At 32.2% G+C, this 57,203-nt stretch overlaps 5 protein-coding genes and 1 pseudogene across 6 annotated transcripts; 4 read left to right on the top strand and 2 right to left on the bottom strand.

Moving 5' to 3' along the window:
• Window positions 1-3,026: 3,026 nt before the first annotated feature.
• LOC125871437 (LRR receptor-like serine/threonine-protein kinase GHR1) lies at window positions 3,027-8,926 on the top strand. Its single transcript, XM_049552022.1, has 4 exons — window positions 3,027-4,872; window positions 5,848-6,762; window positions 6,836-7,354; window positions 8,133-8,926. Exons 1-4 carry the CDS (start codon window positions 3,966-3,968, stop codon window positions 8,723-8,725), a joined length of 2,934 nt encoding a protein of 977 aa, XP_049407979.1. The 5' UTR covers window positions 3,027-3,965; the 3' UTR covers window positions 8,726-8,926.
• Window positions 8,927-13,950: 5,024 nt separating this feature from the next.
• LOC125871442 (transcription factor MYB36-like) lies at window positions 13,951-15,829 on the top strand (annotated as a pseudogene). The gene is made up of 3 exons (XR_007447012.1): window positions 13,951-14,160; window positions 14,510-14,639; window positions 15,069-15,829. The product of XR_007447012.1 is annotated as a transcription factor MYB36-like (transcript).
• Window positions 15,830-17,967: 2,138 nt separating this feature from the next.
• LOC125871444 (NDR1/HIN1-like protein 13) lies at window positions 17,968-18,922 on the top strand. Its single transcript, XM_049552027.1, has one exon. It carries the CDS (start codon window positions 18,019-18,021, stop codon window positions 18,808-18,810), a length of 792 nt encoding a protein of 263 aa, XP_049407984.1. The 5' UTR covers window positions 17,968-18,018; the 3' UTR covers window positions 18,811-18,922.
• A 650-nt stretch (window positions 18,923-19,572) lies between these two features.
• On the bottom strand, window positions 19,573-27,638 carry LOC125871438 (protein ALTERED PHOSPHATE STARVATION RESPONSE 1). The gene is made up of 6 exons (XM_049552023.1): window positions 27,407-27,638; window positions 24,235-25,405; window positions 23,601-23,672; window positions 21,876-22,087; window positions 20,839-21,062; window positions 19,573-20,692 (listed from the first exon to the last, which is right to left on the bottom strand). The coding sequence occupies exons 2-6, from the start codon at window positions 25,349-25,351 to the stop codon at window positions 20,023-20,025; spliced, it is 2,295 nt and encodes a 764-aa protein (XP_049407980.1). The 5' UTR covers window positions 25,352-25,405; window positions 27,407-27,638; the 3' UTR covers window positions 19,573-20,022.
• Window positions 27,639-36,080: 8,442 nt separating this feature from the next.
• On the top strand, window positions 36,081-39,381 carry LOC125871447 (protein MODIFIER OF SNC1 11-like). Its single transcript, XM_049552033.1, has 5 exons — window positions 36,081-36,494; window positions 37,405-37,482; window positions 37,566-37,691; window positions 37,796-37,856; window positions 38,038-39,381. The coding sequence occupies exons 1-5, from the start codon at window positions 36,199-36,201 to the stop codon at window positions 38,074-38,076; spliced, it is 600 nt and encodes a 199-aa protein (XP_049407990.1). The 5' UTR covers window positions 36,081-36,198; the 3' UTR covers window positions 38,077-39,381.
• A 345-nt stretch (window positions 39,382-39,726) lies between these two features.
• On the bottom strand, window positions 39,727-43,815 carry LOC125871439 (probable protein phosphatase 2C 38). Its single transcript, XM_049552024.1, has 4 exons — window positions 42,902-43,815; window positions 41,550-41,917; window positions 40,815-41,051; window positions 39,727-40,273 (listed from the first exon to the last, which is right to left on the bottom strand). Exons 1-4 carry the CDS (start codon window positions 43,203-43,205, stop codon window positions 40,046-40,048), a joined length of 1,137 nt encoding a protein of 378 aa, XP_049407981.1. The 5' UTR covers window positions 43,206-43,815; the 3' UTR covers window positions 39,727-40,045.
• Between the last annotated feature and the right edge of the window lie 13,388 nt (window positions 43,816-57,203).

Raw genomic sequence — 57,203 nt, 5'->3', positions numbered from 1 at the left:
TTTTTCTATATCTGGATTTATTGCACTCGAGCCTAGGGTCGTTCGGAAACAATCTATGTACCTTTACGAAATAGTGGTAAGGTCTGCATATATTCTATCCTCCCCAGACCTCACTTATGAAATTTCACTGGTTATGTTATTGTTGTATACTTCCCACACAAAAACATACTTGTTAAAAATATCCCTATTTCTAACAGACGAAAAACTAAAAAGCTTAAAAATTTATACTTTTTCTACTTATTTGACATCGAACTTGTGATCTATAGGTCAAATACGAAGACAACCTTATCGTTGCTCCAACAATTCCCCATAAGAAGGTTGTGTACATACTAATCTATATGTTTCCATACTCAAAAGGGTCAGTTATGCCCTACATTTTATTCCTACCAAACATCAATTCTATATGTTAGCAATCACAAAACGAATGAAAAAACAAAAAACATAATAATAAATTTATTAAAATAGCACTTTTGGTCTTTGTTTCTTCTTCAACTTTAGCTTCATAAATTTTAAATAAGAATAAAAAATAATATTTAAAATCTATGGACAAATGCATATTTAATTAAAATACTCTAATGATTAGATTGATGAAACAATGAAATTATATATATTGAAGAAGTGCTATTAAATTCATGAAATATAATATTAAAAACTACACTTTAGCACCAAAAATAGAATCAATCTCAATAAACTAGAGTTTTTAGTTAAAACTAGCCTTATTAGTCATTGAAATATGTTGAATATATGGAACAAGGGGCCCAGAGCTTTTATGACTATGTTGAATGCTAAAAAACAAAAACAAAAACACCAATAGTCTAATAAAATAATTTTTAGCCCTACATCTTATTTTATTTTATTTTTAGTTTATCCATCCGGTGTAGACTTTATACCGAGCCACTCAAACCCGAAACTTCTTGATTAAAGAACTAAAAATATCACAGAAGACAGAGTAGAAATCCAAATCGAAAAATACATACCGATCCGTTGCGTGGCTGGCTGGCTGCTTGAGAATTGAGAACGCGAGACCGAGAAGAGCCGAGAGAATTGGATGCGTGTATTGACTTAAAGTTGGTCAAACCTATTTTAAATCAGTTTTAGACTTCTAAACGGGTTTGATAAATATAAAAAAAAATAAGAGATAAGGGTCTGAAAAATACCCCAACTTTGGTCGGATTTGCTATTGCGATATCAAACTTTCATGAGGACCTATGACATCCCTAGACTATTTAATACCGTATTTTAAACATATATATTTGCCCACGTGGACATAAAAATTAATGCAAAATTATAAATAGTAATGTGTCCACGTGGACACAGATATACCTTTAAAATACATTATTAAATAGTTCAGGGGTAAAAAATACGGTATTAAATAGTCTAGGGAGGTAATAGGTCCTTATGAAAGTTTAGTATCACAACAGCAAATCCGACCAAAGTTGGGGTATTTTTCAAATTCTTATCCCAAAAATAACTTAAAATAGTCTCTCCTACTTTTTTATTTTTTGATTTAAAATCATTTCAGTTTAACTTTTTATTTTTTACTTAAAAACTACTCCATATTTTTGTAAAGTCAATTCAAACAGACTCTTTGTCATTAGATTTTAGTTATTTGCCTATTTAGGTTTAGGGCTCCAAAATTTAAAATGGGTTGGGTAAAATTAAAATATATATGTATTATTTATATTTATTTAAGGGAAAAGGGTCAAATATGCCCCTAAATTATTCGAAAAGGTCTAGATATACCCAGTTTAAAGTTCGGCTCACTTGTGCCCTCGCCATCCAACTTTTCGTCTAGATATGCCCTTATGGGCGTTAAACGCCAAATAGAATTGTCACGTCATTTTTACATTACCACGTGGCATTGGAAAAGGGTCAAATATACCCCTAAACTATTTGAAAAGGATATACCCCCCTTTTAAATAAACTACCCGACTCATTTTCAACAATTTTAAAAAAAAAATTATTATTTTTTGGGTAAATCCCGAAAATGAGTAATTGACTAATAAAAAAATAGGAAAAATATGAAAAAAAAATATAAAATTAACGCCAAAAATTCGCAAATAAATATAGTAACCTTAACTTCAACAATTTCAACAATTTTTTTAAATTTTTATTTTTTTCGATAAATCACGAAAATGAGTAATTGATTAATAAGAAATATGAAAAATATATGTTGAATTTTTAGGTTACATTTTTCATATTTTTTATTAATCAATTACTCATTTTCAGGATTTATAAAAAAAATAAAAATTTAAAAAAATTGTTGAAATTGTTGAATTTAAGGTTACTATATTTATTTGTGAATTTTTGGCGTTAATTTTATATATTTTTCCTATTTTTTATTAGTCAATTACTCATTTTCGAGATTTACCAAAAAAAATAAAAATTTTAAAAAAATTGTTGAAAATGGGTCGGGTAGTTTATTTAAACGGGGGTATATCTAGACCTTTTCGAATAGTTTAGGGGTATATTTGACCATTTTCCAATGTCACGTGGTAATGTAAAAATGATGTAGCAATTCCATTTGGCGTTTAACGCCCATAAGGGCATATCTAGACGAAAAGTTGGACGGCGAGGGCACGAGCGAGCCTTTAAACGGGGGTATATCTAGACCTTTGCAAATAATTTAGGGGCATATTTGACCTTTTTCCCTTTATTTAATAAAACTTCGGTTCTTCGGTTGCATCGTAGTTTCGTGACCCTATATCGAACACCGAATTGAAGAACCGAAGTTTCTGGGGGGAAAATCAACATCGAATCGAAACACCTAAGAATCGACACCAAAAAATTGAATTAGTTCGATTCAATTTGATTTTTTGATTTTTTGATATTTATGTCTAATAGGGACCATGAAAGTGAAACAAATAAGGTAAAAAAAAAAAATCCATTGTTGGGAATCAAGAGTAAGCAACCCCATTACCTCATAATTTGTCATATTCCACAATAGATATATAGACACCCTCCATGGCTCTGCATAGTTTCTTACTTGGGACCACAATTTGCCCCTTTTTAATGTCAAAAAAAGACTGGCCTTTTTGTTTTCAAGAAAAGAAACCTCTACCTTCTTGTCTTGATATTGTAAAAGAGAATGAAGTCAAAAACTTTTCCAGCTCACTTGTATTTACACTGTTACACTTACCTAAACTCTACTCTCTTCCCAACCCACAAATTGTTTATACATGTAATGAAGATGGGATTTGGAAGAAGAAAAAAAAGTTAATAAAAATGGTGCCTTTATTACTAGTATACTAGTGTCTTTCTCACTCACCTAACCCCATTTTGCTCTGATCTGTTTTTTGCTCTTCAAGAACTTAGCTTTAGATACATTAAAGTTTGGTTTTTTACTTAAAGTTCTGTCCCTTTCATCTTCCTGTTTACAGGACATTACATTACTGTATCAATCTGTAGTACTTATCATTCTTGGAAGTAGTTAGTCAAAATTGTGTCTAAATGAAAGGTTTTTGGTGGTCTACTGTTTCTTCATTTATATAAGGAAAGTTGGTTTGACTAAAATAACAACCCCTATTGACTTGCTTATGGTATAGGGAAATGTAGGGTCTCTTGCTTTTGATTTTGATGTATTGGTTATTGGTGAGTGAATTTAATGGTGGCAATTTGCATTTTGGGACATTATTGTTGCTGTTGGACTTCAATGAATTTAGTGGCTGGTGTTGTTGCTGCTTGTTCTTTTATCTAGGTTTATATACTCTTTATTTCACTTACATAATGATTAGTGATGATTGTAGTTTGTGTTTAAAAATTTTGCTAATTCATTTTCTGGGATTCTTGAAATGATTGTGCAATCTTTAGTCTTTCTACTTGGTGGGGTTTGTCTACTTTCTTGGCCCATTCTGAATTATTAGCTTGTCAAAATGCTGTCTTTTTTCCTTTTTAGTTCAGTATTATATGTAGCTCTCTGTTAGTGTCACACGGGATTTTCATTGGGAGGAAAATAAGAGGAGGAAATGCAATCTACCATTTGTTTAGTGCTGCTATTTTTAGTTGAGTTAGCTAAAGGAAGCTTAGATTTGGATGCACTTTTGGAGTTTAAGAAGGGAGTTTTGAAAGACCCTTCTGGGAAAGTCCTTTCTTCATGGGATTCTAAGTCATTGGGACCAAATGGTTGCCCTCAAAACTGGTTCGGTATCGGTTGCAGTGATGGCCATGTCACTTCAATTGAACTAAATGATGTAGGTCTGGTTGGAGTTTTGGATTTTGCAGCTATTAGTGGCCTAAAAATGCTGCAGAATTTGTCTGTTGCAAACAACCAGTTAAGTGGGAAAATTACTGAGGAAGTTGGGTTGATTATGTCATTAGAATTTTTGGATCTTTCCAAGAACATGTTTAGAGGTTCTATACCCTCTAAGCTGACTAGTTTAAAGAACTTAGTATCTCTTAATCTTTCTTTAAATAGTCTCGATGGAATGGTTCCCACTGGTTTTGCTAGTCTTGAGAAATTGAAGTATCTGGATTTGCACTCTAATGCCTTCTCAATTGATATTATGCTTCTTCTGGCCTCATTGGGGGATGTAGAGTATGTAGACCTCAGTAGCAACAAGTTTGTTGGATCACTTGACCTGCAAGTAGGAAATTCGAGCTTTGTCTCGTCAATTCAGTATCTGAACATTAGTCATAATAACCTGGATGGAGAGCTATTTCCTCACGATGGAATGCCATATTTTGACAGTTTAGAGGCGTTTGATGCAAGTGACAATCAGCTTACTGGTACTATTCCGTCCTTCAATTTTGTAGTCTCCCTTCGAATTCTTAGGCTCGGGAACAATCAGTTGTCTGGATCACTCCCCGAAGCTCTTCTAGAGGATAGCTCAATGATTTTATCAGAATTGGACCTAAGCCAGAATCAGCTTTCAGGTGTGTTGATCCTTTCTTCTTTAGTTAATTTGTTTGGTTGAAGTCAATCTAAGTAATTTATGGTTAATTACTACTCCCTTTGTCCCAATTTATGTGACACTTTTTGTTTTTCGAGAGTCAAACAATTTAAGTTTGACCGGAAATTTGCGTGTGGAATCTTCAACTTTTTTGAAATGAAATTTATATATTTGTAAACTACGTAAAAAGTACTATAAGTCACAATAATTGGCAATTCAAAATAATTAAAAGATATATAATAAATTTACGGTCAGAGATAGAATTGTTTGAATCTCGAAATCCGAAAAGTGCCACATAAATTGGGACGGAGGGAGTACTATCTATGATCTGAGGTTGTTGTCAGTTAGATAACAAATGAATAATATTTAGATTGCTATCTGCTGGAAAGCATGCTTGTTTTGGTTGCAATCAAATGTAATGTATAGAACACAATTCCTGAGCACTTCGGAATTGTGTTCTAGAGGAATGCTGTATAATTCTCTGCTTATGTGTAATTATCATACACATTGTTCCCAATTCTTCCCTAGGTTAGAGATATTTCATACTTAGATTCAACTCTAAGGCAATTATTGCTGTAAACTTGCATTTTAATTAGTGGAATGTTCCAGTGTCTTTTTGATTTTTTTTTTTTGCTGCATTATTAATTTCATCTCTCCTTGAGCCGAGGGTCTATTGGAAATAGCCTCCCTACCCTCACAAGGTAGGGGTAAGGTTTGCATACATGTTACCCTCCCCAGACTCCACCTATGGGATTATACTGGATTTGTTGTGGTTGTTGTTGTTTGCTGCGTTATAAACAAGCTGCATAAAGATATTCTTCATGTGGTTGGAGTTCTGATGTATTTTAAGTCTTTTGTTGTTCTTTTAATTATTATATTTAGTTGTTCTTACCACAGGCCTAAACCAAGCTACTTCCTTTCCAAACTATTTCATGAAGCCATTTGCTATTTTTGGCAGGTCCCATTGGAGGTATAAGTGCTGTTAATCTCAAGCTTCTAAATTTATCATATAACCAGCTCTCAGGCCCCTTGCCTTTCAAGGTTGGGCGCTGTGCCATCATAGACCTGAGCAACAATCGGCTAACTGGAAATGTGTCCCGGATCCAAGGTTGGGGAAATTATGTTGAAGTTATTGTGTTAAGCTCAAATGCATTGACAGGAACCTTCCCCAACCAAACTTCCCAGTTCTTGAGGCTTACTTCGTTAAAGATTTCAAACAACTCACTTGAAGGTTTGTTACCAACTATGTTAGGTACATACCTCGAACTTAAAACAATTGATCTTAGCATTAACCAACTTAGTGGTACTCTCCTTCCCAGCCTTTTCAACTCTACCAAATTGACTGATATTAACGTTTCTTTCAACAAATTTACCGGTAGTGTACCTATCATGGCATTTAACTCAGAGAATCTAAGCTTGATTTCTTTAGATGTTTCACATAATGCATTAGCTGGTCCGTTACCTCTGGGGCTGGACAAGTTCCCGGACATGGTAAATCTGGATCTCTCTGATAACAAATTTGAAGGTGGCCTTCCTAATGATCTCTCGGACAAATTGGAATTTTTTAATGTGGCTAATAACAATTTTTCTGGACCTGTGCCACAAAATTTATGGAGGTTTCCTGACTCCTCATTCCATCCGGGAAATCCCTTGCTTGTACTTCCAAAGCACGCCAAAGCTCCTTCAGAGGGAGATTCAACTTTAGGCTTGAGAAGTCATGGTTCTCGCATGAAATCTACCATCAGGGCTGCCCTCATTGCTGGGCTGATCTGTGGTGTATCTGTTATAGCTTTGTTGACATTAATAATCTACCGCAAGGCCCATCAGCGAGATGGTGGGAAGGACGATATGAAAGGAACCAAGGAAAAGAAAGGTATGGAACTATTCTTCTTCTAATAAGACAGGTGATCAGATCAACTGATACTAATGCCTTTTCAGTTCCACAGGTTTGTCTTTATCTGATATAGAATGTGGACATGACACTAGAGAACACAGCGTGCCAGTATCAACAGTTCAAAATGAGCCATTATCTTCACCTATATCTGTCATGTCATCCGCCAATCTCTCTCCTTCTAAGGTTCAAGATCAATCCAAAAGCCCAAACTCTCTCAGGGTTTCTTCTCCTGATAAACTGGCTGGAGATTTGCATCTACTAGATAACGCCTTGAAGGTCACTGCTGAAGAATTATCGTGTGCTCCAGCCGAAGCTGTGGGCAGAAGTTGTCACGGAACATTGTATAAAGCTACGCTTGGTTCAGACCAAGTACTTGCTGTCAAATGGCTTAAGGAAGGGATAGTGAAAGGCAAGAAGGAATTTGCTAGAGAAGCTAAGAAACTGGGGAGTATTAGGCATCCTAATTTAGTTTCTCTACTGGGTTACTACTGGGGTCCCAAGGAGCATGAGCGGCTTCTCATATCAAATTACACCGATGCACCATGTTTAGCTCTTTATCTTCTTCGTAAAGGTCAGTCTCCCCTTTTCTATCTATAGAGTATATCACCTGCATCTATTTCTGTAGCTTTTCTGATTTTTGTATGGTGCTGAAGTCGTGATCCAGTTTTACCAAAGAAATTAGTAGTACTCCTTCAATGAAATCAAACATAATGGACCGTGATGCACACAACCTTGAATGTGTATATTGTTATTGTAGTTGTCAAGATTGCTCATACCTGATATGCTGAAGTTTAATCACCATCTTGCCACTTGATTTCCATTCCGGTGCCTAAAGTGTACTTTTCTTCCAAAAGATATTCTAGCTTGCTGGTTGAATATGTATCTGAGACTATTAATACACATTTCACATAGCAACTTTCATGAAATTTATAAATGGAGCTATCTTCCAAAATCTGAACTTTTCAATTCATATATATTAGCAATGTTAGAATTACACATAGCAGAAAAGATACACACCTGTTTTTTGCTTTCATGGTAATACTAAAAGGTAAAACAGTTCCACCTTCGCTAATTTTGCCTTGATGGTGATAGTGGGAGAGTCAAAAGTCGAAAAGAGGATTCCTCTCTTGTTTCTCTCATTCAAAACTGTGCATGAGAATTTTATCTCACGTGGCTCATTTTGTATTGATTACTTTGGTTGGGCTCGATTGATGTCATTTGATAAGGGCATCCCGGTGCACTAATTAGAGACTGCTACTTTGAATTCCGCTATTGCATATAGCACTGTACTTTGTTTTCTAGTTTTGAGTGATGATATGGATGCCGGTTTCATTCTTTGATGTATGCAGATGCAGAACCCTGTAAGCTACATCCTTTATCTCTCGATGATCGACTCAAGATCTCTGTAGATGTTGCTCGTTGTCTAAACTACCTTCACCATGAAAGTGCCATACCTCATGGCAACCTGAAATCCACAAATGTACTTATAGACACGTCTACCGTGAATGCCCTACTAACTGACTATAGTCTTCATCGGTTGATGACATCTGCTGGAACAGCTGAACAGGTTCTAAATGCCAGTGTACTCGGTTATCGTCCACCTGAATTCGCAAGTACAAGTAAACCTTGCCCGTCATTGAAAAGTGACGTCTATGCTTTTGGTGTTATCTTGTTGGAACTTTTGACTGGAAGAAGTTCTGCAGAAATTGTTCCTGGGAACTCAGAAGTGCTGGATTTAACCGAATGGGCGAGATTATTGGCCTTTCAAGACCGTTCAATCGAGTGCTTTGATCCATTCTTATTAGGAAAGCAAAGCAACGACGAAGACATGCATACGATTCTTGATAGTATGCTTCAGGTTGCACTAAGGTGCATTTTGCCAGCTGATGAAAGGCCTGATATGAAATTGGTTTTCGAGCAACTTTGCTCGATAGCGCAATAACACAAGTTGGAGGGGAGAGGGGTAAATTTGATTACTATGTAGTTGTAGATTTGTATCTTAAAAGTTGATATTTCATTCATGTTCCATTTTTAATTCAATTGTTTTAGAAACAAATTCATTTGTGAATTAGCACATTAAGTGATGAATGAAGTTGTATTCTTCACATTTATTGACAAGAAATAAAGTTTTCTTGTATGTCATTCTTATCAAAAGTTATCTTCTTTATCTCATAATCATGAAATTGCACAAACTTTTGAAAAACTATTCAAACAAAATTCAATTCTTATACGATCTTACCAGATTAAATGTATGCATTTTGGGTCATTATCTAACTAGCGCCCGTTTATAAAATCTTTTTTCAAGTTTATCTACTTTGAAGATAATTCAAATGTAATCGACTCAAGTAGATAATTTCAAAAATCCAAAAATTAATCTCTGCTAGTGTTTAGGATCATAAAAATATTACTCCCTTTGTCTTAATTTATGTGACTTACTTTCCTTTTTAGTCAGTCCCAAAAAAAATGACACATTCCTATATTAAGTAACAATTTAACTACTCCATAAAATATATATTTCTCTTAATGAAATGATTTACAGCCACATAAATTTTTATCATTCATTTTGAACCACACGTTTTAAAAGTCTTCCTTTCTTTCTTAAATTTCGTGCTGAGTCAAACTACCTCACATAAAATGGGACGGAGGGAGTTTAAATTTGATCATATTACATAATCAATAAATATTAAAAATATTTTTTAAAAATTTACTTTTGAAATGCCCCAAGCCAAGTTCAAACCCCACATCAAGCAAAGCGAAACCCGGTATTTAAGTAGAGAAGGGTAGAGGGGCGAGCCCATTATCCACCGAGTTTAGAAGGTTGTGATTGATCCAAAAGGTGGGTCACTTGACAGATTTCTTGGTTATCAGGAAAATGTTTTACTTTCGAAATTCATGATCAAACACGGCTAAAAGAACGAGAGGAAATATTTAAAAAAGGGAAAAGGGTCAAATATGCCCCTAAACTATTCGAAAAGGTCTAGATATACCCCCCGTTTAAAGTTTGGCTCACTCGTGCCCTCGCCGTCCAACTTTTAGTCTAGATATGCCCTTATGGGCGTTAAATGCCAAATGAAATTGTCACGTCATTTTTACATTACCGTGTGGCATTTATATTAAAAGGAAAAGGGTCAAATATACCCCTAAACTATTCGAAAAGGTCTAGATATACCCCCTTTTAAATAAACTACCCGACCCGTTTTCAACAAAAAAAATTCGGTAAATCCCAAAAATGAGTAATTGACTAATAAAAAATAGGAAAAATATGAAAAAAATAATATAAAATTAACGCCAAAAATTCACAAATAATAATAGTAACCTTAAATTCAACAATTTTTTTAAATTTTTATTTTTTTCGATAAATCCCGAAAATGAGTAATTGATTGATAAAAAATATAACATAAAAATTCAGCATAAAGTCATTTCATATTTTTCATATTTTTTATTAATCAATTACTCATTTTCGTGATTTATCGAAAAAAAAATTATAAAAAATTGTTGAAATTGTTGAATTTAAGGTTACTATATTTATTTGCGAATTTTTGGCGTTAATTAAATTCGAATTTGTATGGTAGAATTCATTTTGAAGGTGGTGATTCTAACATTATTTTTTCTATTCCAAGGGAACTCGAACTTAAGATCGCTTGATCATTAAAAATGGATTAATCACAACTATCCCACTAAATAGTACTTCTTTCGTTTCAATTATTTGTTTTGTTTTTTTATTAGTTCATTTTAAAAAGAATGTCTTTTGTTTGGTAAAATTTTTAATTCTAATGCATACCACAAGGCTAAGACATATCTTTAGTTTAAGATTACAAGATTTAAAAATATTCTTTCTTGTTTTAAACTCTGTATCAAATTAAAATCAACCAAGTAAATTGAAACGGAGAAGTATATATAGTACTCCCTTTGTCCATTTTTACTTGTCAACTATACTATTTTAGGATGTTCAACAATATTTGTCCACTTTATAAAAACCAAGGAAATGAATAATTTATCACTTTGTGTCTCTTTTACCCTTGTTATTTAATACTATTCATTTTCAATGTTTAGATGACTTATATTTTAATAAAGGTGATTTGGCAAAATCTTATCCTTTATTATTTTTAATTTCTGTGTCAAGTTAATAGTGGACAATTATGGTAGGACGAGAGTATATTAAAATATTTTATGGTGGAAACTTGTGTCTCCTTGTATATAATAAATTAGTCTATCTAATCACTCAACTAGTGTAGGACAACTTTACAAAAATTGAAAAATTAATGTGTGTTCTTTGACTTGTGTAAGATATATCTCTCTCTCAATATATATATATATTACTATATAAGAAGAGGGAATAAATATTCACCACAAGTCAACATGTGTTCCAATAAGAAGAGGAAATAACCAATATATTTATAAAAAGAAATGACACATAAAATAAAATGGAGAGAGTACTGGTTTTTCAAAATGGAAAAGGACAAAACACATATAAAAAAAGTTGGTTTAACTCTCAAACATAAAAAGTAACATATATTATTAAAAACTNTGAATACTATGTAGTTGTAGATTTGTATCTTAAAAGTTGATATTTCATTCATGTTCCATTTTTAATTCAATTGTTTTAGAAACAAATTCATTTGTGAATTAGCACATTAAGTGATGAATGAAGTTGTATTCTTCACATTTATTGACAAGAAATAAAGTTTTCTTGTATGTCATTCTTATCAAAAGTTATCTTCTTTATCTCATAATCATGAAATTGCACAAACTTTTGAAAAACTATTCAAACAAAATTCAATTCTTATACGATCTTACCAGATTAAATGTATGCATTTTGGGTCATTATCTAACTAGCGCCCGTTTTTAAAATCTTTTTTCAAGTTTATCTACTTTGAAGATAATTCAAATGTAATCGACTCAAGTAGATAATTTCAAAAATCCAAAAATTAATCTCTGCTAGTGTTTAGGATCATAAAAATATTACTCCCTTTGTCTTAATTTATGTGACTTACTTTCCTTTTTAGTCAGTCCCAAAAAAAATGACACATTCCTATATTAAGTAACAATTTAACTACTCCATAAAATATATATTTCTCTTAATGAAATGATTTACAGCCACATAAATTTTTATCATTCATTTTGAACCACACGTTTTAAAAGTCTTCCTTTCTTTCTTAAATTTCGTGCTGAGTCAAACTACCTCACATAAAATGAGACGAAGGGAGTTTAAATTTGATCATATTATATAATCAAATACATATTAAAAATATTTTTTTAAAATTTACTTTTGAAATGCCCCAAGGCAAGTTCAAACCCCACATCATGCAAAGCGAAACCCGATATTTAAGTAGAGAAGGATAAAGGGACAGGCCCATTATCCACCGAGCTTAGAAGGTTGTGATTGATCCAAAAGGTGAGTCACTGACAAATTTCTTAATTATCAGAAAAAAGTTTTACTTTCGAAATCCATGATCAAACACGACTAAAAGAACGAGAAGAAATATTTAAAAAAACATGTGTAGAGAGAGGAGGTGTGCGCCGTGCGTGATGGCCAGTCAGTGACAGCTTAGTTAAAGGCCGCTCTTCTGCCGCGGTTAATCGATTAATTTAGATTCATGTAAAATAATATAAATCTAATAGTAGGTGAAAAGATTTTGATCAAAAACTTCATTAGGTTGATTGATGAATAGCAAAAAAGAATAAAACTTGATCAAAGTAGTCGAGAATTTGATCATATGTTTAGAAAGTTTAATACCACAAAATTATATTTTAAAATTTTCAAATTCTATATTTCAAGTTGAAGTTAAAATGATGGACCAATTTAATAAATAAAGGTTTTTTTTTATCAAATTGTTTATTGTTCTCTTCGTCCCATTTTTATGTCATCTTTTTATTTTGCACTTGCATTAAGAAATGATGTAACTTTATCCTTCTATTCTTATTTAATATTTTCTTAAGTCAACTTTATTAATAAATGACAAGATTAATTAACTATTTTATCAAGGATATAATAGGCAAAATATGATAATTTATGCATAAATTTTATAAAATGACAAGTATTGTGATCTAGCTATTTATAGAAAAAAATGTCATATAAAATGAGATGGAGAAAGTATATTTTAAATAAGTGTTGCCTTATCTGATCTATCATTTCAACCTCTTGTATTACAACTATTAAGTAAATCAAATACTGTATTATCTACGTTCAAAATTTGATAATTAGTCTATATAGCTATGTGCCTATGGCCAATCATATTCAATTGCTGAATTGTACGCCATTATTTAGGCAGACTTTGGATCCATTTGCTGTAACATAAAATAAAAAATAAAAAACAAAGACCAAGTAAATTAAGTTTATAATAGTATTATTTTTCGCTTAATATTTGATATCCATATAAGGGTTTGACTAAATTTGAATGTGTATGGTAGAATTCATTTTGAAGGTGGTGATTCTAACATTATTTTTTCTATTCGGAGGGAACTCGAACTTAAGATCGCTTGATCATTAAAAATAGACTAATCACAACTATCCCACTAAATAGTCCTTCTTTCGTTTCAATTATTTGTTTTGTTTTTTTATTAGTTCGTTTAAAAAAAATGTTTTTTGTTTGGTAATTTTTTTTTAAATTCTAATGCATACCACAAGGCTAAGACATATCTTTAGTTTAAGATCACAAGATTTAAAAATATTCTTTCTTGTTTTAAACTCTGTATCAAATTAAAATCAACCAAGTAAATTGAAACGGAGAAGTATAGTACTCCCTTTGTCCATCTTTACTTGTCAACTATATTATTTTATGATATTCAATAATATTTGTCCACTTTATAAAAATCAAGGAAATGAATAATTTAGCATTTTGTGTCTCTTTTACCCTTGTTATTTAATACTATTCATTTTCAATGTTTAGATGACTTATATTTTAATAAAGATGATTTGGTAAAATCCTATCCTTTATTATTTTTAATTTTTGTGTCAAGTTAATAGTGGACAATTATGGTAGGATGAGAGTATATTAAAATATTTTATGGTGGAAACTTGTGTCTCCTTGTATATAATAAATTTAGTCTATCTAATCACTCAACTAGTGTAGGACAACTTTACAAAAATTGAAAAATTAATGTGTGTTCTTTGACTTGTGTAAGATATATATCTCTCTCAATATATATATATATATATATATTGGTGTCCAAATTCACTTTTTATAAGCCAATCCTTTTAGTCCATTTTTTCAAAATCTCTTCTCTAGAAAAAAAAAATTATGGGGAGAGCTCCATGTTGTGATAAAGCAAATGTGAAGAAAGGGCCATGGTCACCAGAAGAAGACGCAAAATTAAAAGAATATATTGACAAATTTGGCACTGGTGGAAATTGGATTGCTCTTCCACAAAAAGCCGGTATGTTTTATTTAATTGAGTATCTGATAGATAAAGTCGGAATTTTGAGTTTATGTGTTTTAAATTTTATATAAATATAGTTGTTTGAATCTATTGAGTTTTGTCGAATTCGTAAGTAGAATTGTAGATTTGTTAGTCTTTTTTTAGTTATGTTTCATTTTTGTTCTCTCTCTTTTGTATTGGAGTTAAAGTCGAGATTTTGGATAAATTATTTATGTTTAGATCGAAAGTATTGAATTTTATTAAATCTGTAAGTAGAACTATAACTACTCACATACTTGATTTGTTTCTTTTAATTTAATCTTTTGTTAATTAATTCTGATTTTTTGAATTATTTGTTTGTGATTAGGGCTAAGAAGATGTGGAAAAAGCTGCAGATTAAAATGGCTAAATTATCTTAGGCCACATATTAAACACGGAGAGTTTTCAGACGAAGAAGACAGAATCATTTGCAGCCTTTATGCTAACATTGGAAGCAGGTATATACATATTTTTTCTACTAAAATTTCAATCATTATTAAATTTTGATCACATAATTTCAAAAGTACAATGAGTTCGCTGCTAAGAATTTTAAAATTCAAACACATTAACTTTGAATCATGGATCAACTTCTAAGTAGGGGGATGTTGAGAACAAGTTATAGATAGTTCGAGTGAACCACTTTAATTTCCTCCTTCTAGCTTCGTACCTAAATGGGATGTGATAAAATTTCAGATTAAACTCGAAATGATTCAAATCTTGAATTAGTCTCTGCTTCTAACAATTAGTATGATCCTAGAAATATATACTTTGCATGCATGAGTATTACTTTCAAGAATTAAAGTCTAGTTAATTAGTACTAGTAACTTTCATGTTTTTGGTCATGAAAATTAATTAAACTAATCTCGATATCTAAAAAACATATGCAGGTAGTCAATAATAGCAGCTCAATTACCAGGCAGGACAGATAATGATATCAAAAACTATTGGAACACAAAGCTCAATAAGAAATTAATGGGATTTGTCTCTTCATCGCACAAGATTATTAGGCCTCTTAATCATCATCATTATCAACACCAAATTCCCACTAATTGTTACAATAATTATTCCTCACAAATTTCACTTCTTCAAGCTTCATCTTTATTAATCTCATCAAATTATCCCAACAACACAACTTTCCCATGCTATGAAACCAATATTCCTAGTACAATCCCATCAAGTACAAGTTTCTTAAGCGTGGGTGCATCGACTAGTTGTACCTCAGGCATAACCGCTAGTACTTTCGCGGGTCCTACTACCTCTTCTGAAGAGAGTTATGTCATTTCGAATTTTAATTTTCATAGCTATATGTATAATAACAATGGTGTTATTAGTGAAGGAGAAAAATTGATTAGTGGAAATAATGGTAGTGGTTGTCATGTTGATGAGCAACAAAATCCATTAGATTATAGTAGCTTGGAGGAGATTTAGGATCTAATTAGCACTAATCATGTTACTTGAAATAGCAATAGCTTTTTGCTTGATCATGAGATCAAGACAGAAGACAAAGTCATGATGTACTATTGATGGACAAATATAAGAAGATTTTTCAATTTGGGAAAAGTAGTTTTTTTTTTAAAGTACAATTGGAAAAAGTAAAAAGTTTCCATTGTTGCATTTCTTTTTGGGAAATTAATGTGTTAGTACTATCCTTTTTTCTTTTTCATATTTTTAAAAAAATATAAAGATAATGTTCGAATCAGTTTATCGCAAATCGATTATTTCATCATCCATATGATTACTTTTCATCAAGATAGATATCAGATATGTTTATGCATCAAGACTTATATCTCTTTGTAGTATAATTGTTATCCGTTCTATTAAACTCATCATCGTGTGTTAGTGCTAATGTTTTAGCAGTAATTATTCACATTTGAGTTTATGTTTTATATCGATGATATAAAGAACATTTGTACAATTAGGTCACTCAAAGATTATTGCGAATAATTAATTCTACTTAGTAATATTAATTACTAACCTAAAATAAAATGTTAAATAGATTAAACTATATTTATTGAATACAAAAAATTCATAATATTATTATTGTCGATATATATAACTTATACTCCCTTCGTCCCATTTTATATGTCACCTTTTTACTTTGCACTTGCATTAAGAAATGATGTAGTTTTACCCTTCTACCCTTATTTAATGTTTTCTTAAGTCAACTTTATTAATAAATGACAAAATTAATTAACTATTCTATCAAGGGTATAATAGGAAAAATATGGTAATTAATGCATAAATTTTATAAAATGACAAGTATTGTGATTCAGCTATTTATAGAAAAGGATGACATATAAAATGAGACGGAGGGGAGTATATTTTAAATAACTGTTGCCTTATCTGATCTGTCATTTCAACCTCTTGAAATAAATAATATGAAAATTGAAGATTAAGGTTTTAAAAAAAAATCGATTTTAAATTTTTCCTTATAAAACTTCAAATATATTCCATGATCACATATCATTTTTAAATTCAACTTTACATATCTTGTAAAATATTAATGTATTCATGTCCAACATATTATTTATTTAATAGATTCTTCTTTTGTTTGCTACCTTATACTCTACGTGACAATTTTTTTAATCAGGAAATATTAGTTGTCAATATTTAAGAAAGCATTACTCTTTGAACGTTTCTCCTTATCCTTTAATCACTAATTTTTTTTCACGATATTTAATATTCGGAATTTATATTAAAGCTCAGTTAATTAAATTATCAAAAGTTTTATTTTGAGATAAATTATCTTTTTACTTAAAATGACTTCATTTTCAATATACACAATACTTACCGCTTCATGAGAGCCTTGAATGACTTTTAAGTTTAGTTTTTTTCCTTGATTAATTATTTCATGTGTTTCTTGTTTGAATAATTCATATTTTCTTCTCAATTTAAATGAGCTTTTACTACTTCAATTTATTTCCCTTTCACCAAAACTCCGTTTGTTCACCGCTGCACAACAATGATGTAATAAATTCAACACACAAAGTGAGAAATAGTCCACTAATTAATTAATATTGGAAAAATTGACTTAGTGATTTAATGTCACAAAAATAAATAATTGATTCTTAATATGAGATTAAAATTTGCTAATTAGTATTTTGATTGTATTATTATTTTTTATTATGTACGACAATAATATCTTCAGTGTGATTCTACAAATAAGATCTAAAGAGAATAGAGAAACATTATTTTTGATAAACTAGCGATCATGGTCATTTATGCTTCACAAAGGTTGTATATTTTTTAGGAGTTCTCATAAGTCTATCGCAATTAAGGGTGGATGTTTGGTATTTGATGCGTTATTTTCAAAGTTTGATTTGGATAAACGATAATTGAAACTGAATATTAGATACAAACTTTGATTCAGTACGGTAAATCATTTTGATTCGATTCAATAATTCAATTTTTAGTGATTTATATCAATAGATAATTGCAATCTCACACATTAATCCGTACATTTACTTGTAATTTATGAGACTATAGCTTATCAAGGCGATAATCAATAGCTGATCCTAAAAGATGATCCACTACACTAAAATCGAGACATAACCGGAACTTCTACGTAAGATTTTGTTTTGCAATGAGCAAAATTCTGACAGAGCAATTCCACGTAAAGGTAGATACTATCAAATTATATATCGTTACTCCAAGACTCTCCTCGTCACAGAAAATTAAGAGTGATTACAGTTGTATCCTTCAAAATATTGCGTGTAACACTACAAATCACGCGTTTTTTCTTTCAAATATTTACACGCACTATTATAAATATAAATTCAAACGCATCACACCTTCACTATACAAACGCCTCCTTCATTTCTGATTTTCTGTTACACTATGGCTGATCGCGTACATCCTCGAGATTCATCGCCGGCGAGTTCACCGCCATCGTCAAATAACTCCGGCGAAGTAGCCGCGGGAACTCATACAAAGCATGTGCCGTCGCCGGGAACGTATGTTGTTCAAGTACCAAAAGATCAAATCTACCGGTATCCTCCACCGGGGAGTTCTCGCCGTTACGAAGCTTTGAGAAAACGAAAGTCTCGTCGGAGCTGCTGTTGCCGGTGCGTATGCTACACTTTCTCTCTCCTTCTAATTCTCATTATCGCACTTGCAATCACTGCTGCCGTTCTCTACCTCGTCTTCCGTCCTGAAGCTCCAAAATACACTATCTCCGACGTCGCGATTAAGAATTTCAACTTAACTTCGTCGTCTCCGGTATCGCCGGAATTCGACGTTACTGTCCGAGCTGAAAATCCTAACAATAAGATCGGAATTTACCACCGGAAAGGAAACTCCGTCACCGTATTCTACTCCGATGTCCGTCTCTCTAACGGCAAATTGCGGGCATTCTATCAGCCAACGAATAACGTAACGGTTTTTCAGACGCCGTTAAAAGGATCAAACGTCTTGCTTGGTAACGCCGTTAAGACGGCGTTAAGGAATGAACAGATGAAAGGGAAAGTTCCGTTTAAGGTTAACATTAAAGCGCCCGTTAAAGTTAAAGCTGGCGCCGTTAAGACGTGGGAAATCACCGTTAAGGTCAAGTGTGACATAACGGTGAATACATTAACGGCTAAATCAAAAATAATTTCTAAAGATTGTAAATATAGTGTTAGGCTTTGGTAGTAAATATTGATATATATGATTTTTTTTTTTCCTTTTCCTTCTATTGGTAGTAAAAATGGTTTACATAATAAAGTGAAATTTTTATTATATATTAAAATACACGCAGTTCGATGGTGTTATTTTAGGTTGGAAAAGATAACAACGGATAGTTAATTTAATTACTTGGTGTTATTTTAGGTTGGAAAAGATAACAATGAATTGTTAGCTTAATCAACTTTGAGATGCGTTTAGTACATAGATAGTGATAATTCTGATTGAAAAAACAACAACTTATAATTAAAATGTAAACTTCGTGAGAAAACAAACTTATTTTCTCAATTTGCACCTATATTGACCCTTCTTATCCCATGTTACCTTAAGCATTTTGATATATATATATATATTATTTTTTATGACAAGTGAAATTCACCACCACTATTTTTGGGTATGCACAATGTAAAATCTTCGCTTCTATGTCATATCACAAATCATATAGAAAAGGTAACTTACACTAGGCAAGCCTGATGCAACTAGCTTCACCCAGAAGGCAAACCCCTTACTTTGGCAAGAAATTTTGAACTTGAAACCTCTTAACACAAAAGTCCCAAGCCCAAACCACTAGATCAGCTTCGGGTAAAAAACACTTGAGATATCTTCATAACAACTACACCTTAGTCACAAAAAGTTTGGATCGACTATATCAATCCCCATTTCGTCATTTCAACTGATATCATCATAATAATAATAAATAATAAATAAATAAAGCAAAAGTGAAAAACTACATTAAAATGCAAAATATTTAATGAAATTGTAACTGAGTTCATCAAAGTAAAATGTACATGTTTGATAGTACATTTTTTTCTTGCTATCATATAAACAGCTCTCTTTATGACTAAATCTACACCCCTTTCCTTTTCAAATATTGCCCATTTTTCACCTCCCAATATTTGCATATACAGCCACTATATAAAGCTTCTTTATTTTCAAAATTCAACAAAAATATATATGTAAAGCTCCAAGAAATTTATCCTTCTATTCTTCACCTCTCCTGTACAAATGACAGAATAAATAATCCTTCCTTTGCTATTATATCCACTGTTGTTTCTTCAGTATCTTCTTTTTGTCATAACTATGTTGCTTGGACTCTGCAAAATGTTGTCGCGCCTGTGTTGAATACTTCTAAAAACACACTACTTTTGAAGAGTTCGAGCAAGATAAGGTCGGAATACCTTCTTATGATTGAGAATTCATGCGGAGCGCATGACCATGTTTGGCTTCTTGGATGGCCTTTTGGAGTTGAGTAAACATCTTGACAGAAGACTCTGAGAAGTTGTTTAACTGGCTCAGGAAAAAGGCCAAGCTTGTACGAAAACGATCGAAGCCGGCTATCCAGTCTTCAGGAGAATCATCTCTCAGTGGGGTCTTAAGATCTGGATCACCATCGATTCCATGACGATGATTTCCACCCTTCCCTTGGTGCTTCTCTTGTCGGGGTAGGAGGTGAGAGATTTCGGCAGCCAACCCCTTTATAGCGTCTGAAACCTCTTTAGTAGGCAAGGAATCGAACATCTCCAACCAGACAGAACAGGTGGTATAAATAGGCGGGCCGTGGTTTCTAAGTGGCACAGGCTGCTGCTTTCTTTTTCTCCTGGATGATTTTTCGCGGAGGAAGACGGATTTGTGAAGCCACTTATTTATAGCTTCCACGTATGCCTTCTGAGAGACGATCCACTTTGTAAAACTTGATGATAGAGAACTCAATTCATGTTCAAGATGGATTGCAATCTGCCGACGAGAATCTGATTGAATAAGGATCTTCATATTTCCAGGCGAATGAGCTATCGATATGATATGGAGCTGAAGCTTGTGACAGTCAAACATAACTTCCCACATCTTCCTCAATCTGAGATAGGAACAGGATAGCCATACAGACAAATTAATAAGAAACTTCCAGCCGTTAACCTTCTAAAACATCATCTTTTAAACATGTGTACATTTAATGCTAGCAATATTCCGATGCTGAAATAATGAGCAACATTAATAACATACCCCTCAATCAACTCCTCCAATTGAGGCTGAAGTTCCTTGTCTCTTATTTCTTCAATTTTCCTGGAGATGGAATTAATTCTATGAATTGCAACTCCGATTCTCGAATGAAGATCCTTCACAACAGCACGCGTCTTGTCAATCCTCTGAGGAGTTTCTACCTTAGATTCTAGTTGTCGGAGAAGCTTACGCTTAGCATCATAATCACTTCGGATCATCTCACTAGCCTGAATTCCAAAAGGTGTTTACATTTAGTTGTACATCGAAACTCAAAAATATGAGAGGATGTACTAATTTAATAATAAGTAGCTTAAACACCATTGATATGAGAAAAGCACTAGCAAATGCACTGTATTAAACTTGCACTTAATACATCCTGTTCTTAAAAAGTTTAATATAAATTAAACCACAATCACTTTGGAAACGTTAATCTATACAACTGAAAGGTTCCATTTTGAGATGCATTGAATTTCAAGTCTGGGATCTCAGTATGTCTTAATTGATCAATATCAAATTTTTTTTTTGAACTTGGTAAGGTTAATTGATCAATATCAAATTTACAACACTATATATCTCCGATAATAATACCAGAAAGGAAATTGGTGCTTCCAAGAGGACTATAATGAAAGTAAGTATGAAACTTCAACAGAAGACCATGCCTTGGGTTTTGAAAAAAGACATATGACCGTCACTGCAAAGTCTATGTCAATATCTTGACAGACGAAAGGAATGTAAATGTAGAAAAAACTTGTTTCATTTGACCAGTTACATCAAGAGATCAGTCAAGAATTTTGAAAAGAAGTTCTAGTATCTTCTTACTCTACGAACCCTAGGCCTAAACCCTAAATACCTTTTGCAAACAAAATATAGAAACTAACATCAAAGAGGTAAATTCTTCATCCATAGGAATGTCATAGAACAGCAAGCAATTAAGGGTTGTGTACATCTAACTAACTAGTTCACAAATATGTATCCCATTCATATAGCTAGACAAATAAACATATCAATACATTATTATACATACATAAGAAACATCTTACCTTGACTTCGTCATATAGCTTTTTCTCCCATGCAAACAGCCGATCTAACGTAGAGGCATGACTTCCTGAGACCATACAAAAGTTATCAAAGAGATTGTTGGAAACATCCTCAATACCATCTGTGGAGTTTACACCATGCCGATTTGGGGATGAAGCATGAGATGATGTGGTACGATGCCATGTCAGGTACTTCACAGAATTTTGAGGAGGCTCTGAACAGAAAAATTAAGATGGCTGGATGAGCTTCATGTAGAAGAAAATAATGAAAAGACAGACAATAAAAAACAATAAGAAAACATGCTGCATGGTAAACAAGCACAACCGTGCATAATAGTATCCAAAGCGAGTGAACCAAAATCAGATTAAACGTTTAAAAAGCTCCATTTGACATACAATGGTCAGCAAGCAAGAACGATGATTAGTGCAGATCTGTGAATTTGGATATATGCATGGTCTCAAATTTATTAATAGATACTAAGTGCACATTTAATATTGAATTTGTATCTTAAACTGTACTGGAACATGGCATACTACCAAATAACTAAATTTAGTGGTTGAAGCAGCTTCCCTTTTTTGGTTTATCTCTTGCCAAGTATAATTTATTTTTTATTATTTCGCAGAATAGCCCAATTGTGTCGTTTTCAAAGATTCTTCTAGCGGTTGACGTCAGTTGATTCTCTCCATGACCAAAGAAATCTAACATGTTCTCTTCTCCAAGCCTGAACCATGTATTAAGGAAGTCGAGCCCTTAGTCTCGATGTATATGACCATATTTGACCGCATGGAGAGTAACATAAGAAGGTCGAAGATGATGAAAAATGGCAAATGGTTTCAACAGATGGCTGACAGGATGTGAGGGAAATCTAGGCTCTATGTACCAGCATAGATGAAGGTGTAACATGGAGAAATAAAATAAGATGATTGAAAGGTATGTTTTATAGAACGGTTTTAAGGCGAGTAATGCCATATCGTCGTGAATGTTAGGCCTCTAACATCCGACACATTCACAAGATGAGTGTTACAGAAAAGCAAATGCTGAAATTGATTGATGTGTGGTCATACAAAGTTAAGCAAGATTAGAAGATAAGGTTGCTTAAAATTGGTTTAGGAGACTATAGTGAATGTGGACAGCAAGAATTCCGATCAAATGAACACTGGAAACAATAAGTTCACTCAATAAAGTGCCCAAGATAAAAGGACAACAGGAAGGATATCAGACCACCTACTTGGCCAGGACCAAGGCTGTGATAGCACACTAATCCTCCTCCAACTTTTTAATATGAGCGTGATGTTATTGGAGATTAATGGTTTTAGATGATAGCATCTTCTTCCTAGTTTAGAGTGTTCATCTCATTTCCTCCTCTACTAAACTTTACCACAAGAAAAACTTAAAGTAAACAATGTAGAATAGTATGTAGAAAAAATGAAGATTTAAAAAAATTAATTCAGTGTTTATTTGTAGATCATCTCAAATGAAGTTGAATCTAAATAATAATCTGCACTCCTCAAGGTAAAGGAACCTTCCCATATCGTGCTTGCCTCCCCTTTCTCCGTATCATAAACTATAAACATCTGGACCCAAGAGTGATGTGGGGAGAAAAGAACTCAAGAATGTCTAACAAATTATACACTTTGAATCACACAGGAATCGAAAAGCACTACCAACTATTAAACATGTAGAATCTGAAAATTTCACCATAGATATCTCTATACAAAGAGGCCTACCTTCAGGAATATGGCTTGGATCGTCCCCGCAAGAGAAACAAGACTTCATTAATATTCTGGTCATTGACCCGGCTGTCACAGATAAATCTGTCAATGATCAATTAAAGAGCTATGCAGAAAAGACTAATATGCAAAAGAGTTAAGAGAGCAACAGTTCACATCCCAATACTCACTTCACTCTCTTGCCTACTCAAGTATACATTAACTTGATTATATAGACATGACTGTTAATATTCTGACTTTAACCTCAGGCTGACTGCCATTTCTTCCCATATGTATCAACCAGTTAAAAGACCACATAAAATCAGAAAAGCATGCAGCATATTAAGTAAGATAGAAAGAACTTCTAGCTGACGTGCCAATGTCATGCAGGAATCCATGTGACTTAAAAGAAAAAAACCTAGAAGCTAAAACAATTTAAGGACTATGTGTAAACCTTAGTTGTGCGGACTCTTCACTTTTGATGCCGCACCCGTGTCGGACTCTCCAAAAATACACTACTTTTGGCGAATCCGACACGCACCCGTTGAAATTTTTGAAGAGTCCGAGCAACATAGGTGTAAACAATGAAACAATTAAGATGCATTTATGTGCATTTTCTATCTGATATGAGAGAGAAAGAGAGATGACCTACTTTCTTTCCCTGGAAAAATTGGACGGAAATGGAATTTGTTCGCCTCTAACATGCGCGGAACTTCTCTTCCTGATTCAGATGCTTTTATGAAGAGATATTCAATATCTTTTATGCTAAAAAAGAAGTCCTTGGGTGCAACCTTATTCTCAACATCATTTTCTTTTACTGGTGTCTTCATGTCATTATCATCAGCAGGTCCTGAAGGTGCAGCTCTTAGTGGGGACAAATCAGGTGACTTGCTTTTCTCCCCATTCAGAGACTTGGCTTCTGACACTCCACTCCTCACAGAGGTTATGTCAGGTGAGACACTATTGCTAGCATGATCAGTTGTTCTATTGACATTTTGAAAACTTCGGACCAGTGTTTCTGCGGAAGGCTCATCAAATTCATCATCCGAGACCTGTGACCCATCCCTTCCAGGTGAAGAATAATGTTCTTCTTCATCTTCTGATGCAGAAATTATATCCTCATCTCCATGATGTCTATTGTCATTTCCATTCTCAGCCCTTCCATCTTGTGAAGTCAAATGATTATCAATATCATGGCCAAGACCAAAATAGTCCCAAGGTGAAGTTTCAGATGGGGAAGGAGGGTTTTCAAATGGTGAAGTTTCAGAAGGGAATTCAAAAGGTGATGCTTCAGGCCTCTCTGTGGAACGAGGCGTGGAGTTCTGAGGTGTAGCTGAAGTAACTGAAACAGTAACTGGAACAGAAGGTTTTTCTTCAACTTTCCTAGAAAATGTACCTCTAAATTTCATGTGATTAGCATGGTATCGACTTGAGGTTGGAGGTGAAGGAGATGGTAGGATATTCTCAGTTGCATCTACATGATGTGAGATGGATCGAGAAGAGAATGAAAAATGGGAAAGAGACTTTTCAGTTAATCCACGTAACTCAGGGGTTGCACTAGTTGAAGTGTAGATTGAAGATCCGATTGGAGCCTCAGGTTCAGCAAATCTCCTTAAAACAGTTCCTGTAATTTTAAGAGACTCAATATAAGCAATATGAGTCGCTGCTAGATTACACCGTCCATCAAGAGCTTGCCTTACAAATTTCTTCCGTTCACGACAAAGCTGCAAGGATTTATCTTCCTCTAGTTTAGAGTTTGATGCCCCCATCAAATCATTCCAGGGTTGAAACTTGTTTCACTTTCCAGAAAAGTTACTTCAAGCCTGATTCATAAACATGGAAAATTATTAATTTGGAAGAGACAATGCATGATCAAATTACACGAGACCAAAAATAACCAGGAAACAAACTCCAGCATTTGGCAAGGGTCAGAAAGAAGTCATAAGGACGTTACGAAACCAGATCAGTTATAAGAAACCCAACTCTCAAGAAAAAGCGCAACAAGGTAAATGCACAAACTGTTGACTAAGTGCCTAATCTGGTTCTTCCAAACAGTACATCAGAATGCATGGGAATTTTGAGTTCAACGGTTTGGATTTGACACGTGGCATTGTCATTTTGGATAAGGAAAAATAGTTTTTATTGCATGGCTTATAAACAAGATGTTTTCATGGTTTTCATTTTGAAGCTTTAAATTTCAATTCTATGTATAGTTTCCATTACAGAATAAATGCAAAAAAACATCTCACGTTCTTTCTCCCCATTTAGAGCAACTACTCTTAGCACACACATAGACCAAAAGAACTGATACCACAACCATAGATTCCACATGCAGCAAGTATCAAAGCACGTTTAAGCATCCAAAAGGGAATACGTTTGCCTGAATCAGCAACAAAGGATGTACAGCCTTGAAATTTTGGGACCAAGAGGACTTGAGGTGTAGGCTGCAGACACAAGCTAAACTCAATTGTTCCAAAGATTGTCTCAAAGGAAAAAGCCAAACAGGGTAACCATCTTCATTCGAGAAAATCACGATTTCACCAGGAAGAGCCACAAGAATAAAAATCTTAAACACTAACGTAGCAATTCATTCTCCAAAGTCCTAACCATGTCTGAAAGCTCTAGGCAAATACCATTTTCACACTACATAACTGAGCACACTATGTAATTCTCAATTAAAAACATCTGACACTATAAGAGATTCTAAGAGAAGCTCTAAGAGATGATCGAAACGAAAATTTCAGATCATGCTGAAGTGTGAAAATAGTTAAACACAGCTTATCAAGACATTCTATTCAACAGAAAATATACAACCACTTCTTCCAAACAGTTAACATTAGCCAACAAAAAGAAATTCAAACTACCGCTTGCAGCAGCTTAATCCTGCTAAATCAGGCTTTACAAACATGCCAAATTCAGATGATTAAGATTTTGAATTCATCGATCTGACTCAGATGATTAAACATCACAAATCACAGACAAAAGGGTCGAATTAATAAATAAAAACAGTGCCCTATAACCGCAGATTCATCATCACAACAACCAAATCTAAATGAATTGACACAAAATACCCAAACATAACCTAATCAAAAACTTGCCTTCTAAAATCAGACCAGTTAAAAGCATTACCAAGAACGGATCTTTAATCTCCAAAATCAAGAACAGATTACTAAAAATCCAATCTTTAAAATTCACAGATTTATAAAACTCCACAACTGTATAACAGAATCCAATTCAACCCCAAACAAAGCACCACCAAGAATCTAACAATAAATTACAACAAAGAAACATAACTCGATAAGCAAATTGAAAAAGTGAATAGAATTAGATCAGTAATCTCCAAATTAAGAAAACTTAACAAGTAAAGATCAGTACTTCACAACAATTGAATACAACTCAATCCAACCCCAAATCAAATACACCCCTTAAGTAAAGATCAGTACTTCACAACAATTGAATACAACTCAATCCAACCGCAAATCAAATACGTCCCCTACCCCACCCCCCCACCCAAAAAAAAAAACCACTAAACCCATGACAACAACTACAAAAAAGCTCAAAACTTGATAAGTAATGGAATGCAATAAAAAACACCCAAAAAGGAAAAGTAAACAAAAATCAAGAAAAGGGACAAATTCAATCACCAAAAGGCCAAAAGGAGTTCTGAGTCTAGAAGTAAAGACAGTCCCACAAAAACCCAAGTAAAAAAGCTCAAAACTTTATAACAACTTGGATGTTATAACCAACACCCAAAAAGGAAAATCAAACAAAAATTGAGAAAAAAGGGACAAAAGGGGTTGTGGGTCTTGAAGTTAAGAAAGTACCTGAAGAAGCAAACAAGTCAAAAACTCAAAATTGGTGAAATCTTGAAGAATTCAGAGATGCTGCTGATGATGATGGTTGATCCAGTTGACAGAATAAGAAAGGAATGGTATAGAAACTGTTAAAAAAAGGAGTAAAAAGCAAAAAAAGATGAAATCTTTAGAGATTAGTGAAGTGAATAAGCAGTGTCAGAACAAGGAGAGAGAGGGAGAGAAGGGGGATAGAAAAAGAGAATAAATACATCCATGCAGAATAAATAAAAGGGTTCAAAAAAACAGACAAATTAGACTCACTCTCTGTGTGTGTGAAAATTGTGTGCTTAGCTGTGAATTGTGATCTCCACCTTTTTTTTTTCCAACAAAAAAAGGTTCTTATTTCAACTAATTTTTTAAACTTAGAAAAGACTCCTTTTTTTTCTTTTTACTTTCTATTCTAATCTAATAAAGTCTTCTTTCTGCTAATATATATACTAGACACAGGTGCCCGTGCGTTGCACAGGTCCAATATTTTAGTATTTTTTTATTTTAATTTATGTGATATAAATAAAATTTAGAAAGATAATTAATTTTTAATATGATTTTTAGATATTTAAGTTGTTAATTATATTTGTTTGCGCAAATTTAATGTGAAGAGGCTCATACTTAAAGCATTTTTTGTATCGATCGTTGATTTTTTACTCAAAGTAGTTACAAGATATAAATAAATATTACCGAAATTCAAAATAATATAGAAATAACTATAGAATATGAAATTAAAACTAAAAGTCATAGTTAAAACGGATTCCATAATTTCAAAGAAACTATACACTAATTAAATTAAAGTAGAACAAAAGAAATAATTATTTAATATTTTTTCCGAAGCATGCTAAACCAGACACGTCGACGGACACGTGCTTGCTTTAGCGTGAAGCCTTGAATTGAAAACTAAAAGTCATAGCTAAAACGGATTTCATAATTTTGAAAAAAAATTATACACTAATTAAATTAAAGTAGAACAAAAGGAATAAGTTTTTTAATTTTTTTTTTTTGGAAAGTAAAACAAAAGAAATAAATTTGTAAATTTTTTTGGAAAAAATTATACATTGATTAAATTAAAGTAGAACAAAAGAAATAAATTTTTAAATTTTTTTTCGAAATACACTGAAGCAGGCATGTTGACGGAGACGTGTTGCTTCAGCAGAACTCTCTCTTATATAATAAGAGAATTTTAGGCATATTAGATATTTAAAATTTAATTTTAAATATGTATCTTTGTATTATGCTTTCCGATTCAGTATGAGTTATGAGCCCTTGATAGCGTCGTTGCGTGTTTCGACTTTTGAGAATGAGTCTTTAGTAGTGGATCGTGTTTATAAATTATAACGATGCAGGAACGGAACACTCAGACTGATCCTATTATGCTAGATATATTAGATTTTGATGTTATCCTTTATTGTGCAGTATTGGATTGTTTTGCTAAGACAGTTACTTTAGCAATACCCGAATGGTCTTCTTCTTTTTTTCGCTTTGTGCGGCTTTAGAGGTTATAATGTATGTAATAGTAATTTTTGTATTGCTAATATCATGATTTGGTTGTATTAATTGTATATAGAACAATATCAAATAGAATGTATGATTAATATTTGCCTTAGTATGGATAAGTCAAAAAAATGTACCAAATAAAAAATTAATACATATATTATTTTCTCTTGCTATACAATCTACCAAATGACCAATTATAATGATATTTAGAGTTTATTTTATTACTTGAGGCAAATATTGATCAGAAAATGGTTGATTTATGCAAATAATCCTTTTTTTTAGGTTATCATTTTGATTATTCCTATTTTAAAAGCTGCGTATATATCTTCCCTTGGACAAATAAAATAACACAAGTGTAATTTAAAAAACTCATGAGTTGCCAGAGAAATTTAAAAAATATTTTTTTTTACTTAATAATTGTTAAAATGGAAAACCAGCGAAAAATAATTATAAAAATTGCATAAATAATAATGAAAAAAATGTCATATTTGGATGAAAGAATTTAAGGCAAATGCGTCAAAAAATAAGTTCTTAACGTTTCATATTTCTATTATTTATTTACAGATACAATTTTTATTAAAGTTATGTTTAATAAAATATAATTAGTAGATTTTTATTAAATACATATATTGAGTAAGATTTTTACACAAAAGTAATTTTATAAAAAGCATATGATTATAATTATTGTTTCTGTTATAAAAAGGTCAAATATAATATAAATATGGATTTTAGGATTGAATCCAATTAAATTCTAATAAGTAATTTCATTCAAAACTAATCTTAAATTAGAATATTGTGTGAACTTGTAACGTAGCTAATATAGGTCAAATATAATATAAATATGATCTTTTAGGATTGAATCCAATTAAATTTTTACTAGTAATTTTGTTCAAATTAATCTTGAAATAAAATATTGCATAAATAATAATGAAAAAATGTCATATTTGGATCATTGGATGAAAGAATTTAAGGCAAATGCGTCAAAAAAAATACGTTCTTGACCTTTCATATTTGTATTATTTACAAATTCAAATTTTATTAAAGTTATGTTTGATAAAATATAATTAGTAGATTTTTATTAAATACAATATTGAGTAAGAGTTTTATACAAAAGTAATTTTATAAAAGGTATATGATTATAATTATTGTTATTTCTGTTATAAAAAGGTCAAATATAATATAAATATGGGTTCTGAGGATTGAATCCAATTAAATTTTATAAGTAATTTCATTCAAAATTAATTTTAAATTAGAATATTGTGTAAACTTGTAACGTAGCTAATGCAGGTCAAATATAATATAAATATGGTTTTTTAGGATTGGATCCAATTAATTTCATTCAAAATTAATCTTGAATTAGAATATTGTGTAAACTTGTAACGTAGCTAATGCAACCCAAAATTATTTCAAATTAACTATAAAAATAATTTTAGCTGTTATAACACTAAATCAAAGGTAGAAAATATTAACTTGAATTTTCCTCTTTTGTTTTAGTACTATTTTCACATTAATTTCATTTTATTATTTTGTTATTAGTAGTAGACATGCGTTACTTGTAGGCAATTAAGTAGAATAAATGATGTATAAATTTATTTGGCTAAAAAATAAAATATTCTAAAAATAGTGATGCTAATAGGACAATTTTAAGAAGTTGGGGGTTATAAAAAAGCATTTTAAAGAAAATAAATAAATAAATAAGCGAAAGGAAATATTTTGTAAGAAAATACTCGCATAAGTCTATTTACATTGAATTGAATAAAATAATTTATACTAAAATTGCTATATTATTTATAACTAGTATACGTGGCCGCGCGTTGCGCGGTTAGTTGATAAATGTAATTGTAAATATTAATTTATTGACAATTTTAAAATTTAACTTATTATTAAATAATATTATCAAATAAATTCTCACATTAAATATGTATACATAATAACTTTAACAATATATTAAAATAAAAAATAAATTAAACACCAATCATCCTGCAAATAAAAACTTAAAATCATTAAAAGTTATAAAAAAAAAAAGGGAAAAAAATCAACAAAAACTATTGGTTTGCAATATTTATTGATAAGAGATTTTAATGCTTAAAGTTGCTATATCTATAAATCAAATCTCACTGATAGCACTGATAGCACTGATAATTTATACTAAAATTGATATATTATTTATGATTTTAGTTATATGATCCTTCACGAATAAGTTCAAACTCTGTGTGTTGTGTCAACTTCAATGTGTATGATAAATTTAGAGAAGTTTAATTATTTTATCGTTCGAATTTATGTAAAAATGTGTGTTACTTTAATATATTATTAAAATTTCATACGAAATATACATGTTAAAATTTTATTAATAATTGGTTGAATGTGTCTTATTTAAAAATTCAATAATATCATCTACAATACATAAGAAAACATTGATATTTCTTTTTAAGACTGTTGATATTATTCCTAGTTTTATGAGATAATACAATTGAACAAGATTATCTAATAATAATTCCCCACATTTTTATGTGTTTAATTTGATTTACTTTATGTTATAAAAGATAAACTTTTAATTTTTAAAATATAAACTACAACTTTTATGTTTGCCTTTAGGGAATGAAAAAAGATACAAGCTAATTATTATATACAAAGATTATAATTACAAAATTTTAAGTCAAACAATCAAATGATGATGGATTGAACATTATAATACCATATATGAAAAAATGTTATGTTTGTTTCATCAATTATTTCAAATTTCAGCCTATGAATCATTGTTAACTTTATTATTGTTAAAATTATTTCAACTTTTATAGAGATTTTTAAAAATTTGGGTGGGTTATTTTAATTCAATTTTTATTTAGAATTTTGACTTTTTTATAAAAAATAATAATGACGTTGCCAAATTATAATTGGCCACGTGTAAAAAATAGTTTTGCAAAATCACTGTTAAAAAATAATGGCATGTTGGGTTTCTAACCAATATTGCTCATGGGCTAGAACTTTTTAATTTGATATTGTGCAATACTTTGGTTGTGTTGCATTAATGGGAGTATTTCACCCTTAATCAGAGGTCTCGGGTTCGAACCCTGGGTATGAAAAAAATCATGTTGGGAGGCCACCCTCGAATGGGCCCTGCAGTGTGCAATTCGAATTTAGTCGGAGCTCTAATATGCGCTCCGAACACGAGTGGAAAAAAAAAAGTTTATGGTGCCAAAATTAAACTTAAATTATAAATTACCCTTCCAAAAGGCTATCAATATCATTTCTGAAAAAATTAAAGAAGTACACAACTTAAAATATGATAATCTGTAAAATTTCCTACTATTAAAAAATTTATAAAAATTTCCTCTCAGATACATTCCTATCCCCTCACTGATACATTCATCCCCTCTCTGATACATCCATATCCCTTATCGGATACATCTCTCCCATTAAGTAATGAATCATTTGCAATATATCAGACAACCAAGAAATGTTCTCCCATTAAGTAATGAATCATTTGCAATGTATCAGACAACCAAGAAATGTATCCGAGAGCAATGAAAAAATTTGAGATTTTTGTAATTGAAGAAACTAATGAGGTAGGATGTAATTTCCCCCAAATGTATGTGATTTATGTACTTTATACATAATTTTTTTTTTCCAAATGGGTTGTGGATTTCTCTACCCATATTAGTATAACTAGATTAAGGAGCTTGTGCAAGCATACACCCAATATATATTAGGGGAAACTACATAAATGAGCAATAAAATTAAAAATAATTACATGTTCATACCCTAATTCGAAGTAATTCAAGAAATACTCATTCTCTCAAAATGATACTGATTTAATATTAGTTAAGCGAAATTATCAGTCTTAATGATACAAATACAATTTATGATACTGATTTAGTATCAATTAAATGAAATTATCAGCCTTAATGATATCATACAATATATGATACTAATTTAGTATCAGCTAAGCGAAATTAGTTGGGGGTATATAGCTAGCGTTTGGCCATAGATTTCCAAATATTCTTGGCAAATTGACAAATATTATTTGGGTGAAATTTTACCATGTGTTTAGCCATAGTATTTGGGAAACATATTTCACTTTTTTAGAAAAATATGATTTATACCCAAAAGTTTTAAAAATTATCAAAACTAACCATAAGTTTGTATTACAAATCAATTGGATCTTCGTTGCAACAAATAACAAGTAGTGTCCATGACACTGGAGCAATGTGGTAGTTTGGAGTGAGTGCAACAAGCATCATTCTATACATCGTGAAGTAGACAAAGCACATGACTTTGTTACCCTGAGCCGATTGCTCATCATTTTCATCAACAATCATATCATCACTTTCATATTCACTGAATATTTCATCATTACTTTGATGTTCACGTAAAAAATTATGTAATACAATGCAAACAACTACTATAAAGAATGTTTTTGTAAAAGATAAAAGTTTGGTGTAAAATTTCAATTTTAAAAGATCCCAAATAATGAAATTTGGTCCACATACCAGAAAAAACTAGTATTTGGGATATTTGCCAAAAATAATTGTATGGACAAAAACTATTTACCAAATGTTTCCCAAAGATTATTTGGATAATCTATGGCCAAACGGGTCATAATGTAATGGGATAATGCATAAGTACCCCTCTAGAGTATGACCGAAATCTCATAGACACGCCTAAACTTAATTAGGGTCCTATTGCTTCCCTAAACTAATTTAAAATTGAATAAATACACCACAAACGCTGACATGACATAAAGAGTGTGCACATGACTCTCTTGAAGGCAAATGATGAGTGCACAAATTGGACACATGCCATTTTTTTATTTGTAACTTTATAATTAGTTAATACACATATTTATTCATAATAAAACTTATATATATTTAATTATTTTTATTTCATTCTTCGTAAAATATTTATTTTAATTTCTTTTCACTTTAAACTTTGTTTAATTAATTTATTATCTTTTCACTTTTAATTATTTTTAATAGATTATGTGTATTTTTTTTAAAATAATTTAAAAGTGTAATTTTAATGTTTTATTTTTTTTTATGTTTTATTTGAGTTTCTTCACTTATTTTGATGTCCGTTCAAAATTAACTTATTTTAAATACAAGACATTTGAAATCAAATCAAAACGAAAGTCAAAGAAATAAAATCAATAAAAAATAAAAGAGAAAAAACGATGAATGTAAGTAAAAAAAAGTTCGAATAAGGTAAGAAAATATGTATTAACTTAATTTAAATATGAGATAAAAAATAAGAATATTTTTTTAAAAAAAAATTAAGAAAAATATTTTAATTTTTTTAAAAAAAATATTTACACACATGGCGGACGAGTGTGTACAAACACAACCAACTTGGGTGGTTGAAGGTGCCACATTAGCACAAAAGGTGCACAAAAATATGAAAAAAATGACTTCAGGGGTAATAGGATCTTAGTTAAGTTTAGGCGTGTCTTTGAGATTTCGATCATAGTATAGGGGATACCAATGCCTTATTCTTTTTTTAAAAAATTTATTGTGTAAGTTTTTAGAAGAAATTTGAACAATTATATCTTAAACAAAATTGATCAATATAGTTATTGAATTGACCCACCCCAACACACATGCATCTAAATTTGCTTTATTAATTTTTTTAAAAAATCGCATGCCTTTAAAGATTATCTTATCTATTTTTTTGAACCTTCCAAACATGATTCACATACTACCAAAATGACAAACAAAATCAATTTCTCCACTATTTAGTCAAAAAAATGATTTGGGATCGAGTTTGAATAAAGAATATCAATTTTTTTCTTAGTTAAGTCAAGTCTAAAAATTTTAAAAAGAATTTAAAAAGAGAAAATGGCCAAAAGACCCCCCAACCTATAGCCGGATTCCCAACTACACACTCATACTTTACGGGAGTCCTATTGCCCCCTTGAACTATTTTAAAGTGTAATTATTTGCTCCCTAAATGCTGATGTGGCAAAGAAGGTGTAGTTCACTCTCTTTGGGAGAGTGAGAGATAAAAAGATGATTAAAATATTAACTTTATAAATATTTAATTTATTTCATATTAATATTTTATTTATAAAAAAAATAAAAATTATGTTTCCATTTATTTCTTTTACCTTCTTTATCTTTTCCCTTCAATGTTCATAAGATCCATATACACAGGCGGGCTCACCTCGACCACCAGGGTAACCGCCGCCATATTCACTTTCACTTCCAATTTCACCTCCGCCGTCGCTGTAAATCCAGTGAAATCGTATATCTCCAGCGAACTAACAATCACTTCCAGCTCAATTTTAACGGACGGCTTTAGCACTGTTGTCACAGGGGAATCCCAATCTTCAAGTAAATGTTGCCTAATCGATTTGAGAAATTCAAAATCATTCATAAATTCGTTGTTTATCAACTTTTCATCACTAAGCCAATTCATAACTTCAAATCACATACTTTTCATCACTTTGAAAGTTTGTTGGTAGGTCAAAATCAAAATTGAAAGTTAGAAGAATCGAACTTTAGACTAGTCATTAATGGAGGAGTTCACTAAGAAATAGATTCAATTAATGGAGAAGAATTTATCATTGGGTGATAGACCCTTTAATGAAGAAGACCCATTTATTGAAATTGTTGTAAACATTAATCAGTGACAAAGTTTTTCGTCTGTCTCTAGCCTTAGAGAACAAGATCGAAGATGTGGTAGTCATGGCATCTCGGTCGTCAAATCTGCAGAAGCTTCAAAGAAAAAGAAATGGAAGAATGGAAAAGAAAGAGAAAAGGAGAAGATGAAAATATATTTATAAAAAAGTAAAATGTAAAAGAATAATTATTTTTTTTTATATAAAAAAGGGGTAATATTGCGTGGCAGCGCGTGTTGATTACTACCTAATACGAATCTGGGCGTGAGTTTATAGGGGGCTAGATATTTCACTTTTAAAAGGTTCAGGGGGTGATAGGACTCCCGTGAAGAATAAGTGTGTAGTTGAGAATTCGGTAATAGCTTGAGGGGCTTTTGGCCATTTTCTCAATTTAAAAACAATTTCAAAACTTTTCTAATTCAGTTATTAATCATAAAAGAATAAATATATATATTTATTGATATAAATATATTAGATAAAAACAATTAATTTAACAATAAAAAAATTACATTTTTTTTTATGAAATTATATTCACTCTAAATCACAAAATTTTGACGTATATTAATCATCCACGAAGGAGAGTTCTTATAGTACTTAATTTGGAAGAAAGTAAGAAAAACACTTTCAGAGATTCTTTGTTTCTTCTACGCAATTCTTTATCATGACTACCACGGCGGCGCAGATTCCCGAAAACCCTATCAAAACCCTAGTTCAGTCACCGGATCCGAATCCCACCGCCGTTTCCGAAGCTCCGAGTCATGATTCCGCAACTGACTCATTGAAATCGCCACCGTCTGATGGAGCCAAGGACCAAGTGAAGTTGGATACGGCAGCGGATGGCGGCGGCGGCGGTGGTGGTAAGGATACTGATATACAGAAAAAGATGAAGCGAGCAGAGAGGTTCGGAATGACGGTTCAGCTTTCGGAAGAGGAGAAGCGAAACACTCGAGCTGAGAGGTACTTTTTGTAGTTAACTTTTGTTGCTTGCATGTTTTAGGATTTTGTATTTGGCTTTAAAACGAATAGTATTACTTCAAAAAAGAGAAATTATTTACCTTTGTCGGAATCCGGAGCAAATATAGATGATTCGTTTTAGTTTGGGGGAGGTTGCAAGTATCCCACTTGATTAGTCTAGGTGCGTGCAAGCTGACCGGACACCACTGGGCTCAAACATAGTGTGTGTGAGTTTGTATAGCTGATTCATGCTTGTTTGGGATTGAGGCGCAGTTGATTGGTTGCTAAAGGTTGAATTCCAGTCTGAGAGGGCACATTAGTTGGACTCCTTGTTTAGGTTCCTAGACATTGAGGGGTAGTTGACTGGTTGGTAAGGCTTAGTGCTTTGTTCTAGTTGTGTACTTGTGTTCATTTCCACAATTTGCTAGGCATAGTAGCTGAACACTAAGTTTAGGTTCCTAGACGGTGATGTTGGGCATATCCTTTGCTTTACATTTACAACCATAGAAACAATTATTTAAAGCTATCTTCTTTTGAAGTGTTGGTGGATTTTGTGTCACATTATCATAATAAAGAAGCAGCAGTCCTGATTTTATATGAATTACAAGAATAACTACTTAATCGTGCTATAAAGGCTTGAAAGTTGAAAGGCTTAATAATATCTTTTGGATTTATGGATCCTTTATATAAACTATTATTGGAATTCAAAAAATTTCCAGCATGGGAATCCTCTACTTTTCATCTTTCTTTGCAGCTTCCATACAGTTGATCTTCAAGCCTTACATAGTCCAGCAAACATATCTTGTGCTTGTTGTGAAATGGGATACCCAATAGCCGGCCGCAGACATTTAATTCATATGAGGATCTATCTTAAGTTGTTCTTACCCCCTTTTGTTGAACTGTTTTGTGTCAGGTTTGGCACATCTGCACCTCAGGGTTCAGATGCTTCAAAGAAAGCGGAAGAGCAGAAGAGGAAAGCTAGGGCTGAGAGGTATGTGTGCTATCTATTTGGGCTACTGCCAGCTGGGTCGTTTACATGTTTATGTGTTTGTTGATAGATTTTGGTTCTGTCAGGTTTGGGCTTAGCCAATCTAATAGTACTGATGAGGAAGCTAAGAAGAAAGCTAGGCTGGCAAGGTTTGCACCTCCTGCGAAGGCTGATCCTGTGGAGGAAGATAAAAGGAAAGCTAGGGCCCTCAGGTTACGATGAGACCTTTTCACCTTTTTCTTTATGTCAGCTGAGGGTCTAAAATATTTCGGCGTCAAATTGGTTTATGACTTTGACTGATGGTGTTATTTGACAGGTTTTCACAGTCCCAGTCTGATTCCCAATCACAAGAGAACGGCAAAGAAAAAACTGAGCAGGTTTCATTTTCTATACACTATACGTGAAGTTTGTGATTTGAAATGAATTTGAAAAAAGCAGCAGTCAGTATGTGTTCGCTTTGAATTTTTATGTGATCATATGTGCACTATCCATGTATTGCATTACCTTACTTTTACTAGTACAACTTTCTATTAACGATTGCATGTATTCTTAACTCAGGAGACTGTTGCGGTGGAGAAGGCTGGAGGAGGAACATGAACCATTCTCAAACTTCCTTCAACAGCAAGAGTTACTTATGATGTATAGTTTATTGTTGCTGTGGAGTGGTTAGGAGTTCTGTTAAAAGTGACTTTAAATTCCCTACGTTTTTGTTTTAGTCGTTTTTTGGAGTTCCTTGTTTAGTTTGATAGGTTAGAAGTCTTAACATTTGCAAGTTCCCTAGTAGCAGGACCATCCTTCAAAATGGGGAAAATGGCTTTTGTCGTCTCCTAGGTTAGCCAGTAGTGCTAGGATACATGGACCACAACCTCCTTAGTGTGTTATTCTGTCAGAAGTGACGACCCATAACCAATATTTGAAATCAACTTTTAAAAAAAAAAACTTATCTGAAACGATGAAACTACAACCTCAATATTTCCTACTTGAAACCTTTGTTTTGACGACTTCATCATCGGGCTTTCCTTTATCAATCTGCAACTGTTCTTTCACATTCTTGTGGTTTTTTCTTTCACCTAAAAGAGAAAATGGTGCATATCAAGGATCTACTGATGATATCATTAATGATTTCTCCAAGTGCTCAATGTAGTACTGCAGATACTTGATCTTAGATGTCCACTCTTGTTGGGATAGGTATTGCACTATTTTGTTTAGATCCGGATAGTCCTTCATGACTTGTCAGTAGAAAGTTAATAGATTTTGCAATTTTAGAAGATAAGTAGTCACCTTTTATGACATCCTGGAGGCATCATATATTAATTCTAGTTTGGTCAGATTGTTAGTGATATTCTTAGTTGGCCTTGCAAGTAGGAAAGGTAAGACTAGTGTTTTATTGCATTCATGGATCTCCTGAATGATATCAAGGGCCTTAAATTTGAACCACCACTTGATTGTGCTACATCTTTGCAGAGTTTTGAAATTCAGAAAAGGTTTTACTGTAACATTGCTGCCCATATGATGATGAAGTTATCAAATCCATATTTCTATAATATTTTAGCTGGTGTGCTTGGGGTTTATTTACAAGGTCACTATTTCAGATTTTGATGTTGTGGGTCATATGCAACAGATTAACAGTAAGGAGGTGTGGTCAAGTACCTAGGTATCTGGGTGAATCCCGTAGGCTGTAGTCAATAGATGTCGGCGTTAGTATAGGACTACCTTTGAAGGCAGTTGCTTGCTATTTTGTTCTTGGTTATTGAAGCTCAGTAGCAACTGGTAGTATTTTGGTTACTTGAATTGTAATGACAGTAAATTTGTTGGTGACAATCTGATTTCGCACTCTACTAATCTTCATTGCGCTTGTGGTGACTTATTTTATTTACATCTATATGAATTTTCAGGCCAAAATTTGAGGTTTTTGTTTGTTTTTCTAAAATTGTCTCCTAAATTTAAAGTATTGGGATATTTGTTACCTTGGAAACATATTTTGGACAAAAATATTGTGTACAGCTTAAGCTCATAAATAAATTATTGTATCACGTAATTGTCCCAATAAATGAGTCAGGGATATATGTCATTGTCTACATTTATTTTACAAATTATTATAGAGAAGTTGTCTGAACAATAATAATAAACAAGCAATTGGGGCATATGAGGTATAATTGTGTTTTAATTTCAATAGTTGAATTTGAAACTCTGAACGAAATTATTTACGATATGATAGAGGACTGCAAAATTCAAGTCAAGTTAGTATTTGGCGAAACAACAATTTTTCATATTTACAAATAGTGAAATCTGCAGAACATAACGAAAGTATTCTTCCTTGTAATGGTTGTTCCACTTCTTTTCGAGTCTATTGCTGTTCTCACAAAGTATCTCGTGTACATCTTTTCGTTACATTGTTCAGCAAGGAACGATTAATTGATAATCGAGGAAGATAAAAACACATAACAAGTATATTACAAGCCTAAAACCATAAAGAAACTGGAGAAAAGAAGCAAGAAATTCGAGGCGCCCAAAAGACGAGCTCTTTTTCTTCCAAGTGGAGTGGGAATCTGTTAAGTCTTGGGATCTATCGTTTGGGAGAGGCAGGCATACCACCTCCTCTAATGGAAAGTATCGGAATGTGAGACGAGCTTCTATTCATGGAATAAAGATCCAGAAACACAACAACAACCGAGATATCATCGTGGAAATGCCTCCTTACACCTCGATCAATCTTCTTCAGGTCTGAATATCTCATTTCTCTTTTCTTAGCTGCTACTCGGAGAGCAGCTTTGATTAATCTCCGGGCAATCCCCTGGTCCAAGAGAAAGAAAAAACACACACCCGAGTTAACAATCTCATTCACCTAAGGACGTTGAAGAACAACAGACATCACTTAAGTCGAGCAACAAAGAGTTCATTTCCCTCTTAAAGATGGTATATTCCACACAAAATGCTTTTTGTAAGTCATATCAGCGATGCAAAAAGACAGCGCTAGATTCTTCGATGAAGTTTTAGGTGCCAGAAAAGGCACTTTCAGCAAGTAAAATTACTTTTATATCGTACTCTTTACATAGTTATACAACAACATCACAAGTACGCAGACCTTACCCTAAGTCGGAGGTGGAGAGACTGATATCCAATAGACCCTCAGCTCAAAGATTCTTTAGATAGTTATACAACAACAATAACAACATACCCAGTGTAGTAACACAAAGTGGGGCTTGTGGAGGGTAGACTGTAGAGTACATAGACCTTACTTCTGGTAGATGCTGTTTCAGATAGACCCTTGGCTCAAGACTCTTTAGATACTTAATATAAAAGACAAATCATATTATCAGAGATTGAATGCTTACGTTTCGGGGTTGACTGTTGACTATATCAACAGCCTCCTGGTTGCTAAGATGTTCCCAGAGACCATCTGAACCAAATATGAGGAACTGATCTTTGGAAGTCAATCTGTGAATGAAAATTGATGGTTCCGCACTGAGGATTGGCTTGGAGAAGGATTCGGGTAATCTAAACTTTGCCAACAGGGGTGCCTGATTGAACTCTGCCCTCTTAAGATAGGCATCACCAATTGACTTTGAAACCTGTAAAAGAGGATAACAAAAGGAACATCAACTCTTATGTCACACACACTACCATGACACCTCCAGTAATGGCGATTTCTTCCAAACCAGCATGCATAATGCAACCACTATTAGTCAAATCTTCACAGCTCCAAAGAAAATTATCTCAAATCTCAATTTTTCTCAGGTATATAAGATAATAAATAAGCGACTTATATTACATAAAAGAGTTGATCTCAGAGGACAACATAACTAACGTTTAGGTTGCTTACTTGCAAAGATAATTAACTCCTACGCGGAGATTGATATTATAGCAATAGTCTCTACTCATAACAATCACATCAGAACTAGTAATTACTAAACAAATTTCTTTCTATTCGGAATGGTGCTTGGATAAAGCTCCAATGTTAGCTGCAATTTGTTTTCTAGGTTGTACACCTTCAGAGTAACTTATATGAGGCATATTTTTGGAAAATCAACATGAGATGGCCTAAACATGTGATGTTAACAGATAATCACCTGTATGATACCCTTCACGCGCCAAACTTTGTGTTTGAGAAGCACAATCTGTGAATCCTGGGGATGCAATGATCTAAGTTCATCTCTCACAGACTCATTATTAGCATTGTGCTCCACTGACAATTGAATAGCTGTCACGCCCCTTGAAGCTTTTTCTGCTCTACCTAACACCACACGTGAATCTCCGGCATTAGCAATATATAGTAGTCCATTGCAGATTATACCCACCAAACAACAAGATCCCACTGATGCAAGTTGTGGCTTCTCAAACCATTGCTGCTTCACAAGAGACAAAAACTCCTTATCCGTTTTCAAGAAAGCTTTTTTTATGACATCTGCAGATATTTCTTGATGCTCTGTTGCAAATTCTGTTAATGAAAAGATGAAGGTAAATAGAAGAGTTACTATCGTTTGTACTACACAAAAACTTTCCAAAATATGAAACAGATCAATATGAGTTCCAGGGAATAATTATCAACATTTTTGGAGGATAATTAGATTTTTTCGACAAAGTTTCAGGGTGAATGACACACATAGTAGTAAGGTTGAAAGCACAAAGGTGTTAGGAATTCAGATCACGATATTGCAAAAAGCATATGGTATCTATAGATGGCATCTTCCTCGAGTGTGCCTCTACTGGATTGTTATTGCATATATCAAAATCTTAAGTCGTTCTAATATTTCTATTAAAAGAAGAAAATAACAAGCTGAGACGTTTAAATCTGATGAAAGTTGTGTTTACATAACTCATAGAAGTGACAAACCAGATCTTTATATCTTAAAATTTTTAACAAACGTGCAAAATAGACAACAAAAATGTAAGATCTTTAGTGTATTTCAAGGCAGTAGTAAAGCAATATCGTGTATAAATACTATAAGTTTGACAAAATACCCAGAAAGTTCTGTCTATAAAGTAGAATCACAAGGCAAAATTCAGCAAAATCTTAGTAATAACCACATGTAGACACATCGAATATTGTGGAAGGTATCATTTCAGACAGCAGGGGCCATAGCAAGATGGATGTACTTATCTGTATTGAAAGTTGGCCAGATTTTTTGGGATCATAATGTACATTGATATACCGCTTTTGTAAAGTTAAAAAACTTCTATTCATTATCAATGAAACATTGGACTTGCAACAAAAATTGCAAATAGCACAATATGTAAAGTCTAAAGATCAGATCTACCAACCTGAATCATTTTTAGTATTTATGTCAGAACTTAACCAGCATTGGCATTCACAGCTTTAAAAAATACACTTTCAAAACTACGACATTACCACGATATCAAGAATCATATTAATAATAATAATAAGCATCTATGCAATCAAAAGGGAACATGATAAGCTTACTCTTAAGATTGGAGAACAAAGTCTTGTTTACGAAACAGGACGTCTCCGGTCCTCCATGTCCATCATAAACTCCAACAAATGTTCCATAAGGACCTGATTCAAGAGAACTCAATGGCCCTGATTCAAGCTGACTCTGATCCTCCATCAAATTATTAGCTTGTATTATTGCCATTGAAAATTCTCCATTTACATGAACCCCCAAATCCTTATACCACATTAAACCATCAACCCTACCCCTAGTATCCCCATCCCTCCCTACACCACCATCCCCCTCAACAGAAGGTTTCCAGCAAGGTTTAACCATTCTTTCTTTTTTTTTTGTATACAATTTCAATATATATATATCACATAAACATATATTTATCCAAGAATCTTGATAAAGTTTGAATCTTTTTACATAATTTATCCAAAAGAACCAGCAAACAATACATTCATCAAAACCCCCAACCCCAACCTCAAATCCAGTTTTTGCTTATGTTCAAAACCCACAACCCCACAAGCACAACAAGGGCAAGACACCATTAATATGTAACAAATCTGCAAATGGAGGTAAAAAAGACCAAAAGGGTATGGGCAAAACTTTTGTCCCCAAAAACAAGAAAACAATAGTTTTTATGTGAGTTCAGAGAATATGGTGACAGTGGGTGTTCTTTGCATACCTTGAACCTGGTTTCTTTCAATTTTTCTTGGTGGACCTTAAACATAAATATTATTGTATCAAATTTCAACTACAAGCTTAGCTGTGAAAACCCATAAAAGATTGATGGTGACAGAGTTTGTTCCTGATCAGAGGGATCAAACAGGGAATGGATAACAAAAAATCAAAATTGGGTTTTTTTTTGTTTTTGTTTTGGAACTTCTTGATCAGAGGATCTTTAGGAAGGGTGTCAGAGAGAGATCTCAGATTATGATCATAGACAAAGACAAAAAATTTAGGGCAAGAAAAAATCTTTTATATAGGTTGTTTGCTGTCAACTTTTTTTTTTTTTTTTTTTTTTTAGAAAATATTTTTTATACTCCTATTTTCCTATTTTCTCTCATTTATTGCCTTTCTAGGCCTTTCTTTTTCTTTTTCTTTTTTCAAAAAAAAAAAAAAATTCAAAAACTCAATCTAATAATAAGTACTTATTCGTTACTGTATTTGCTATAAATATGTATTTTTGATATGTTTTATTTGAATTGATAGTCGTTTTATTACCATAAAATAGAGATAAGATTGCATATACATTATTTTTATCTTATTTGTAATATTATTTTAGATACGTATTGTTTGTTGACAATTTTTATTTTGTTTATCTTTTCCAAATATTTTTATAGCAAAGCCCCCTCCTATTTTTTTCTCATTTATTCTCTTTCAAAGGTCCTAATTGTGATCATGTTGCTTTCTAGGCCTTTCTTCTTCTTCTTTTTTTTAAGAATTTTTTTTAAAAAAATATCAAAACTCCATTCAATAGTATGTATGATTTGTTATTGTAATTGCTGTAAATATTTATTTGTAATATGTTTTATTTGAGTGGATTGTTAATCTACTTTCACAAAATAACGATAAGATTGCATATACATATTAATTATAAAATTATACTAAATATATATTGTTTGCTGATAATTTTTATTTTATTTTTTTCAAACTTTTATAGCAAACTCCTCCTCCTATTTTCTCTCATTTATTCTCTTTCAAGTCCTAATTATGGTCATGTTGCTTTCTAGGTCTTTCTAGTTTGAAAAAAATAATTAAAAAATCAAGAACTCTATCCAATAATAAGTATATATGACTTATTTATTATTGAATTACATGTTTGTTTTTTATAAATCATACGCACCGTCTTCCCTCTACTTATGGGATTAGATTAAATGTGTTATTGTTGTCACATATATACATATACTAATTTTGAGATTGAAACATAGTTAATGGTATTTTTGGAAGAAATTTTTCAGTTATAGCAATAATATATTCAATGTAATTTCATAAATGGAATTTGAAAATGGTAGAAAATACACAAACTTTAGCCCCACCTTTATAGCTTAAAATATTATTTTCAACTAAAAAAAGGAATGTTCTTAACACAAAATTGCAAGAAAAATCTAACAATAAAATAATAAGATGCAAATACATGAACCAAGAAATAGTATTACACATTTTTTTAAAAAAATAAGAAACTATGCAATTACACATTAAAGAAATTTTCATCATCTTTAATATTCTCAACCCATGTTTTTTTTATTATGCAAAAATATATAATTATAGCTAAGTATAAGTATTAGAATAAAAAATGTATACAATTTTAGCTAAAATAATGGAGTTTTTTTTAAAAAAATATAGTCACTAATTATATAATAATCATAACTAAGTATAAGTATTGGAATAAAAAATGTATACAATTTTAGCTAAAATAATCGAGTTTCATTTGCGTATTTCTTTTTATTTTTTCTTTAAATATAGTCACTATTTATTATTATTATTATTATTTATTTATTTATGCTGTTATATAAGTCTGTTTGCTGTTAATTTTTCCACTTTCAAGTAATTGAGTCAAATTGCTTTCTAGGCCTTTCTTTTTTCTTTTTAATATAATTTAAAGCACTCCATCCTAAATAGACAAGAATTAATATAAAAAAGCATAACAGTACTTCGATCTTTCAATCATTTATAAATCTTAATTTTGATCTATATGATATTTGATAGGAGGTATTTATTTTTTGATTAATTAAAATATCTCTATTTGATTCCTTTGTATAAACTTTTTTTAATTAATATAAATACATTCAAACGCAAAAAAAGGATTGAAGAGGAGAAAAAAGTTATCTTTCATTTGAAAAATATATGAGTTAAACTAAGAAGAATCGTTAAATTAAAAAATAGGGATAAGGGTCTGAAAAATACCTCAACTTTGGTCGGATTTGCTGTTGCGATATCAAACTTTCATGAGGACCTATTACCTCCCTAGACTATTTAATATCGTATTTTAAACATATATATTTGCCCACGCGGACATAAAAAATAATGCAAAATTATAAATAGTAATGTGTCCACGTGAACACATATATACATTTAAAATACACTATTAAATAGATCAGGGGTAAAAAATACGGTATTAAATAGTCTAGGGAGGTAATAGGTCCTTATGAAAGTTTAGTATCACAACAACAAATCCGACCAAAGTTGGGGTATTTTTCAGACCCTTATCCCTAAAAAATACTATACAATAGACACACATATATATCATGCAAATCTCAGCTACTTCATGTACAAAAAAAATTCTCACATATTATTCATGACCTATTGATCAATTTTAGTGCATAGATATATTATTGGTATATAGCAAGAGTTAATGGGAAATTAAGGGAAGATTAAAAGAGGAAATTTAAAATGTTCTTTTATGCTTTAGTAAAAGAGATTTCTCTCTCATTGGTGGTGGAAAGAAAAGTTGAAGTGTTTAAATAGAGAAACACTTCTACTAGTTGTTAAAAGGGTTGGAAAGAGGGGGACCCTCGCGATGTCGTCGTCGTTGCTCAGCTACGCCTACGCCTTTGGAAATCGATCGAGAGATTATTTCTTGGGCAAAGTTTGTTTTAATTATTTAGTTAATTATTAATTTAATTAAATGACCAAAACATTTTAATTATTTAAATAATTAGCCGAAACGACCCGACCCGACTCGGATTCGCGCGACCTGTTTTATTTAAAACACTTTTTCGTTTTATTTGAATTTTCCGCTGTTGGAGATGACTATTCTGAAAGGTTGCAGAACAACCATGACCGTTTGAAAGGTTGCAAACTTTCATGAATGGTCGTGTGGATTCTGAAAGGTTGCAACCTTTCGGAACCAGTGCTTCTTGGCTATAAATACGTGTGAATCCTTAGATTTTTCACTTATGAAATTTTTGACTTCTTCTTATTCTTCTGCACAAATTTTATTCGTGTACTTTAGTACCGTTGAGTGGCTCGTTGACACCAGAATTTTGGGTATCAATACACTGATGATTAAGATCGTTCTATCATGGGATGATATATTCCAATTCAAACCTCGGATACTAGAGGGGAATAATTTCCTTAAGGGGACTTTGTACATTCAGTAGGCTCGATTTTCTTTCCATTCTGTTTCATACAGGTTCTGGTACATTTTAGAGATTTTAGTTTTTTGTTATTTAATTTATGTTCTTCGCTGGGTGATTTAAAGTTTGGACATTTACTGTTTCTGCAAAGTTTTTGTTATCACAAGTATTGCTTAGAATACAGATTGCATAACGATCTTAAGGAAATTAATTTTTTTATTGTTAATATGTGTTTTTGGTGGAGACAAAGACCTTCGTGATTTTATACTCCGATTAAGTTTGTAATTTAAGTTATTGCTTACTGAATCAGTTGTATCGATTTTGTTTATCAAAAATGACAATTGACAATGCTACACTTCGGTAGCTGTTGCTGCACCAACCCAAACTGTTATACCACCAGTAGAGAAATTGGGAAAATTCTCTGGTGTGAATTTCAAAGGATGACAACAATGGATATTTTTCTGGCTTACCACTCTTGGTCTGCAGAAGTTTACCGATGAAGAAACTCCAGTGCTTGCTGATGATATGTCAGACAGAGAAAAAATCATAGTTATTGAAGCATGAAAACAGGCAGACTTCCTATGTAAAGGCTACATTTTAAGTGCTTTAGATGATGACTTATATAATGTCTACAGTGCAATGACAACTTTGAAAGAATTGTAGAATGCACTTGAGAAGAAATATAAAACAGAAGATGCATTCTTGAAAAAGTTTGTGGTCGCAAAATTTTTAGACTATAAGATGTCTGATAGCAAAACTGTTGGATCACAAGTGCAAGAGTTCAACTAATTTTTTCATGATCTTATTGCTGAGGACATGGTAGTGAATAGAGTTTTTCAAGTGACTGCAATGATTGAGAAGTTACCTCCTTCGTGGAACGACTTCAGGAATTATTTAAAGCATAAACATAAGGAAATGAAGCTTGCAGATCTTGTGATTCGGCTCAAGATTGAGGAAGATAACAAGACCGCCGAAAAGAAGTCTTGTGGGAGTTTGACAATAATGGGAGTTAATATTGTTGAAGAAGCACCCACCATATGCAAGAAGAGAAAGAAGTCCAACGGACAAAAGTCAGAACAGGCCAAGAAGAAATTCAAGGGCAACTATTACAATTGTGGTAAGGCTGGTCACAAGTCTTCTGACTGTCGTGCTCCAAGAAAGGACAAGTACAAAGGCAAAAGTCAAGAAAACATCGTGGAAGAGATGGAAGACACAGATGAACTCTGTGCAATGATTTCGGAGTGCAATTTAGTTGGAAATTTCAAGGAGTGGTTTCTCGACTCAGGTGCCACTCGATATATTTGCTCTGCAAAAGAAGTCTTTGCAACGTATACTCTTGCTGGGTTCGATAAAGATTTGTTCATGGGAAACACCACAACAACAAGGATTGCAAGAACTGAAAAAGTAATGTTGAAAATGACATATGGCAAGGTGTTGACTTTGAACAACATTTTGCACGTTCCTATTATTGGGAAACATCTAGTTTCTGTTGCACTGCTCGTTAAGAACAAGTTTAAGCGTGTCCTAGTTAGTGACAAAGTTGTAATAAGTAAGAATGAGATGTTCTTAGGAAAGGGCCACCTCACTGACAGCCTTTTCAAACTAAATGTAATGGTTATTGACAGTATTAATAAAAATCCTGCTTCTGTTTACTTATTGGAGTCAAATGATTTATGGCATGCCCGTTTGGGACATGTAAATTACAACGCCTTGCGAAAATTGATTAATTTAGAAGTATTGCCTGACTTCAAGTGTGATAAATCGAAATGTGAAATTTGTGTTGAATGTAAGTTTGTAAAACATCATCATTAGTTTGTTGACAGGAATTCAAATCCTTTAGACTTCATTCACACATATTTATATGATATGAATCAATACCATCTCGCGGTGAAAAAAAGTATTTTATAACTTTTATTGACGATTGCACTCGATTTTATTATGTATATTTGCTTAATAGTAAGGATGAAGCAATTGATGCATATAAGAAATACAAGAATGAAGTAGAGAATCAATTAAATCGAAAGTTAAAAATGATTCGGAGTGATAGAGGTGGAGAATACGAATCTCCTATTACAAAGATATGTTTGGAATATGGTATTATTCATCAAACTACTGCACCCTATACACCACAATCAAATGGGATGTTGGAACAAAAGAACAGAACATTAAAGGAAATGATGAATGTCTTGTTAATCAGTTTTGGTTCACTGCGAAACTTGTGGGGGGAAACTATCTTTATGGCTAATAATATACTTAATAGGGTAGCCCATAGAAAAGCGCAATAAATTCCATATGAGTTATGGAAATAAAGGAAACCTAACTTGAAATATTTCAAAGTGTGGGGGTGTTTAGCCATTGTAGAGATTTTTTTTTTCTTTTTTTCCGCCAAGGTAGAGGTTTCATTACCCAAGAGGATGAAAATTAGACCAAAAACAGTGGACTATGTATTTATTGGATATGTTGTGAACAGTAAGGCCTATTGATTTTTGGTTCACAAATCTGATAATCCTAAAATTTATGTTAATACGGTAATTGAGTCAGATAATGTTGAGCTCTTTGAACACATTTATCCGTATAAAACTGAATGTGAGTCGACAAGTGAAAGACCTAAACGACCACAAGAAGAATCAACGGAAAATATACTATCTAACGAGGATCCCAGGCATAGTAATCGTCAAAAGAAATCTACTTCTTTCGGACAAGATTTTGTGGCATTCTTGATTGAAAATGAGCCTCTAATATTTAAAGCAACAATGTCTTCGTCTGAGTCAACTTATTGAAAAGAAGCAGTCAATAGTGAGATCGAATCAATTTTGAGTAACCATATTTGAGAATTGACTGATCTTCTTCTAGGAAATAAACCTTTAGGATCAAAGTGGATCTTTAAAAGGAAAATGAAAATCGATGGGACTATTGAAAAATATAAGGCTAGACTTGTAGTCAAAGGATACAGACAGAAAGAAGGTCTGAATTACTTTGATCAGTAACCAGGATAACATTTATTAGGATGTTAATAGCACTAGCGACAGTGCAATGATCTTAAAATCCATCAAATGGATGTTAAGACAACCTTCCTAAATGAAGAGTTGGAGGAAGAAATTCACATGGAACAACTTGAGGGGTTTGTGGTTCCTGGTAAAGAAGAAAAAGTGTGCAGACTTGTTAAGTCACTTTATGGACTCAAACAAGCACCCAAACAATGGCATGATAAATTTGACCAAACGATATTGGCAAATGGATTCAAGATTAACGAATGTGACAAATATGTTTACATTAAAAACATTTCGAATCATGAAGTCATTGTTTGTCTGTATGTTGATGACATGTTAATAATGAGTAAAGACATTGATGTTATAAATGCTAATAAGCGCATGCTGTCCAGCAAGTTCGATATGAAGGACTTAGGGGTTGCTGATTTGATCTTAGGGATCAGGATTCTCAAAACTCCTCAAGGACTAGCATTATCTCAATCTCATTATATTGAACGAGTATTGTACAAGTTCAAGTACTTAAATTTTAACAATGTCAAAACTCCAATTGATATAAGATTTATATTTTAAAAGAATAAAGGTGAAAGTGACTCTCAGTTAAAATATGCAGTGTGTTGGGAAGTTTGATGTATATTATGAATTGTACGCAATCAGATATAGCACGTGCTATTAGCAAGCTGAGTCGGTTCACAAGTAATCCTAATCAAACTCATTGGATGGCAATGAAACGTGTGTTGGAGTATCTGAAACATACACAACATTATGCTTTGCATTATAATAAATATCCTCACGTGATAGAAGGATATAGTGATGCAAATTGGATCACCGGGTCAAATGAAGTAAAATCCACAAGTGGTTATGTGTTTACACTTGCTGGAGGAGCAGTCTCTTGAAAATCGTCCAAACAGACATGTATTGTTCACTCAACAATGAAATCTGAATTCATTGTCTTAGATAAGACCGGTGAAGAAACTGAATGGCTCCGAAATTTCTTAGAGAACATCCTATTCCGGACCAAACCCGTGGGACCTATATACATACATTGTGATAGTCAAGCAGGTAAGGCAAGGAGCGTTATGTACAACAGGAAGTTTCGTCATATACAACGGAGACATAATACCGTAAAACAACTGTTCTTTGGTGAAATTATCACAATTGACTATGTGAAGTCAAGAGATAATGTGTCAAATCCACTAACGAAAGGCCTAGTGAGAGAGGCAGTTGAAAGATCATCTAAGGAAATGGGTTTATGGCTTAGTACAAGTCATCATGACGATAACTCTACCTAGCAGACTGGAGATCTCATGAGCTAGGTTCAAGGAGAAAAACAAAGTTGTGACTGACAGTTAGACATTGTCAATCTACTCAATCCATTCTCATGATGAAGACAATGTTCAAGAACGAGGTTGAAACATTAAGGCTTGTTAATGAGTTAATAAAGATTAAATTTTTTTAATGATTTGCTAAGTTTGACAGATTTGACCAAATAGTGTATCTAGCAATGACACAGTTAGAAATCACCTATGTGAGTGTGAAATGTAAGCCGCTTCAAAGAGAGTTATTGTCAAAAGCCTATTCTCTATACACTCATGAAATCAGGAGGTGTTCATGGCTGAAACAAACACATCTGTAAGAACCATAAACGGTAAAAGATTAATTGTGTGACATATGGTTGTCTAGGTATACACCAAAGCTCGACGGTTCAAAGATATCACATCTACCGATTGACTGAGTATATCTGACATATGTTCACTACGGAAAGTTCAACGGAAAACCTACTTATCCAAATGCAATTGTTCCTAGTTTGTAAAGTACACACTCGTCCATGCATTAATGACCATTTCTCATTAATGTGGGAGATTGTTGGGTATATAGCAAAAGTTAATGGGAAATGAAGGGAAGATGAAAAGAGTAATTTGAAAAGATTTTCTTATGCTTTAGTAAAAGACATTTCTCCCTACTAGTGGTGGAAAAAAAGTTGAAGTGTTTAAATAGAGAAACACTTCTACTAGTTGTTAAAAGGGTTGGAAAGAGGGACCCCCCTCGCGCCGTCGTCGTCGCGAGCATGACTTCGGCTTTGGCTTTGTCTTTGGAAAATGATTGATCGAGAAATTATTTTTGGACAAAGTTTGTTTTAATTATTTAGTTAATTATTAATATAATTAATTAAAATAAATAAAATGGCCAAAACGTTTTAATTATTTAAATAATTAGCCGAAACGACCCGATCCGACTCAGATCCGCGCGATCCATTTTATTTAAAACACTTTCTCGTTTTATTTGAATTTCCCGCCATTGGAGATGGTTGTTCTGAAAGGCAACTTTCAGGAACAACCATGACAGTTTGAAAGGTTTCAAACTTTCATGAATGGTCGTGTGGATTCTGAAAGGTTGCAACCTTTCGAAACCAGTGCTTCTTGGCTATAAATATCTGTGAATCCTCAAACTTTTCACTTACGAAATTTCTGACTTTTTCTTCTTCTACACAAATTTTATTCATGTACTTTACTGTCGTTATGTGGCTCGCTGACACCAGAGTTTTGGGTATCAATACACTGGTGATTAAGATTGTTCTATTATGGAGGATATATTCCAATTCAAACCTTGGGTACTAGAGGAGAATAATTTCCTTAAGGGGACACTGTGCATTCAGTTGACTCGATTTTCTTTCCATTCTGTTTCATACAAATTCTGGTACGTTTTACTGATTTTAGATTTTTGTTAATTAATTTATGTTCTTCACTGAATGATTTAAACTTTGAACATTTACTGTTTTTGCAAAGTTTTTATTATCACCAATATTGTTTAGAATACAGATGCATAACATATATGTCGATTGTAACAATATCTATCACCTCCTAAACAATTAAAAAAGATCAATTAGTTTGACTAATTTGCATATATGTAACTTCAACCAAATAAAATTACGTGTTCCAATTTTAGCATTGATATATAGAACGTAAGAATATAATATTCCAGCACTAATAATGTTAATGCTAGAGCCTTGTTTTTCTACCGCTAAATATATATTCTAAGAAAAAAAGTGTATTTTATATACAAAAAAATCTTTTGACTCATAGATATTGTGTCGTCATGAGACAGACAATAGAGACATTCATGTCTAACAAAGTATTGCTTGTTGCTTTGGATGGTTGCCAAATGCCAATATATACATATAAATTTTAAAAAAAAATATAAGAGGAGTTACAAATATGTAACAATATTAGTATAGTCTATTGTATCTTGCTACTATATTTGGCTAATTGATCTATCATTTTGTTTTATTCACTTTATACTGGTTTCAATTTTCACGGTTCTCGATTTTGATTGAATTAAGAAAGATTGATATTGTTGAAAAATATAGGGTGAGGTTACGTTATTATATGTGTGCAGTTTCTTGAAAGTTTCAATTTTTACCGGCTCTCTCAATCAACAATTTACTAACCTTGACTTTAGAAACAACTTGATCACATCTAAGTTTCTATTCTATTATTATTTTACTAATTGAGACGATCAGACAAAAAGAAAAGAGATCTAACTTTTATGAGAAAAATTGCTCGAAAGAATGGAATGGGTCAGGGCGGAGTGCTAGATGACACCTTCTAATTGGTTAGAGGTAAATTCAAGATGAATGAATCTTATTTATTTTAACTCCCTTGGATTCAGATTTTGAAGTTTTGTTAATTAGTTTCTATATATGCAATCTCAAATAAATATTAATATACAACACAAAATAATTTTTAGTTCAATATTTAATTAATATATTTTTAACACAAATATATAATTAAAATAAATACAATTTGATTTACATAAACTCGGTACTTTCAAAGTAGATTGTCTTTATTTTTAATAAAAAAAATGGTTTCCGTCACTAAATTGGCCTTCCCTTTCTTTACATACATATAGTTCAATATATAAATTATCAGCATGAAGACACCCTATTTTATTGAAAGATCAATATTTTTTAAATCAGATTTCTCACTGAAAAATATTGGTTATTTTTACAGATATTTTAGTTGAATAAGTGAGAAAAAATAGTAGTCTTTTCAAAAGAAAAAATTAGGAAATTCTCGTTATTTCAATAAGAATTTATTTTTTACTATGCATTTTTCTAGTGATGAGTTGATCAAGTGAAAATAGGGTGAGAAAATCATGTTTTATAATATAATTTTTTTAATTAATTTACGGTGGTAAAATCTTCTGTTTCTAATAATATTGGGAACTTTATTTTAAAAAAATAAAATAAAGTGTAGATATACATGTTTGGTTGTGGTGAAATTAGCTTTTTGTGAATGTGATGTATGTTTTACTATATATACACATACTTTTGTGATGAAAAGAAGTCCTATTTAATTTGTGTGAAAATTACTTTGTTGTGATTCTTGAAAACAAAAAAAGCAAACATGATTGATTAGTTCACAAGGTTATTAGGCAGTGATCTAGTACTTATGTTTTAGACAAACAATGTGGAAGTTGTTTCTTAAAACATCATCATTGTTTGTGTGGGGGATCAAATATTGTTAGTTAAAGGTACCTTTTAACTTAATTAGTAGAAAACATGTTGTATTTATTTTGGCAAGTGTCACTTCTTGATTGCAATATGAAATATTTAAAGTATGGTTATTTTATAAGTTGGGTAAGAAGAGTCGTACTTGGATCTTATTTCTATCTTTATGAAAGTAGAAATGTTATTTTTGATTAATCTCGACTTAAAAAAGAGGTTAACAAATTAAGGTTATTGTAAACTAGTCATCCTACCTAGCTAACTTTTCATATGAGACTTTGTTTAGAGATACCGAATGATCTCTTTGTTGAATTAAGTTTTACATGACCCATTATCATTCGTTTATCCGTTTGGAGATTAAATGTGTGTCATCCACATCAATTGCGTATTTATGATGATTTTTTTTTTTTGTATATGCATGTTCAAAGCTACGCGTAGAGATAGTAAACTAGCGCATAGATGGGCAAGACTCTAAGTCGGTCCCCGCGCCAGCACTTCTCCATCTCTCATATTGCCAAACTATTTGTCTCACACTAGGCTAAAACAATCCAATTATATTTTAAAAATATTGTGATGATATTATTTGCTTTGAATCAACTAACACAATTTTTTAAAAAGATTTACATCATTAAAAATAACTAACATCTTCTAGATCATTTTTTTCCCTATTTTTCACGTGGGACTTTATTCACACACTACGACACAACTCAAACACAACTCAATAGAAGCAAATAGATAATTCCACAGCACCCTAGAAATTTTTCTAATATATATTTTTTAATTCTTTCAAAACATATCTTGGACAAGAGATCTTCATTTAAATATGATTGTGCAAACCAAAAGAAATTTTATTTCACAATGTTCCCCAATCTGTTCCCAATTTCTTTATAAAATTAATTTTCTAACCACAATATAATCCCATTTTGCAGAAAGAAAAAAAAATGTTATCTTTGTCAATTGGACGTGTGTTTTAAATCAAAACTAATGCTACACCACACGTTGATTTGAATATTTCCAAAAAAATAAAAGATGAAAATTAATCATGCATTGTCAGCATAAATAGTTTTTACATTATCTGCAACTATTTTTTTTAGATTTTTGGGTCTTTATATATTCACCTTTTAAATTTGAGCCTGGTTCACATAGTATCAATAATATACAATCATGTGCAATAAATGAGAGTTTTATTACCTAAGGCCAACTGCAATTTCATCAAATGGAAGGTTTATCTTGAATAGTCATTATAAATATGTACAAAAATATTATGAAGACGATTGATATTTATCAAATAGTATATAGGGAAAAAAGGCAAAATTATAAAAGAAATTTCGTTTTATTATCGATCTATTCTTTTGTAGCATGCATGCTTTTCTATTCATGTAACAACTAATTCAAGCTATGCATTTAACACACGTAAAAGTGCCTCTAGACTCCTAAGTTTACTTAATCGTTGTAAATTTTCAGCCGCTCAACAACCCATTGTTGAATAATGTCAACATCCTGCAAGCAAGGCCCACGAGGGGCTAGGTGGCTCAGGTCGGAGTCATGATCGAAATGACGCTTGCTTGGTGGACTTAGTTAAAAAATAAAGTTGTGCCTTTTCTATTAACTATAACTTTTGGCATGATTGTAAGCGTTTAAGCCTAACAAGTGGTATCAGAGTCAAGGTCGTGGATTCGATTCCCAAGAGCAACATTCTGCATGAGACAGGTGTTGGGAAGGGGATTGTTGAGTAATGTCAACTTCCTGCCTATGGCAAGACCCACGAGGGCCCGGGTGGCCCGGGTCAGAGTCATGGTTGAACATGACGCTTGCTTGGTGGACTTAGTTAAGAAATAAAGTTACGTTTTAACTATAGCTTTTGACATGATGATAAGCGCTTGATCCTAAAACCTATAATCTTAAAACCTTTTTAAAGTGAAAAAGTATGACTTGATACATGTATCAGGCCTTTAAGAATAAATCAAACCTAAATCTATTTTTAGTGATATAATAAAGTTGTAATATTTCAATTTGTGTGACGCCTTTTAAATTATTATAAAAAAAATATGTATTAGTAACTATTTTAACCGACAATGAAGATTTAAAAAAATAAAAAAAAAGGAAAAACAGAAATACAAAGTTGTCAAGATACATTATTAAGATGGAATATCTCAGTGCATTTAATGTAGGAATTATTTTGATTGGACTTGCATTAATTTAACAATCTTTAATTTTTGTAATACATGGTAAGGCCAAGTACATATATTATTGATGGACATGTGACATTATAAGCCTAACATAACTAATTTTTATGAGAATATATATATAAATATCATCTCTTAGTTTTGTTATGTTACCTTAACAATAATGTAGACATGTGAGACTTTTTTTTGTTTTCTGCTAGATATTCGATACTCATATCAAGACTTAAAGAATGGTGAATAAAAAAAGAGTATGGTAAAATCATACCAACTACAACTCATATTGAGTACGATGATATTCTTAATCTATTGGGTGATTTTAATTTCATTCAAATATATCATAATTTATTTTTCAATCAAATATATCACAATTTCGAAATTGAATGGATAAATAAGCTTTTATCTCCACCTTTCTCCAATTATACCTATTTCAAACTCATAATATGTACGTATCTCATATATACATCACGTATTACACTTTTACCATTAAATCAAAGTTCGGATCAAAAGTGCCAATGGTTTTCTGTCCTAATTTGTTTCATTAATTTATCATGAGTATATGATAAATGCTT

Source organism: Solanum stenotomum, chromosome 7, assembly GCF_019186545.1.
Source record: "Solanum stenotomum isolate F172 chromosome 7, ASM1918654v1, whole genome shotgun sequence".
Classification (NCBI taxonomy): Eukaryota; Viridiplantae; Streptophyta; class Magnoliopsida; order Solanales; family Solanaceae; genus Solanum; species Solanum stenotomum.
This window is presented reverse-complemented; position numbering and strand designations above follow the sequence as displayed.

What these genes read in the sequence shown, in the direction of transcription:
- LOC125871437 (XM_049552022.1), top strand. Translation starts at nt 3,966, where the DNA reads ATGCAATCTACCATTTGTTTAGTGCTGCTATTTTTAGTTGAGTTAGCT. An exon ending in AAGCCAGAATCAGCTTTCAG is followed by an intron (nt 4,873 to 5,847) that starts GTGTGTTGATCC and finishes TATTTTTGGCAG; the next exon opens with GTCCCATTGGAGGTATAAGT. An exon ending in AGGAACCAAGGAAAAGAAAG is followed by an intron (nt 6,763 to 6,835) that starts GTATGGAACTAT and finishes TCAGTTCCACAG; the next exon opens with GTTTGTCTTTATCTGATATA.
- LOC125871444 (XM_049552027.1), top strand. Translation starts at nt 18,019, where the DNA reads ATGGCTGATCGCGTACATCCTCGAGATTCATCGCCGGCGAGTTCACCG.
- LOC125871438 (XM_049552023.1), bottom strand. Translation starts at nt 25,351, where the DNA reads ATGGGGGCATCAAACTCTAAACTAGAGGAAGATAAATCCTTGCAGCTT. An exon ending in TCCAAGCCATATTCCTGAAG is followed by an intron (nt 22,088 to 23,600) that starts GTAGGCCTCTTT and finishes TTTTCTGTTCAG; the next exon opens with AGCCTCCTCAAAATTCTGTG. An exon ending in AGCTATATGACGAAGTCAAG is followed by an intron (nt 21,063 to 21,875) that starts GTAAGATGTTTC and finishes TTTGGAATTCAG; the next exon opens with GCTAGTGAGATGATCCGAAG.
- LOC125871447 (XM_049552033.1), top strand. Translation starts at nt 36,199, where the DNA reads ATGACTACCACGGCGGCGCAGATTCCCGAAAACCCTATCAAAACCCTA. An exon ending in CGAAACACTCGAGCTGAGAG is followed by an intron (nt 36,495 to 37,404) that starts GTACTTTTTGTA and finishes GTTTTGTGTCAG; the next exon opens with GTTTGGCACATCTGCACCTC. An exon ending in GCAAAGAAAAAACTGAGCAG is followed by an intron (nt 37,857 to 38,037) that starts GTTTCATTTTCT and finishes TTCTTAACTCAG; the next exon opens with GAGACTGTTGCGGTGGAGAA.
- LOC125871439 (XM_049552024.1), bottom strand. Translation starts at nt 43,205, where the DNA reads ATGGTTAAACCTTGCTGGAAACCTTCTGTTGAGGGGGATGGTGGTGTA. An exon ending in TTTGTTCTCCAATCTTAAGA is followed by an intron (nt 41,918 to 42,901) that starts GTAAGCTTATCA and finishes TTTCATTAACAG; the next exon opens with AATTTGCAACAGAGCATCAA. An exon ending in TCAACAGTCAACCCCGAAAC is followed by an intron (nt 40,274 to 40,814) that starts GTAAGCATTCAA and finishes CTCTTGGACCAG; the next exon opens with GGGATTGCCCGGAGATTAAT.